The 53,795-nt window shown below is 45.0% G+C and overlaps 1 protein-coding gene and 1 long non-coding RNA gene across 2 annotated transcripts; both read right to left on the bottom strand.

Moving 5' to 3' along the window:
• Positions 1 to 11,515: 11,515 nt before the first annotated feature.
• On the bottom strand, positions 11,516 to 15,356 carry Aplnr (apelin receptor). Its single transcript, XM_028894186.2, has one exon. It carries the CDS (start codon positions 14,886 to 14,888, stop codon positions 13,755 to 13,757), a length of 1,134 nt encoding a protein of 377 aa, XP_028750019.1. The 5' UTR covers positions 14,889 to 15,356; the 3' UTR covers positions 11,516 to 13,754.
• A 13,546-nt stretch (positions 15,357 to 28,902) lies between these two features.
• On the bottom strand, positions 28,903 to 53,447 carry LOC119087861. The gene is made up of 3 exons (XR_005091356.1): positions 53,116 to 53,447; positions 29,547 to 30,580; positions 28,903 to 29,351 (listed from the first exon to the last, which is right to left on the bottom strand). It is a non-coding gene; the product is annotated as an uncharacterized LOC119087861 (long non-coding RNA).
• Between the last annotated feature and the right edge of the window lie 348 nt (positions 53,448 to 53,795).

Genomic DNA, 53,795 nt, shown 5'->3' with positions numbered 1-53,795 from the left:
TTCACTGTCCCACCACCAAAATTTACGGATCTATTTTCTCCCTTTTTTGTATTGATCTTTTTTAGTTCTTTATACACATTAATTATACCTAATAAGTGGGTTTCATTAGAACACTCTGCTATGTGTATGTAATATATTTTCATCACATTCATCTCATAACCTTTCTTTGTTCCCCCAACTCCTAATGACCTCCTCTTCCCAGCAAGCCCCCAGCCCCCTCCACAGCCGTTCTTTTGACCAGCAACCAACTGCATCTACATCCTCACAGAGGCCTTGTAAACCGTGGCTATTGATGGGAATGTGCTTTGGCTTATGTTGTCCTCCAATTATCTCTTTTCCATGAAATTATCACCCTCAATAATCCTGTTAATAGCATCCTGGTTTGTAGTATAAGTCTTTCCCAGGTCACTTCTAGCACAGAGTCTGCCCTTGTATGTCTAGGATTTGTCGTTGTTGTTGTTGTGGTTGTTGTTGTTGTTGTTGTTGTCCGGTTTTTTAAGTTTTCCTTTTTATCACACATACTTTTCTAGCTACTGCTAATTTCTCTATTTATCCTTCCCCCAAATTTTTGAAGTTTCCACAAGCTTTCTCCCATGCTCCTCTCTATCCTCCAGCAGTGTTCTATTTGTCTTCTAACAACATAATCCATGTAACTACCCTGATCCAGATTACCAAGGTCATCTGAGCCACCAGTCCGGAGAACAGCTTTCTGTTGTCCTTTCGGAGAAAGCTTTTTGTCCTTTCAAATGACCCATCAGTAGCTCTTTTCACTGCCCCATCTCCACAATGCTCAGATTTTTATTACCAATCAGACCACCCTTCACGACCCCTCAGAATGTTCTCTCTCTCTCTCTCTCTCTCTCTCTCTCTCTCTCTCTCTCTCTCTCTCTCTCTCTCTCCTCTCTCCCTCTGTCTCTCCCTCTCTCTCCCTCTGTCTCTCCCTCTCTCTCCCTCTCTCTCTCCCTCTCCCCCTCCCTCTCCGTAACCTCTCACACCTCACTCTCCCCTCCCTTTCCCTAACCTCGCACATCTCACTCTCACCCTGCCTCTCCTAGTTTTCCTCCACACCACTTCTCTCAGTACTGGACACTGCCTCCTCCCAAGTTACTCAAGCCTGAAACCTTGAATAACTCTCATGTGTGCCCAAATCCCAACCGTCAGAAGTACTACATGTTCTGCATTAAAAAAAAATGACTCAAATCTGCCTCTCTTCTCGGTCTCTATGGATACCCCATTACATGACCCACCTTCAAGCTCCTCCTGGCCTCTAAAGTAGCATCCATCTGGTGCTTCTGCTTTCCTCCTGCTTCCCTTCTCTTCGATCTCTTTTAAAAGCCTATAAGATAGCTCCTCAGTGTCCTTAAAATAAACTTATCCTCCTGCCATGGCCTTCGTCCATGTGATCCTGTCTCTTACCTGTCTCTCGAACTTTGTTTCATGCCACCCTCCCCAAGGCTTCCTATCCATTAGCTTTCCAGTTGCCCTAACCTTAGAACCTACTAAATATCTTTTCCACTTCAATGTCTGCATTGCTGATCCCTGGGTCTAGAACTCTCTCAGCCAGCACGTCAAATAGCAGACCCACTCTAATCTTTAAGGGTCTCATGAGAGGTCACATTCCAAGATACACTTCCAGACTGCCTTAATGTCATTTTCCACCTTGAATATTATTTCTCTCATGGCATCTTCAAAACAGGAAGTCTAATACCTTCATTTATTAATGTGCTTATTATCCGTTCCTATGAAAATGCTAGATTTCCTATAAGGGCAGGTCTATCTTATTCTCTATTATAATCTCAATAACTAACTGAGTAGCATAAAATCATATCTCAGTATAAATTTGTAGACTAATGAGTGAACCATTGTGACTGTCTACAACCTAATATTCTTACATGTATACCTTGAGCACGAGTTATCATATTTCTTACATTCCCTGTCTCCTTTCCCACTATCTTGCCTTTCTTCAAACTATCTCATCAGTCTGGATGCCTCATATCACCCAGGTCCATATTCAACTTGCCAAAAACCTAGTCATCATTCAAGAGGCACCATCAACTCTAATGCCTGAGAGTCCATTCAGGAGTCTATGTATCACAGAATATCAGTTAAGGGTGGTCATTCAGAATTACATTTGCCATTTCAGTTGCCCAGAGTGCTGCTCTTTGGAGGATGCTCATGTCTAGAGCTATCATCAAGCAAGCTGCTGTAGGTTGGGAACTTGAATGTCTCCCCACTGTTGATGCATTAAAACCTTGATCACGGAGGTGACACAGTTTGGAGGTAGTGTAACACTGAAGAAGGGAGGATTTAAGTCACTGGAGGGGTGTCCTTGAAGGGGACTAGGGTACCTTAATTCCTGGCCATGATTCAAGTGGCTTTTTTCTGTCATATGTTCTTCACCACCATGTCTTGCCTCTCCAGAGGCCTGGAGAAGTTAGGTCAATCAGTCACAGACTGGGACCTCCAAAGCTCTGGCTAAAGGGACCTGCTTTATTCATAAGTTAATAGGAAGTGGTAGCTCTCTGATCTTGTTTGTCCTCATGTGATATGTGGGGAACTGAGGCAGATCCCATGGCTTTCTAGGTGACAATTAGACGCAGTTGCTGTGAAAAGAATTTGTCTCTCTAGACCTTCAGTTTGGAATTACTTCAAGCATTTTTTTTCTACCGTTCCTCCCTGAATCAGTGAAGCTGAGACATAAATCTGAAAGGCTATGGAGACTATGAATTTTTAAAATCTAAAACTATTTATGTAGTATACTATTTTTGATCTTTTCCAACAAACTTCTGACCAGATTAATTTATATGCAAACTTCTGTCAAATGTTTCTAGCTTTATTTTGTTGTTACCAACACAAAAATTTTTGAAAATTAAATGCAAGAAGTATTAATAGTCAACGCCACATTCCGCAAGTTGAGCATTCCTTTCTTCCACACACCCCTTTTTTCAGATGCAGAGGTCTTCCAAGCCCTCTGCAGTGCAGAGGAGTTCATCAAGTCACTTTCCCTTGTAACAAGAGAGGCAAAGGGGGAACAACGGAAGAAAATTAAAACCTATCGATCCACTCTAATGTGATGGAGACTGCTTGCCACTGCAAACATTACCTTGTATAACCTTCACCACAACCCTGTGAGGTAACTACTTTTACTGTTCTATTTGACATATGATAATGAGTGTTGTGCTCTAATTCTTTGATCTTTTGAGCATGACCCAAGAAATAATAGCTTCTACCGTGGATAAAATTCCTTTAGAAACAAGATGTTCAAGGGCTCAGGAGATGGCTCCATAGTTTAAGAGTTTGTCAAGTAAACATGAGATCAGAACTCTGGATCTCCAGAGAGCCAATAAATGCAGAGTGAGTGTGGAAACCTACTCTGGCTATGACCTTGAAGCACTGCCCCCTAGAAGATGTAACAGGTGACTGCTCTACCTGCCTATGACCTTGAAACATATGCCCCTGTGGAGTGGCCTCTTGGGACACTTAAGACCTGAGATGCATGTATCTCTCTCCCTCATGATTTTTGGATATTGAGACGGACCAGGCAGAAGAACAGTATACATGGATCATAGCTCAGCTTTCCAGGACCCTACAATAAATCTCCCATGTTGCAGTGAGTTTTATCCCTAATAAGTGTCTTGCCTTTTAAGCAGATTCTGTGGATTTTTCACTTTGTCTGGTGCCCAATGTGGGACATGAAAATGTAGTTGGAGGTTTATTGTGTCCTGTCCAGTCCGCAGCTGCTAGAACCCAAAAGATGTCTTTCTGTATGCTGTGAATATGTGTTGTTCTGATTGGTTGATAAATAAAGCTGTTTGGCCAATGGTGAGTCAGAATAAGGTTAGGCAGGACATTTGAACTGGAGAGAGAAGGAGAAAGGAGAGTGGAGAAGATGCTGCAAGCCACCACCAGGAGAAGCAAGATGTAAAAGCATCAGTAAGCTATAAAGCCACATAGCAATGCATAGATTAATAGAAATGGACTGAGTTAAGTTATAAGAGCTAGCTAGTGAGAAGCCTGAGTCCTTAGGCCATGCAGTTTGTAAGTAATATAAGCCTCCATGCATTTACTTGGATTTGAGTGGCTGAAGGACTGGACAGGACACAGGAAAATTTCCTACTACAGAAACCCACCTGTAATTCCAGGCTTGGAAGGTGAAACAAAGGGTCCCCAGAGCAAGCTGGCTAGCAAGAATAGTCATATTATCAATCAAGCTCTGGATTTGACTAAGAGATCCTGCCTCAATAAATATGGTTGAAGAGTGATACAGGATGATTCTTAATATCAACATCAGAACTCCAAGTACATGAGTACCCACATATATGCAGATCTATACACCGTATAAAAAATGAAAGGGGGAGGTGTTCTGAATACTCTCCACATCTATTGAGTCCTGTTCTGTATTTTAATAACACCCTCTGGTAATTCTTCTACATACACAAAACTTTAGAAATCAGTGATCTAAATGGCACACCCAGTAAGAGCTCAGCTGAGATTTATGTTAAATCTCTCTTAATATAATAAACAAGAGACACATAAACGTCATGTTTTTAAGAAGAAAACTTAAGTTGTCCCAATACAAACTGTAATCACCAAAACCATGTTGACCACCTACCTTGGAGTATTTCCTCCAAAGCAGTCTACTACACAGAAAAGAGGCAACTTGATGTTATGAAAAGCGCCAGGTAAACTTCAGAATCAAGAAAATCAAATCAGCCAGGCAGTCAGTACTTTGCAATGTTGTTCAAAAAGTTGTTCATTTTGAGACCAGGGCCTCATTGTTTCCTCTAGTGAGATGGAAGACTTGGAGAAATCCCTTCCAGCCCCATAATGCTATGGTCTCAGGCCAGTTAGTCTTTGTCCCACCAGCACTCCTGACACAGTCATAACTAAAACAACTTCCTCTTCTAAACTGTACTAGCCCTTTGGTAATTACTATGTGGCTTTTCTCAAGCATAAAAATAGCTTGTTAATATCACGGCAAAGAACCACCATCTTCCAGGGTCCCTGAAAGCCGGGCAGCACCCTCGTACAGAGCTTACTGCCAGCTGGATCTCAGCAATAATTGAGAGCTTCCAGGTCTCCAGCCAGAAAACAGCTAGCCACCATATTGGTGTATCTATCTTCCTAAGAGCAAATGTTACATCCGTGTTCTTCGATCCTGGACCTTGGGATGTCAGTCTCCAGGCTCTAGGTTACTGAGTCCTGCTGCTAAAGTCCTTAGTCCACCAGAGACCATACTGAAGTCAGCTGTGGAAAGTCATCAATCCCTGTTATCATCGGACATTGTCCACCCCCATCATATAGGAAGACCTTTTGAACTTATAGATATATTTCAGAGTCAGAAGAAAGATTGCCAGATCTTCTTGGATGACCTTCACCCTGATACAGATTTTTCAGGGACCGGAAGGGAAGGTTTTCCTTGAGTGCTTTTGTAGAGGAGGAAGTCCAAGATGTTGTTTTCCATTCAGTCAGTACACCCCCTTCATCAGAACAGTTCTCCCTCCATGAACAGTGGATGGATATACATGGATTCCCAGCAGCTGAATGACTCAGTACCGGCTCCAGCTGGCACTGATACCTTTCCCAGGAAGCCAACCAGCCTTGCATTCACTCATCCAACCCAATAGACCTGAAAAACTAATCTCCAACATTAACAATGAACTGGTCACTGTGAAGCCATGATGTGTAGCGTTCAGAAGTAGGCATATGAAAAGATGTTCAACTTCACTAGCCATCTAAGAAGTGCAAATCAAAGCTATATTGAAATTCCATCTCACCCAGTCAGAATAACAGTCATTAAGAAAAATAATAACAAATGCTCTCGGGGATATAGACAAAAATGAACCCTTATATTCTGCTAGTCCAGCCACTATTGAAGTCAGAATGGAGGTTTCTCTAAAAACTATTTGTCCTGTGTGTAGCAGAGACACTTCAGCATCAAGGTTATTGCAGCACTACACACAATAGCTAAACTATGGAACCAGCAACAGAAGAATGGATAAAGAAAGCAGGACATACACACACAAAGGGAGGAAGCTATGTTGTTTGGGAAATGGCTACTGGGATAATCATACTCCGGGAATTAAACAAGAAAAAAAAATCTATTATCCTAGATTTTATACAGATACATAAAATCATGTATATACACATGACATAAAAATAAAAGTAAAACTGTCTTGGGGACAAAGAAGACTAGTTAGGAGCAATAAAGGGAAGAATGGAGGATGGAGGGGGAATATGCTCAACATATAATACATATATATGCAAGTATGTATGTATGCATATAATGTATGCATGTTTATATGTGTGAAAACCTTAAGAGAAAATGATCAGAAGTGCCCCCACCTCATGACCCAACTTGTCCTTTGTTCTAACTGTATGTTCCCCAGGAGCGACTGTGAGAGACAAAACCATCCTGTTTAATTAGGTCAGTGCTTCCCAATTCCCCTGCTCTCTCCTGGCTTCTGATTTACCTCATTTCCCTTGCTTCCTTGAAAAGAAATTGACTTGTTTGCTGTAAATAAAAAACAATTTTTCTCACCTCTCACTCCAGCATTTTCATCATCCAGTGGTTTACTTGTTTAAGCAAATTGCTTGTGTGCCTACTGCATCCCGGACACTGGAAGTAGGAAAATCTGTAAACACAGCCCTTCTCTAGAGCAGCTGCCCAAGGGGTGAATGGGACAGGCAATAATGAAGAGTTTTAATGAGAGCAGAACTATCCTAGAGACTTCTTCCTAGTACTCCGGGAATGTGGGCTGAGTAGTAACAGGGTGCTGGCTGAGTGGTGCATGTCAACCAGGTTTGAGAAATCCATCCACAATACATCTAAAAGCAGCTTCAAGTAGACACACAATTAAGAGGTGTGCCACACAGTGGAGTGACACTATATAAGACAACGTGGGATGAGGTGCTCGTAAAACACAAATATTCTCTTGTCCCATACATTTCCAGGACTTACGCAAGCAAGAGAGTGGATCTCTAGGTGGCTTGGAGGAGAAAGAGCGGCAGACACTTAAGCCCCAGTGGAACTGAGTCTGGACCCATATTTCAATCAGTATGTTAGCTCTGATTTGTGACTCCTCCATGATAGAAACAGAAGATGTTTACCTCCATAGCATCCTGTGATTTGCCAGCCGTGGCATTGATGACTCTTTATTATTTATTGTTAAACTACAGAAGAGCGTGAATGGCTTGAATATTATTTTCTGGGGTATTTTTCCTCATCACCTAACATATGCCTAGTGAATGGAAACATTTTTAAAAAGATGTTTACTTGACAAAGAGCCATGACACAAAATATCTGACCAGTATTTCTCAAAGGCATCAAATATGAAGTGTGAGAAGCTTCCAGGGCTACAAGAAGCCTATGAGATATGATGACTGAATTGTGGCATCAGGTTCTGGGACAGAAAAAAAGTACATGAGGGGTGGGTTTTGGTTTGGGGGTGGGGGGGGTCTGTTGTTGTTGTTTGTTGTTTGTTTTGTTTCGTTTTGTTTTTAAGTAGAGAAACCTGAGCGAAGAATGGGCGTTAATTAATAGCAATGTACCAACATGGTTCATTAACTGTGACAAGTGTATCGTGTTAATGTAAGACATTAATTATAAAGGAAGTTGGGTGTGGAATGGACAGGGGCTCTCTGTACTGAATCAGCAGTGTGATTCTGAGTCTGAAGCTCTTCTCAAACAAAAGATTTAACAGAACTTCAGGTAACCAGCAAGCATCTCTCCCTTCCCAGTCAGGGCTCGTCTTCGGTCTGATTCCATTTGCTCTATGTATTATCAATTAAAGATCTCCTTCACCAGCCAGAATATGCTCTCGCCTAACAGCGGAAGGCCTGGGTTCTAGTCCCCCCACCCGTGCCACTTTCCCACTGTGTGGCCATTTGTGAATTATTCTCCTTCCCCTCTTCATTGGCCTCAGGCGCACTATCTGGTCAATGAAGAAAATAAGGCTAGAAAGTTTTTCAAATTGTTCCACAAGTCAGAGTGATGTCTGCTTGAACACAGTTATCTCTAGTTTCTAAGATAGTCCTAGGTCAAAAAGTGCACCATGAGTAAAGATTTCTTGAATGGACATGCTATGGTAGAGCTTAAACATGCTTGTTACCAGGCAAAACTCCAACAGAGACTTAATTATTCAATATGGCAACAATAGGAGATGGGATCTTTGGGAAGTCCGTAGGAATATTACCTTCATGAGTGGGTTAGTGCCTTTTTCAAGAGACTAGGCGAGCTCTCTTGAGACTGGTCCTCTGGGAGCAGCTTTGATCTCATAGGATTGGATTAGTTACTGGGAGAGTGGCTTGTTGTAAAGCAAGGGTATCCTTATACTTTGACCATATCTCCTTCCACTTCTCCACCATGAACTGATGAAACAATTCACAAAAAGACAAACAATTGCTAGCATCATGCTCTTGGGCCTCCAGAACCATGATCTACCTATATAAATCTATTCCCTTTACTATTGAGTGCTCTATAATTTTATAATGTTCTGGACAGCTTAACTCAAATTTCACAGGAGACTTTTAACAGCACCCATATTAAAAGAAAAGAAAAACTCAGTTCCTTGTTACAGTCATAAATTCTTTGTTATATTCTTAAATGCTTTGTTATAGTCATAGATTTATCAGCTATGGTCACACAGAATGGCCTGGAACTATATATATATGTATATACTGTCGTAACTTTTGTTCTTTTTAAGACAAGGTCTCACTATACAGCCCTGGGCTGGCCTAGAACTCACTATGTAGACCAGAATGGCCTTGAGTTCACAGAGATCCACCTGCCTCTGCCTCCTGTACACTGGAATAAAAGGCGTGCACCACCACACCTAGCTAGGCTCTAACATTTTAGCACTCCAATTTTAAATGGAAAGCACTAGTCTGCCCAGTATTTCAAATGCCTTTTTGAAGAGCTATGCCCTCTGGATCAAGACATGCAAGCTGACAACTCACTAGAGCTTAGATAGAGCAGCCAGCTAAATGGTGGATGTGCCATCTAGATCTCCATCCTGGATTTCACCCTGGCTTCTGGAGGTGAGGTGAGGATTTTGCCAAGGGATCTGTCTTAGAATCTCTTTCCAACAAGCCCAGAGTGAGGGTCTAGAATTCCAAAGTCCTTAATTAGTGTTCCCTGGTAAATGACTGGAAGAAGACAGCTCATGTCCACAAGAACAGACAAAAAGCCTCAAGTCACTAAAACAAACATTTTTTAAGTGTCCGACCCCATCCTCAATTCATATAAAGACCCAGATTTAGTCATAGCTCCCAATCTTTCTTGCATCCATGCTTTGAAATTCAGACAAGTTTTTCTCTGGGACTGGCCAGCCCACCTCCCAGACTTGGAGTGGGCCTGTAAGAGGCAAGGATGCAGGCTCTTTCCAGCTCCTCAGAGGGTCTGTACTCTGCGTTATCCCTGGGAATTTCTTCTGCCCAAACATTCCACCACTAACAGATCACCAACCACACTCCAAACAACGGGTTCCTGGGATGCTCTGACATCTCCCCTGCTGCCCTGCCGAGACTCATTCTGAAGCCTCCATGATAAGCTCTCGGCACACTGTGTGCCTTCCATCGCTCAAAGTTGACTTCTCTGGCTGTCGTCACTCACTGCACTGTCTCTGTGAGCCCCAGCAGTCTGCTCACTAATCCTACCCAGCGTAGTCCGGGGTGTGTAAACAAAGTAAGGTGGGTGTGGACAGCTCAGCTATTGAGCGCTCTATAATTTTATAATTTTCATTATAATTTTATAATTCTAAAATTTTATAATGTTCTAGACAACCTATATTAAAAGAAAAAACTCAGCTCCTTGTTATAGTCATAAATTCCTGATGGATTTTTCTTTTTAAGAAGAAAAGCGGATGCCTCGTCATCATTGTGCAGCTGTTTTCTCATGTCCCCCTCCCTGTGCTCTCTCTGTCCTTCTACTCTTCCCCCCCTCTTTCTCTCTTTCTCTCTCTCTCTCTCTCTCTCTCTCTCTCTCTCTGTCTCTCTCTGTCTCTCTCTCTCTCATGTGTTCTCTCCTTGCTGTCTCTGTTACCATCTCTTTCACATCTCCTCTCTCATTTGTTTCTCTGTCTCCCCATCTGTCTCTCTCTCTCTCCTGAATCTTCACCACCATCCCCTGGCAGTTCCTATTCTGCCCAGTCTCCATGTATGCCTGGCATCTCACAGATGAGATTACATTTTCCTTCCCAGCCATCTGGTGCTGCTTCATCTGTACTTCAGGGGAAGCAGCAGCATTCCACGGTCAAGAGTGTGAGCTGTGGATTAGATTCATGTCTCTAGGCCTGGCTCTTCCTCATAGTGGTTATGTGACCATGGTCAGGAGGTTTTGATAAGCTCTGTGTCTCAGATTTCTTATCAGCAAAGTGAGGCACAAATGCCTTTCTCAGAGGAAGGTTGCAAGGATTAAATGAGATAATGCCTGGAAAATTCTTAACACACTTGTAAAACTGTATAAATATGAGCTCTTTGATAATATTCTCTCTCTCTTTCTCTCTCTCTCTCTCTCCTCTCTCTCTCTCTCTCCCCCCCCCTCCCTTTCTCTCTGGTGTCACCTGCAAAATCATTGACCCCAATGAGGCCTTCTTTGAAGAACATCTAAAACCTAATATTTTCCCCCCAAAGATCACTCCAGCCTCTTTTTCCTCCAGAGCCCAGTTTTCTTGGTCTCAACTATCTTGTCTGTGTGCCTGCCTTAAATCAGAAATACTTCATCTGGATAAGGTATTCCTAGGCCAGACCTTCCCTCAGAGACCACCTGGGCTGTTTTTAGTACCGTAAACACCTACAGTGGGTGCGAGAGATTCAGACTCCATAGGTCTGGAATGACATCCAGGAACTGGCATTTTAAAAATTATCAGAATGACTCCAATTGATGAATAGAACTTCAAATGTCTGACTTAAACTGGTGGTAGTGAATGAATCCATCAGCAAGTGATAACAAATTAATAGGGATATGAATGAATGAGTCAGTGGGAGACAGTCATAGATGGGGGTTGGGGGTGAGCAGATGGACAGAGAGAGTAGATAGTTGCTGTTATTTTTCACCCCACAGAAATACCTGTGCTCCAGTCTCCAAAATGTGAGGTCATTTGTTCTGTGGCTTTTAGAGCATGAGGCTTAGCTATGCCCTTTCATTTCCCAGCCCCCATCTTTTCCCTTTCCTGGTGCCTGCTTCTCCATCTCCTCTCAGCCCCCATTCAAGTTTCCCACCCCATTCTCCCTCTTTGCCTCTCTCTCTCTCTCTCTCTCTCTCTCTCTCTCTCTCTCTCTCTCTCTCTCTCTCTCTCTCACACACACACACACACACACACACACACACACACACACTGAGCCCTCTCACCTCTACTGAAACATTCACAAACTGCAGACACACACACACACACACACACACACACACACACACACACACACTGTGCCCTCTCACCTCTACTGAAACATTCACAAACTGCAGACTCCTGCACTTCTCTCAAGGCACTTTCAAATGACGAGGCTTGGACACAGAAGCTACACAAAACAGTTTTATTTGATGAACCACAGTGACTAACAAGATCAGAATAGAGCACATTCTGAAGAAGAGGTTGGGGGGTGGGGAGAAGAGGCAGCCTCTGCTGCTATCTGTCCCATGCCATGGTTGAGTTTCCTGCCTCCTGGAAGCCTCCTGCAGCCTGTGCTGGCTGCTTTGAGGGTGGCCCTGGGCAGAGAAAGTAGCTGTGTGAAAGTTTCTGGCCTGAGGCATGCAGAGACTCAGCTGAGAGGAGCTGTTTTCTCCACCGCCACCCCATTCTGCTCCAGGAGCAGGGTTTGTGCCAGAGAAGGTCCAACTGCATCAAGCCAGGCTCTTCCTGTTTCCGTGGCTTATGTCTTGTCCTTGGTTTCCAGAGCCCTCCAAGAACAAAACCCGGAATATGCACACCCATTTCCAGCTCACAAGGGCCCCGCTATTAATTTTGTCCTTGAGACCCCCACAACTGCTCCAGTCACTCTTTCCCCCACCTTACCGCCCCCCTCCAACCCACAAGGTAAGCCAAGAGGCTCCGTCCTGTTAGGGAGGAAAACAAAAGCTCACTCTGTATCTTTCATCCTGTAGCAAGAAAGTGGCCTTCTTAGGAAGAGAACCACAGACCCTGAAGAAAGTAAGAGTGGTGAGAAATAACTCGAAAGCAGGTATGGGACATGGGAGAAGGGCCGTGCTATAATCCATAAGTCTCTTCTTCCCACTGTAGAACTGGGGGAGAGGAGCTGGAACCCAGCTCTGGACTTCTCCAGCCTTAGGACCAGATGCTACTGAGTAAACAGCTCCCTACAGAAAGCCTAGCACAAACATAGACTTCTTTCCTCAATACGGACCAGCCGTCAGAGTTCCCCAAATCCAGTGGGGGTGAACTCATATCTATTCTACATTTCCTTCACATGTCCATTCTTCTCCAAGTGGAGTGCGAGACCTGCAGAGGTGCAGGGAAATAAGTGGAGGGTGGAGGTTCATCTAAGTTCCTTCATCCATGAAGTTCATATGATACTCGTGTGTGTGTGTGTGTGTGTGTGTGTGTGTGTGTGTGTGTGTGTGTGTATGCGCACGCGTGCTCACATTTATATATACCCACATAAACAAAAAGCAAACAGCCTTACCCAACCAAGTGACTCTTGGTGCCAAGTAGCACCAACAGCTATGGAAAACTTCAGGAGATGGTGGGGTGAGGAAGGAGACAGGAGAAAGATCTGCTCTACAGTTCACAGTTCTGTAGGAGTTGGATGGATGAGGACTGGGGGAGGGGAGCTAAGCAGCATACAGACTAAATACAGATTCCCCTCTGACTCCTCTTTCTCTGTTTTCCCTTCACAACTCCCCCTTCATCGGAACAGAACAGTCCACAGCGTCCTCAGTCCTCTTGCCTTGGAATTCTCACAGTCCATTATAAACAAGCAGGAAAGAAAGCTGGCTTGTTGGTAGGATGCATTATCTACTAAGCAACACAGAGATTCTGCCAAAGGGAAATCTCTATTCAAAAACCAGTCTAGCCCTGGTGTCTGGACCAACAGTGAACTGATGCAACTTTTGGAAAGATCCATCCAGAGCTCCTGGCTCTGGGGACTGAAACACTAATTCTTTGCCTACACACACAGCCCACCCTGCCCTGCTGACTCTCGGGGGGGGGGGGACGACTCAAAGGGTTATCCTTCAAGCTTCAGCATTCTTAACAGTTAGGAGCCCAGCAGGAAAAGAGGGGTGGGAGTATGGGTAGGAAGGTAAAGGAGGGATTGAGGAAGGAGAAATCCTCTAGAAGAGAGAGAGTTAGATCTAGAAAGTGAGTGAGCAACAGCAAAAGAATTCTGCAGCAGCAAAAACAAAAAGGGAAGAGAGGGAAAGGCGGGCTAGAGAGCTGAGAAAAGAGAACAAGGAAACAAATTAAGCCAGAACTCATACATCAACGTTTTAGGGTCCATATAACTTTCCCCCGTTTAATACAAACAGAGAAACTGAGGCTTAGAGAGGATAGGAGACTTGTGCAAGGTCAGCCTCAGGAAGATTGAACAGCTGAGGACAAGTCTGTTTGCAAGGCTCCCGTCTCTTCCTGCTAAACCACAAACTTCTGTGAAGAGGGGGGACAAGGCAGAGCTTGGAGGCAGGGAACAGGGAAAGGAGCCAGGGATCAGGGAGAAGGTACAGCCGTGCTACCTGGTTCTCAGAGCATGAGGGTAAAGTCTGGGTCAGACCCGAGGCACCAGGCTTCTCTCTGGCCCCAGCCCTAGTCCACAAGGGTCTCTTGACTATAGGGAATGGATTTCTCATGCATCTGCTCTCCTCCCTTTCCCATGTTGGGACCGGGACCCTGGCTGTGCCCAGAAGAATAACTGGCTGACTTCTCCCCGCTGCTGCTGTGAGAGGTGCCTTTGCACCTGCTCTGATCACAGCAGAGCATGGATGTGCAGGCTTGGCGAAATCGAGGGTCAAAAAAGGCGTAGAGAAAAGGATTGAGGCAGCTGTTGACGTAGCTGATGCACGTGCAATAGGGAAAGACATTCATGAGGAAGCTGTCAAAGTCACAGGGCCAGTGCAGCAAGTTCCCCAGCATGTAGAGCGTCTTCACCAGGTGGTAGGGCATCCAGCACAGGGCGAAAGTCACCACCAGTACCACGATGATGCTGAGCAGCCGGCGCCGCTTCCGCAAGCCCTCAATGCGCTCCTTACGGAAATGGCCAGCGATGGTTTGGGCAATGAAGAAGTAACACGTCAGCATGATGGTGAAGGGCACCACAAAGCCTACGGCAGTAGATGACACCCCAAGGCCCACCTCCCAGGCCCACTCTGAGTTTGAGGTAGCCACCATGGAGTAGTCCATATAGCACTGGACCTTGGTGCTGTTTTCCATGTTAGCGGTGGAACGGAACACCATCACAGGCACAGCCAAAAGGGCAGCCAGCACCCAGAGGACCGCTGTGGCCACAGCCCCGCTGACCCTCAGCCTAAGTCGAGCATTGGCCACTGGCCTGACAATAGCCAGGTATCGGTCGAAGCTGAGGCCGGTGAGGCAAAAGACACTGGCATACATGTTGACGAAGATGAGGTAGCTGCTGAGCTTGCAAGCGAAGCTTCCAAAGGGCCAGTCAAATCCCCGGTAGGTATAGGTGGCCCACAGTGGCAAAGTCACCACAAAGGTCAGGTCAGCCACTGCCAGGCTGGCAATGAAGATGTCAGCGGAGCGTCTCTTTTCCCGGCTGTTCCGAAACACGGTCCAGAGCACCAGGCCATTGCCGGTGGTGCCTAGAAGGAAGACCAGGATGTAGATGGCAGGGATGAGAGCCCCGGAGGACTGCCAGTCTTCGTACTCACATTCAGACTGGTTGTCGGCCCCATAGTAGCTGTAACTCTCATCTTCCATACTGGTGGATGGAGTGAAGGTAGGCAGCGGGTCCCAGGGTCACCAGCTCCAGAGCTGAATCACCAACTCAGCTAGTGCCCTCACGGTAAGAGAAGGTCTGAGGGTGCCCTTGCCGGCATGCAGAACAAGCCCCTCTGGAAACTCAGACCCAGCAGGATGTGCTTCTCCGGCAGCTCCTCTGTACCTTCCCTGTCCCACCCCAGCTCTGCTAAGACACTTCCTTGCGCCCTCCTGAGTCCCTGTCTCCTAAACTCCACACTCCCTCCTCCCACCTCCAGGACAACCCCTCCCTTTCTAGTGAGTCTTAAGATCTTTAAGTTACAGCCCACTTTTTTTTTTTTTTCTTCTTGCCACTGGATAAGTAGACTAAATTGACCCCTACTGTGCTGGGCTGACAATTATCTGTGCTTTGCAAGCCTGCTGCTCCTCCTGGCCCCACCTCCTCTCTCTAGCTGCCACCAACCTCCACCCTTTACTCTGGTTTCCTATTCCCCCCCCCATGCCCACCTTTCAGGGTAGCCAGCATGCACCCCCTGTTCTCACCCTCTCCCAGCCCTTCTAACTGGGACAAATTATGCAGATTGAAATCCAGTTTGACCTGAATCCGGGACAAGCATGGGGCAGAGAGGGTGTGATATTTCACAGGGGGGTCCCAGCATCTGGACGGTCCCTGGTGACCCTGCACTCCCACCCCACCCCCACCCAGATGAGACACTGGGACTCTCTCTCTGCACTTCCTTCATTCCTCTCTACGCCTTGGCTCCAACCCTCTTACTGAGAACTTTGGTATTTTGCAGACAAAAGCATAGTGAAATTTCTCTACAGTTTATAAACTGCTGGCAGACCACAGTTTGTAATTTGCGGATGGAGGTGATAGAACGTTCATGACAGAGTCACAAGTTGAAGGAAATCGGGACAAAATGGCTGCTGGCCAAATCATGAACTCTATGGGGAAATTGAGGCTTAGGGTAAGTGTCTTACCAAAGGTCATGGGATAAATTTTGTTGTGCTTGGTTGTTTATTTCTCCTTCTTCTCTAAGCACACATGGAACACAGTTCTAGCAAGTCATCAGGGGTCTCTGATTATTGGCTGAATAAGTAAATGGACTAATTAGGAAAGGAGTCAGAAAAAGAGAAGAATAAATGTGCTGATTACTATGTGGTAAGAACACCAACTCGGCTCAGTCCTCGGGTTCTTACCAATATCCATGGTTGCGGAGGTTTCATAACACCACACAGGGTCAGGAAGTTGAGTTAGAGGAGGACACAGAAAAAGAAACAGCCCCTGAGCAGATGTTGTAGTCACCAACCATCTGGCTCCTTCACCAGGACCTCTTCAGGAAGAGGAAGGATGCACAAGATAAGATTTTTTTTTTTAAGAGCATCCTTTCTACCTCACCCCCCAAGAGTGAGGGAAGCTACCTGAATTTGGCCAGGAAGATTACAAGCTTAGCTTAAGAGTAGAGTGTGAGACCCTGGATTCCAACTCTCCCCACATTGGGGTTGGGGGTTGGAAGACAGGAAAGGAGAAAGGGGGAGGGAGAGAGCAGATGTGGGAGGGAGGGAAGGAGGGAGGGAGGGAGGGGGAAAGTTGGGCTAGAATGAAATGGGCCAAAACTTGGTAAATGGTAGCTCTCCATGGCAAAGGACTTACAAGGCTGACAGCCAGTTCCTGGATGGAGGGTTTGTCAGTAAAGATCCCACGGGGATCTTCAAGTCGAGACTCCAAATTCAGATACCTGCATGAACAAACGAAGCGTGTGTCTGGGCAAAGTTTGTGATAACAGAGTTAGACTGACAAACTGGAGTCTGTCTGTCAGAGGAAACTGGGCAGACAATGTGCGGGCCTGCTGTAGTTCCATCTACTTTAGAGCTGAGGCGGAGGATCACTTGCATCCAAAAGTTCAGGAATAACACAGTAAGACTTTGTCTCAAATAAAATAAAGTAAGACAGGAGGCCTCCTCAGTTCTGATATCTGGTCTCTGCCGTAATGTGGACCAGTGTTAACCATACCTTGATATTTTTCAAGACAATGTCTAATTCTGAATGTTTATCAGAACTTTGCAGATTGATTATCATGGGAATTAGTTCCATTTTTTAAGAAAGGTAGACTAGGGCCCAGGCATGGTGGTACATGCCTATAATCCCAGCACTTGAGAGGCAGAAACTGAAGATGCATTAGTTCGAACCCATTAACACCCATATCAAGACATAAAACAAGACCAATAAAACAGATCCTAGCATCTCCAGTTGGTAGGTTTTGAGTAGGAGGAGCTTCCTGAGAATGGGAAGTAGAAGAAGCACAAAGAAGATATACAGACAAGGAAGCCAGAAGATAAAATGCAAAGAAAGAAAAAGTGAAAACAACCATGGCCAGAGTCTTAGAATGCAAGGGAGAAACACCGGAAAGATGAACGGGAAAAAGATAAGAAAAGTCCTAGGGTCCTCTCTTGACCTTTAGCTACAAGCAGCAATAATTACAGGCTTATATAGGTCTCATGAGCACTATACATTGTTCACCCACTGAGTGCCAGGCATTCTTCTGTGTTTTATTGTCTCTTTCACTCATCAAAACAATGTGAGGAGTAGGCTGGGGAGACTGCATGGGGCCCAAGTTCATATCCCCAGCAATCACCAGCATCCCCATAAAAGCAGGAAAGACAACAGGAATCTGTAAATCAGTACTAGGTGGAGCAGAGACAGGGAGATCCTGGGGCCTCACTAGCCAGTCAGTCTATCCAAAGGAGTCAGGTCTAAGTTCAATGATAAACCCTAATCAAAAGATAAAGTGGAGAAACTATTGAGAAAACCATTGTAACATCAAACTCTGGCCTCAGTATGCACAGATGAGCACACTGGCACACACATATGTACATACACATGCATCACACACACACACACACACACACACACACACACACAATTATGCACATGCACATATACCACCCACACACAAGCAAACTCACACTCACACAGGCCTCAGGAAATACATGCTCTCATTTAGCCTTAGCTGAAAGATGAGAAAACTGAGACACAAGGGAGGTAAAGCAACCAGCTCACCCACCTACTAAAGAAAGGCCTTCGACCTTTAAAAGTGGAATTGTCACATGTTAAGCATTATAGAGATATGCAGGATGCTAAGATGGCTGTAATTTATGTATCTGCCATTGACAGAGAAAACACCTGGTTGGCTGTGCTAATTGAAAAGATAACCACATGGCAGCTCACAACTGTCTGTAAAAAAAAAAATTAATTAAATTAAAAAAAAAGAAAAAGAAAAGATAACAAGACTGCCTCCAGAACCTTGACGTTTGACAGAATGGTAGTCATCACACTCAGTTTGGCCTGGATCTGGGGCTTCATCAGCCTCACAGGACACAGGCCCACTTGCTTTTTCTGAACAGGTGGCAGAATGGCGTGTGACTGAGTAGAAATAGTTAACCTTCAGCCACTTCAGATCTATTTGCCTATCAGGAGGGACCTAAGGGTTATGGGGGGGGGCGATTTTCTCAAGTCAGATCAGGATAGAGAGTAAAGACCCCTGCTGTAGTCATTCCAGGAGAAAGAATAATTCTGACATCACTAGCAGTCATATACATATTTCCTTCTCGCTTTCAGAAAGAACCAGAAGCAGCCCTAGGCAACTGAGGACACAGAGGGAGGGAAGCATGGAGGCATTCAATATCCTTGAAATCAACTTCTTGTCTACCTCTCCCAGCTGTCCTGCTTGGATTCCAAGCCGGATGCAAGTCCAGCATTCTCCATGAGAGAGAATATGGATGCATTTCTTTAATTCTCTAAAAGGGGAGGGAGTTGGGAGCCAGGAACAGGGCAGGGGCTAATGATCTCTGCCTGGAATGGTGGAGTACTGATAAAACCCAACCCCCAGCCTAGAGCCAGCTGGAGCCAGGTGGCCTAAGTGATCCCAACACTGATGGTCAGGCTCATTCCTCACCCAGCTTGGAGCTGATCCATCCCTGTCTCCCATTTCACTATCCATTATAGAAGATGCAAGATTGGTAATCAGAACTGAACCTTATGTGCTCCAGGACTCAGAGGCTACCCATAAACTACACATACCCCAGCCTGGACAGTTAGCTGTCGTCATCCAACCTCTCTGCTTAGCCGCTAATAAATGTCTGTTGAATTAAAGCATTAGGAATGTGCTTAGGGGTGATAACAACTTGAGTCTTCACCCCAGGGCCATTCTACTATAACAGCAAGGGCAACTTTTTGCAAAACTAACCCAAAATAATCTACTTGCAGCCATCTGGTAAAGCAAAAGCTAAGACAGGATTTGTTGGCCAGAGTTCCCAGGGCTAGCTAACTGGGGAGAGAAATGAGCAGGTTTCCTAGGGGACTTCTCTCTCCTGGGTAATTTCTGCCAGGTATTGTGACGAGTCAAAGAGAAACACCTCTTGGCAGAAAAGTGCCTTGGACCTGTTCCACGCTCTTTGAAAAGAGTGAACACTGCTGAGAGAGTGAGAATTCTAGGGTCAGGGGTTCGGAAGTCCTCCTCAACCTTGCCCACAGACTGACTCCTGACACAGAAAACAGAGAGAGCCTTGGCCCTGCACTGTGACGAACAGTGTCATGTGCACTTAGTGTGAGGCCACTTAAATGTGATGTCTAGGGGTACTTGTGAACAGACTACAGATGTGAATGGCACTGAGTGTATGAGCTCATGTGTTCACAGGGGCGTGCTTACTTGCACATGCAATAGGCATACACATCTACGTGTGTAGGGGAATGTGATTTCTTGTATGTAGTGGGGTAGGAATGCGCACTGGATACACACTTCTGCATACAGAAGAGTTGCTTATGTGTATGTAGTGAGGTTGTATGTGCCCTGGACTCACGCAGTCATGTCGTAGGATCAGGGACCTAGAAAAACATCCTGGCCAAAGGACAGGAAAGTGTGCTTAACTGGCTCTCTCTAAAGCTTTGAGTTGAGGAGGAAAGCTGAAGCCATCTGCTGGGACCCCACCCAGACCTGGCTCCAGCTCCGCGCTGGGACATCAAAGTGGAAGGATAGCCTTCCTTTGTCCCTCACTGACTTCTCACCCCCTCCCTCCCAGCTCGCTGCTCCTGCCTCTGACTTCACAGGTCTGCTTTGAACTCCACAGCTTGGGAACTCACCCAGGGCAACAGGGCTTCTCTCTCTCTCTCTCTCTCTCTCTCTCTCTCTCTCTCTCTCTCTCTCTCTCTCTCTCTCTCTCTCCCCTCCCAAGAGTCAGTCACAGCTGTGTCCCTCACAGCTGGCTTGTTGTCTGAGGGGAGGGGGCGCGGACCCAGCTGAAACTTGAAACTTGGCTACCCACCTGGGTCCTATATTGCTCCGTTACTGTCTTCCGCCACAGAACAGCAGTACCACCCCAGCCCCACGCCTTATCTGACCAAAACCAAATGGTCCACTGCAGCAATTAAAGCCAAATCCCCCCCAACCCACCCCACCCCTGCTGACAACAGCTCCTGCCCCATCTCATTCCACCATTTGGTACTATTTCCAACTTCTTGACCTTATTCCAAACTCTCCAGGCTCCCTGGGCTCCAGGACGGCAAAGACAGAAACAGTGCACCAGCCTGAGACCCAGCATGATGAGCTCCAATCCCCTCTTGCCTATTAATTCAGCAAGTGGCAGACTGCATGCGTGGGAGGCTCTGAGCACAATTCAGACCATGTCTCTGATCCCCTGCACTTGCTAGAGGTGAGGGAGTGAGGGGTGAGTAAAGACCATGCAGTGGGAGTCTGATGAGCACCACAAAGGGAGGTAAGCTGGGCCAGCCTGCAGAGAACACACGGCAACCGGCAGCTCAAGAGAGCGTAGCCTGTGGAGGCCTCATGAGGTCTCTGAGATCCCAGCTTCAGCCTGAATGCTCAGCTTGCTTTGTAGCCTAAACAAGTTTCTCTGTCTCGTCATGAAGACACAGGAGCCAGTCAGGTCTATTTTCCTGTGATTCTGGGGACTGTGGCAACACCTCCAACAGTGGTTGGTAGAGTAGGTTTCTTGCCAGCAAGGTCAAAGGGGGACAGTGAAGGCATCTCTCAGTCACCGAATGACAAGCATGTCACCGAGCCCTGTGTGATGGATTAAAATGGCATCGGCAGGAATCTGGGAGTCTTTCCTAGTCTCTCTGCCCACCCCACTTGTGCTCTTACTCAGCCATCCCTGCCCTGGTGCCCCTCTCCCCCACAGGACCCCATATATGACAACTCTGACAAACCCATATGGGTCAGACTACCACCCTGTGGATAACCTCAGAAGGAAGCAAGGGCCTTCCACAGGATGGCCATGTGTGAGGACTGAGCTCCTGGAACCCGGACCGGGGAAGCCTCCTGAATTCACGGAGGCCTTTGGTTCCCAAGTTGGGGTCACAGGACATAGAAGAGAGTAATGGGGGGAGAGGGTAGTATCGTGAGGCCAGCATCAGCATTTCAGAAAATACTTTGGGAAATGGTACAGCCCCTGCTTCCTTCACAAAACAAACCTCTAAATGTCAAGCACCAGCAGCTCAAGCCTGGGTTTCAGCAAGTCCACGTGGTGGCTCTGGTTCGTCTCCTGCTGCTCAGCAGGCCTTTGTTGAATAAAAACTGAGACGACAGAATCATTATTATTTAATAAACGGTGTGGGTTATACAAACAGAATCCTTCCCCAAAGAGTGCTCACCGGGGGGAGAACAGGAAAGCAAGCAAAGTGGCCTTTGATGGTGAAAGGTTGTGGCAACTAAGCTATTCCACACACCGGGGTCCACTGGGGAGGAAGGCAAGGCCCAGGGAGGGAAAGGGCTTTGCCCAGTGCTCCCTGCCACCCAGTCTGCCCCTCCCACCCCAAGAAGGCCTGAAGAGGAAGCCTTTCTCCCCACAGCCCCCTGGCCTTTGTCTGGCTGTGATGAGGGATTTGGGCAAGAGGCAGAGGACAGGAAACAACAGAAGCAGGAAGGAGGTCAGGAAAAGGCGGATGAGACCCCAGCCAGCTCATACTCAGCCCTATCAACCTTCAGGACAGCAAAGCAATGTTTCCAAAAATATTTACACGCGTCTAAATTAATGAGGCACTCTATCAGCTCTGACAATGGGAGGATGTGGGGCTGGGTCCTCCAGGGGAGAAGATCAACGCAATCAGCACCAGGGGCTGTACAAGGGGACCAAGCCTGGGGGAAGGCTAGCCTTACACAGCTAAAGGAGGAAATCCTAGCCTGCCAGCCCTGGGGACAACAGTGCATGCCCCTTTTCCCCCTAGGAAAGGAGAGCATGCTGCATTCTCAGAGCTGCACAAAGTGTCTTCAGCCTGCCTTCCCACCTCCATCCAGTGTGAACATCTCCTCCACTGGCCCCTGAAGGCCACCCTAGAACCTCCTGTACACCTCAGGTGACCAGATATTCACTCTTGCCCCTGACAGCCCATTCTCATTCCAGTCTGGGCAGCCCTACACCTCCCATCATATGGCTGCCAGCAAAGCAGAGTTCGAAGCAGAGGAGTTGGACCCCAGGGGCTGCTACTTGAAGTCTTGAAAGTCCAACCCTTACAAGACTCAGTTTCCTCATCTATAAGATGGAAATCATTTTAGAGACAGTTCTACCTCCTGGGAGTGGTATTAGAAGTCAGTGAGAATGTGAGAGTAAAGTGTCAGCAAGTTCAGAAAATGCTGAAGGTCTTTGGACCAAGTTACAGGGACAGAGAAAAAAGAGCATAACATGTCACCAGGCTGCAGTCAGTCAAGGCCATGCTGCAGCACTCAAAATTGCCAAGGTATGGGATCAGACAGATACCCATCATCAGAAGAATAGACAAAGAAATACAGTATACGACCACAATGGAGTTTTATTCAACCATAAAGAATTAAATTCTATCTTTTGCAGCTAAATGCATGGAACTTGACATCATCGTGTCGAGAATAATAAGCCAGTCCCATGAAGACCAACATGGTGTTTTCTCCCATAAGTGAGATTTAGGCAAGGAGCAGGGTTTGGAAGTGAGAGGAAAACTATTAGGGATGTAAAAGGGAAGAGGAGGAGGAATACAGAGAAATAGTAGAGGGGTGAATGTAATCACAGTACATTAGTAGACTGTATGCACATATGGAAAGACCAATGTGAAATTCCTTACCTTGTACAACTAATATATGCTAATTAATATGGGTATAAAGTTAGATAAAGTCAAAAATAGTCATTTCACCTCAAATAACATACTTTGGAAGAGTTATCCCTGTACTCTGTGGCACCGTAGCTCTCCCTGCACATAGCCATGAGCCACGGAAATGTGACCTAGCCAACAGGGTGGTCTGTGAGGGAAAAACATACGCTGAGTATCAAGGACACCAAGTAAGAAAAAGAATGTGACTATATCTCATTTGAAATTTTTATACAGGTTACCTGTTGGGAGCTGAGCAGCCTAGTCTTGGATCAGCAGATGACTACCTGTCCAATGGGTTTCCTCAGGGCAAGGCACCTGTGGAAATGGAATCTCACTTGGCAAGGACCAGTAGTCTGTAGGACAGAGTAGGAATTTGCAAAATTCATGCAGCTTGCAGGCATTTTTCTCTCTCAATATATTGGTGATTCATTGGGTGGTTTTTAGTTTTCCTTTGTCAGTCACATATGTAATAGCTGTAATTTTCCCTGGAAATTCTGTTCCTTTTAAAATATTTTCCCCTAAGAATCAGCAGGGGGGTTAATGCTTCTTAAATCTCTTATCTGGAATTACTAACTACAACTCCCAACCCTGAGAACTTTTCTGACTCAATGGAGATAGTTAGGTACATATGAGAAAACAACACTTGGAACATTAACCATATCTCACAGTTCTGCAAAGGAGAGTAGGGCATGCATACACAGAACAGGGAAAAAGCCCTAGAAATACATATAGTGCTGACTGTTGAGAGTAAGTTCCCTGGACACCAAGCATGGACTCATTGGTAGAATCTGGTATGCTCCAGGAGGAAAAGAGACAATGCAAAATGTGGGATGGAGGAATGGATAGCTCCATCTTTACCATACATATATTGGTGGAAAAAGTATGGTAGAGTGAGATGGGAATGAGTGCTTTATCAAGGTGTGCCTTTTACAGAGAGATTAAGACACGGGACTCTCTTGTAGAAAAGGAAAATGTACAAAAATATATCTTGTATACATGAAAGAATTGTCTGGGCTTGAATATTGTCCTAAAGCATTGTGCCCATATCTAGTACTTTTTAACTTTGTAACCGCAAGTGGCTGCCAGCTGATATAAGTGCTACGAGAGCAATATGTGTCTGGCTTGATATTTAGTTAAGCCTGCAAAAATGCTGAACTCTATGTCTAGAATAAGGTTATGCAGGGGGGTGGGAAGATGTATTTGGGGAAGCATAAAAGGGAACAATGGGAGTTTTCATAATGAACACAATGTATTCCTTAAGTTGTGATATATTTCTTAAAGTCAAAAATAAAAGCTAATAATAAAGCTGTTTGTGTAACCCTGGTAAGAAAAACTGTTTAAGTATATTTATACTTAAAGATGGCCTGAGCTATTCGGGGCACTTGAGTGCAATCCACTTGGTAGCCAGAAGTTTTCCTTGGGCCAACATTCCTTCCCTGTCTCAGGACCTGAACCGGAGACTAGACTGGACCCTGGCAGAGTGGCGCCATGAAGAGGGACCTGAAGTTGGTATGTATTGGGACTGAAGGGGATAGGATCCTGTCTAAGGGTGATACAGACCTATAAGGAGAGCTCCTGGTTTAGGGAGGGACAGGTTATCAGAAAACTTGAGGAGTGCTCTGTTCCAACAGAAATTGACAGCATGGTTCAAAAGAACTTGCTCTTTATGCAGATATTATTAAGCATATAGTTAAAGCAGAAGGTTTAAAAGTTTCTTTTAGTCAGGGCATGGAGTTTTTACAATTTATTCAGAAAGTTTGTCCTTAGTTTCCTATAGAGGGAACATTTGACTCCAATGTCTAGGGGTGAGTAGGCAATGACCTTAAAACTTGGTTCTCAGAATGTGGGGAAACTGAAATGCCTATTACTGCATTTACTTTGTGAGATTTGGTTCATGGTTCTGTGACCCCAGTGAAGGGGGAAGTCACTTTGGCACCCGCATATTAAACTGAGGATCAAAAAGAGGAAGTTTTGTGGAGTTCTCTAAAAGGATCTCAGCTCAAACTGTTCCCTTTACAAGACAGTAAGCTCATGGAGGAAGAAGAAGATGATCTGGAGGAAAATGAGCCAGAAGACCTTTCAGATCCTGGGGATACCTTTGACCTTGAGGAGGAAGCTACAAAGTATTGTAATCCAGATTGGCCTTCTTTGGGGGCCTCTTTATTTAAATCTTATCGGGCTCCCAGAAGATTTAGGCTCCCTTCTCCTGCAACTGGATTCTGAGGTGCTCTCCAGGAGGCTCACCAGTTGGGTGAACAGTTGTCCTGATTCCCTGTGATAGTGAATGGGAACAGTTCAACTTGGGAACCTATTCCTTATAAACTCTTGAAAGAAATAAAACAGGCCACAGCAGACTGGTCCCACGTCCCCTTACACAGTCACTTTGGTAGAGGGGCTCACAGGTAGATGGACGGCACCATAGGACTAGCTTTAGGTGGTGAGAGCTTGCTTAACAGGAGGGAACTTCCTCTTCATGGAAAGTAGAATATGAAGAACTGGCTAAAAAGGAGGCTGCTAGTTCGGCTGAAAGATTAGGAAGAAAAAAGGGAGATACCTTAACTTTCGAAATGCTGATGGGTATGGGAACACACATTGCAGTATCAGAATATTTAAAGCTGGACAAGGGGGTGTTAATAGTAATGTCTGCAATAGGTTTGGGAGCATGGAACACCTTCCTTCTTTAGATCCAAAACTCCCTGGGACGGTCAATGTGAGACAAAAGGCAGAGGAACCTTATGAGGATTTTGTTGCACAGCTCACTATTGGTGAAATTATTAAGGCCGCTCCACGTAGTTAAAAGGGAAGTTTATTTTGTGGGGTAACTTACAAGTGAAGGAATTGGTTACAGGGTCCGGGAAAGGTGTAGCGCAGTCCGGTGATGTTCTCTGGAGAACTCTGCTTGGTCTACCTCCAGCGTCCAGGGTCCAGGAACCAAGAGAGCCAGAGCATCCAGATCTCAGGTCTTCAGGGTCCTCGCTCTGCCCTGCCTTGTAGGTGTGACAGTTACCAAAGCCTCAATGGGGGTTGGAACTTCCAGATCAAAGCTGGAATGGCTACCCACTACAGCTCACAACAGTTACCTGTTAAAATAATAATCCGGATATACTAAGATAAAGGAAACATTATTAAAATGGGATTCTCTCCTTTTTTCCTCATGGACTGCTTACAAAACTAAAATCACATTTGTGGCCTGTCTAATATTCCTATTAGACAATGCCTGAGACAAAGAATCAGACATCGGCATCAGAATGTTCGCTCTAGAGACATCCCTGGTGGGGTGTCTCTTAGCTTAGGATGGGGGTGCTCATGAGAAACAGGTGAAGTTTTCCAGCTCAAAACCAGTATGAAGGAGAAAATGAAATCTGAATCTTGGAAGCAGGGGTAATTTGTCATGAAGCAATTTCTTCTCTCTCTAAACCAGAGTGTCAGTACTTCTAATAGCCAAATCTCCCATCTTGGTAGGACAAGTTCATTATCAGTCACTTACTTTTTTATTTTAATTTTTTTCCATTTTACATACCAACCACAGTTCCCCCTCCCTCTCCTCCTCCTGCTTCCCCCATCTCACCCCCAATCCACTCCTCAGAGATGGTAAGGCCTCCCATGGGGAGTCAACAAAGCCTGGCATATCAAGTTGAGGCAGGACCAAGGCCCTCCCCTCTACATCAAGGCTGAGCAAGGGTTCCCACTATAGGGAATGGGCTCCAAAAAGCCAGTCCATGCACCAGGGATAAATCCTGGTCCCACTACCAGGAGCCCCACAAACAGATCAAGCCATACAACTGTCACCCGCATTCAGAGGGCGTAGTTCTATCCCATGAAGGCTCCCCACCTGTCAGTCCAGCGTCTGTGAGCTCCCACTAGCTCAGGCCAGTTGCTCTGTGGATTTCATGATCTTGATGACCCCCTACTTGTTCATACAATCCCTCCTCCCTCTCTTCGACTGGACTCCAGGAGCTCGGCCCAGTGTTTGGCTGTGGATCTCTGCATCTGCTTCCATCAGTTACTGGATGAAGGCTCTATGATGACCGAGTATTCACTAATCTGATTACAGGAAAAGGCCAGTTCAGACACTCTCTCCACTACTGTTAGGAGTCTTAGCTGGGGCCATCCTTGTGGATTCCTGGGAATTTCCCTAGCACCAGGTTTCTTCCTAACCCCATGATGTCTCCCCCTATCAAGATATCTCTTTCATTGCTCTCCCTCTCTGTCCTTCCCCCAACTTGACCATCCCTTTCCCTCATGTTTCCATCCCCATCCCGTTCCCTCTACCTCCCCCCACCCCAGCACCCAGTTTACTCAGGAGATCTAATCAATTTCCCCTTCTAGGGCAATCAATGCATGTCCCTCTTAGGGTCCTCCTTGTTACTTAGCTTCTCTGGGGCTGTGGATTGTAACCTGGTTATCCTTTGCTTTACATCTAATATCCACATATGAGTGAGTACATACCGTGTTTGTCTTTCTAGGTCTGGGGTATCTCACTTGGGATGGTTTTTTTTTTTCTAGTTCCACCTATTTGCCTGCAAATTTCATGATGGCATTGACTTTTTACCACTGAGTAACACCCCATTGTGTAAATGTAGCATATTTTATTTATCCATTCTTCAGTTGAGGGGCATTTAGGTTGTTTCCAGGTTCTAGCTGCCATGAACATAGTTGAGCATGTGTCCTTATGGTATGATTGAGCATCCTTCGGGTGTATGCCCAAGCGTGGTATCACTGGGTCTTGAGGTAGATTGATTCCCAATTTTCTGAGAAACCGCCATAATGAGTCACTTTTTTTTTTCAGTCTAACTTGGTTTTGTGTTATGTGTGAGTGTGTGGGTGTGTATATGTGTGCGTATGTGTGTATGCATGTAGCTGCATATGTGGGTTCAAGTTCATGTATGTGCATGTACGTGAGTACACGGAGGCCAGAGGTCGGCCTTGAGGGTTGTTGCTCAAGATGTCATTCACCTTGTTGTTGCTTTTTTTTTTTCTCTTAACTGTATCTGTCACTGACCTGGACCTCACTTACCCAGCTAAGCTGGCTGACTAAGGAGCCTCAAAGCTCCACCTGTCTCCAGGTCCCCAGTACTAGTACACCACCATGACTGGAACATTCCACATGTACTCTCAGATCAAACGCAGGTCCCCATGCTTACACAGCAAGCACATTACCAACTAAACTAGCTCCCATCCAAATCTGCCTTTTAAATACTGCTAAGTGGAGCTAGAGAGGTGGCTAGGTTGATAAGAGCACCAGCTGATCTTCCAGAGAACTGGGTTCAATTCCCAGAATCCACATGGTAGCTCACAAGTATCTATAACTCCAGTCCCAAGGTACCTGATTCCCTTCTCTGGCTCCATGAGCACTGCATACCCACAGTGCACACATATATATGCAGGCAAAACACATGCATACATAAAATACAATAAAAATAAATAAGTATTAAATACTATAAAGTTACATGTCCTTTACAGGTTGGTAAACTGAGGCACAGAGGGAGGGTTAATTCACTGGTTTAGGATCATGTGGCTTCTGAGTAGTGGAAAGACTTTGACCTCAGGGGATTGGAAAGATGGTTCAGTAGCCAAGAGTACTCACTTCTCTTGCAGAGGAGATCAGTTCAGTTCCCAGCACCCATGTAGGATGGCTCACAACATCCTGTAATTCCAGCTCCATGAGAATTTGAAACCTCCTGCCTCCATGGGCATCTGCTCTCACATGCACATACCCACATGCAGACACATACACATAATTTTTGTTGTTGTTGTTTTTGTTGTTTTGTTTTCAAGACAGGGCTTCTCCATGTTGTTTTGGTTCCTGTCCTGGATCTCGCTCTGTAGACCAAGCTGGCCTCGAACTCACAGAGATCCTCCTGGCTCTGCCTCCTGAGTGCTGGGATTAAAGGCATGCACCATTGCCCGCCTGGCAATATTTTTTTTTAAATAAAGATCTTGGCTTTGGCTTTGGCTGCCTGAGAACCACACTTCCAGCAAGTATTTTTCGCACACAGCACCCTGCTTGTGCACACAGAGGTGAACGGCTAGTGCTTCACTGAAGAAGGAGACAGCAGAAGGGTCTCAGAGACGGAGTCGGCTTCCCTCCACCTGTGGGATAAGGGATGAAAAGACTGGATGAAAACAAACTCACATGAGCTCACAGCAGAATTACAAACGGATAGCTAGCTGGGCTGGAGAGGGCTCAGTGGTCCAAAGCACTTGCCGCTCTTGCATAGGATCCAGTGTTGGTTCCCGGTGCCCACATAGTCATTCAGAAACAACTGTAATTCCAACTCCAGAAGACTCAATGCCTCTTCTGGCCACCATAGACACCTACATCCCTGTAATAATACACATCATATATTAAGGCACACATACATACACATAAAATAAAAATTTAAAACTTTGCAAGGCCAATACAGTTTGTGATTACATAATATAGACATGATGATCAGGCTAGGGATAACCCCATTACAATAATAGATAGTAATGGTTGTAACAATTAATGGTGTGGGGGGGGGTGTTCTATTACACACCTGTGCAGGGGCATGTGGAGGCCAGAAGACGGTATTGTGATGTCTTCCTTGACTGCTTCTCCAACTTACTTCTTGTCATTTTTATTTTTTTAATTAGCACAAGATATATGAGACATCACCATGCATTTTTAAGATAGCCTACAGAATGAGAGAAAATATTTGCCAACTATACTTCAGACAGAGGGCTAATATCTAGAATTTACAAAGAAGTACAAAAGTGAAATACCAAAATAATCAAAACTGCCAATCAACAAATAGGCTGGTGAAATGAACAGGCAGTTCTCCAAAGAAGAAACACAGCCAATAAGTATTTTGAAAAGTGTTCAACAGCCCTAGTCCTCGGGGAAATGCAAATTAAAACTCCTTTAATGTACCACTTCACCGTAGGCATAATAACTATCATCCAGAAATCTAACAGTAAGTGTTGAAGAGGCTGTAGAGAAAGAACACTATTCGCTGGTGGGAATATAAACTAGGGTAGCCATTGTGGGTATTAATGTAGATGTTCCTCAAAACGCCGATATTCCACTCTGGGCACGTACCCTATCCATATCCCACCACAGAGACACTTGTTCATCCACGGTTTTTATTGCCTATTTAATACAGCTGGAAATGGAGTCAGCCTAGATGTCCATCCACAGAAGACTGGATCGGCAAAATGTGGTGCAGACATGCAATGGAATCTTACTCGGCTGTAAAGAAAATGCAATTTGTAGGAAAATGAGTGGATATGAAAAGTGTAATATTAAGTGAGATGATTCAGCTTATTTGTTGAGACAGGGTCTCCTGCTGAACCTGAAGCTTGTTGTTCTGGCTAAACCGTCTGGCTTGCAAGATGGATCTACATACCCCGGCGCCAGCCAGCACGGGAGTTCCAGGCATGCGCCCTCAAGCCTGGCTTCTCCACGGGTGCTGGCGATCGGGACCCAAGTCCTCCTGTTGATGCAGCGAGCACTTCACCTCCTGGGCCACCCCACCAGTCCACTGCTGAGTGTGTGTTCCGTGACAACAGGCTGGGGATGAAAGCAGCAAACCTGGAGACGAAAATATCTGGTTTCACCTTCGGGGTGCGCTGATGTAGCTGAGCCTCCATTTAAATGACTGCAAAATGGAACACACTGGTTGTCAGAATGATGAGATACTAAAAAACGAGAGCGAGCATGAAGTGAGTACGCAGTAAACACGTCCTGTTACGGTGATTTTGCTTAATCCTCTCAGCGACCCTGCGGTTAGGAAGAGTCACGATGGTCACTGAAATGATGATCTTCCCAAGTTATAATTTCAGAGACTGGGAGACTGAGAGTAAGAAACTTGCCTAAGTCCCTCCAAGACTAAGTACTAGAATTGGGATTCAAACTGGGGGGCTGCTGGTCCCAAGGTCTGCAGTCATAACCACCATACTGTACAGTTCATAGTCTTAAGCAACCACCATAATGTTTTTACTTGCTGTTCTCTCCTAGTGATACTTCCATCCTAGTCTCTTGCTGTACAAATTTCACCCTTGGCCAGGCATGGTGACCCATGCCTACAATCCCAGCACTTGGGAGTTGGAGGCAGAAAAATTAAGAGTTCAAACCCAGCCTGGGCTACCTGAGATCCTATCTCAAAAAAAATAAAAAATAAAAATAAAAACAAAAAAGGTTTTATTCTGTTTACCCATGGCTATTCTGTTGTTGTCGCTTTTTTTTTTTTTTGCTTGTTTGTTTGTGTTTGTTTGTTTGTGATAATCTCCTTATATAGCCCAGGCTAGCCTTGACTCTAAAGCAATCCTCTTGTCTCAACCTCCAGAGTGATGGGATTACAAGCATGCACTACCCAGCTCTGCTCTCAGCTTTATTATTAGCAACTATCAGGCTGACCCATCACTTTGTGTAAATGGCCCCTGCATTTCCAAAGGCCCTGCTTGTGAGTTGCTTATCAGTTTCCAGACATGTTGAAGATCACAGGTACCCAATAACAATGTATCTTGCCAAGAAAGACACAAAAATGATGCTACATTGTATCCAGACTAACTGCTCAGGGCTGATGTGGTTGGTCCTATAGAGTAAAGCCCAGGACACAGAGGACTCTGCTAGACCACCTTACAGACCGCCTGGACTCCAAAGGGTTCTTCAGACCTCTGACTGCTTGGTGATGCTGACCTCTGGTGGCCGTGTCCTGATACTCAACCTGTCCTTTCCCCACCTCCATGCTGCTGCACTGGCTACTAAACCTGCCTCAGGGGTTCAGACCTATCAGGATAAGGCCAGAAGCCCCAGCTAAGACTGACTTCTTGAAGGACTGCAGGCCTCTAGAACTGCTAACCCCAGAATCTTGTGGCTTTTGAACCTGGTGAACCCTGAAAGAAGGATATTTGCCCACAAACAAATCCGCTGATGTTTTTGAGGGTGAACAGGTCTCAGAACCCAGCACAGGTCCCCAGTGACCCCCCAAAACCAAGCTCACACCCCTCCACTTTGTTCAGGGTTTTAAGGTACATATTTTTTCTTGAAATGTTGTCACACTGCGCTGGCATGACACAGTATTATGTTATGACTCTGACAGAGAGAAAGGAATGATCTTGTATTACTATTTTCTCCTTGAGTGGTGCAGGCATAAAAACAGGAGGCGTTGAATCATCATCCTCGGCATTATCCGTGACTCTTCCTCAAGCATGTCACTCTGCTAAGGTGACACAAGAAAGGGGAAATAAAACTGTTTGACTAAGGAAAATTATGGGCTAGGACGAGACTGAGACATTGCTTTAATAATGGGGGGCAGTGAAGTCCCTGGCGGGGAGACTGTCATTGCTGAGCACACAGCACCACCTTGTGGTTGCTTCTAGAACTAGCAGTCTGCCTCTGAGCTTAGAAAAAAAATTAAGTAAATTTTAAATGCACTTTTTACAAAACCTCTCCCGTGCACTTTGCCTCGGTTCCTTCCCTAAGTCCTTTACCTGGCCTTGTGTATCTTCATGAACTATGCACTGGAGTCCCTTGTGCTGTGCCTACTAATTTCAGCATTTAAAAAGTGTGTACACGTCAAGTTGGCCCAAGCAATATATGCAGGGTGATCGTGTTTATTCATAATCCTGAGAAGATATTCCAGTCTTTACTTTGGGAAAAATAAACGTTATATAGAAATTTGCAGGGGCGGAAGGATGGGGGGGAGATTGAGAGTGTAGTGTCCTGTGTCTTCGGCTCTGGCCACTCTGAAGACATTGGACTTCAGCACAGAGAGGCAGACAGAGATAATCAGCTATCAAAAAGAGCTAGAGTTCCAGGCCCCTGCCACTCACTTCACACTGTCACCTATTTCTCCTTTCTGAAGGGCTCCAGGTTTAGTCCGGTGTTGTCAAAATGCCACCTCGGCCTCTGCCTTCATGAGACCTCCAGCCTTGTGAGAAAGAGAATGGGTGATATGAGAAAAGCGTGTTTCGAATACTAACACAGTTCTAGCTCCAGTCAGAGTTCTGCAAGTCTGACTTTGAGACTTTTAGTGCTGGAAAGAGTCTCTGCGACCTCTCTAGGATGAAAGAACACAGAAAATGGTAAGTGTGCTGGCCTGTGTAAGACCCTCAGTTCAATCCCCAGTACTTCCAAAAAAGAGTATAAAGAAACCTTTCAAAAGGTCCTATTTCTCCTTTAATGACTTCTTTGAATAAATTTTATAGCTTTAAAAAAAACTCAATGTTGCCAAGGATGGAGAGAACGGGCAACAATTGCATGCTGTTGGCAGGAATATAAATGGTTACAGCCACTATGGAAAACAATATGGAAGGGCTTTGCAAAACAAAGAACAGGACTGTTATCTGACCCGGTGTGTCCATCCTTGGGTGTATCCAAAGGAAAGGAAATCAGTGTTGTGTTGAAGAGGCATCTGTACTCCCATGTTTACTACAGGGCTTTTTGTAATAGTCGAGATCTGGGCACCACCTAAATGTCTGTTGGAAGATGAGGATGCGGCTCAGTGGGGATGCACTTACCACGTAAGCCTGGGGACCTGAGTTTGAAGCCCAGGGGCCTATGTAGAGCCAGACAACTGGAATCTGGTGAGCAAGCAAGCTTGGCTGACACAGCAGCAAGCATGATTTCCAAGTTCAGAGGAAGTGGAGGTCAAGGACTGACAGCCGGGGTTGTCGGACCGCCACAGGCAGTGTGACACACACAATGCATGCATGTGCACGCACACGCACACGCACATGCATACACACATGCATACACACACATGCACACACATACATGCACACACATGCATACACACACACATGCACACACACACACACACACACACACACACACACACACACACACACACATACACACGGGCAAAGGAAAAAGAGTTGATAAAGGAAAAGCGTATGTCATACAAATAGGATATTATGAAACTCTGAGGGCTGGGAATGTAGATCAGATGAGAGAGTGTTTGTCTAGCATTTGCAGAGACATGGGTTCAATCCCCATTACCACTTAAACTGGCCATAGCAGCACATGCTGTAATCTCAGAATGCTGGACTAGAAGATCAGAAACCCAAGGCCACCCTCAGTTACATAGCAAGTCCAAGGCCAGCCCGAGATATAGAAGACCTTGTCTCAAAAAACATTAAAAAATCATAAAATGGAACCCTATCATTTAGGCCATGTGGATGAACCTGGAGGACACTGGCTAAGGAGAAAACATCTGGTAAGAATCACATGTTCTCACCTACATGTGAGAACTAAAAACATGATGCCACAGAAGAAGGGGATGGAGCAGTGGTTACCAGTCTGAAAAAGGAAGAAATGATAACGAAGATGGGAATGCGGGTGCACAGAATGGAGTAACTTCTCCCTCTCAAGTCCCAACCAGGCCCAACTCTGCTTCATTTTTGAGATCAGACAAGATGGAGAGGGATCAGGGTGATATAACACTCACCGTGATGAGCAACAGGCTAACTATAGGGTGTGGTTTGAATAGAAATGGCCCCCATAAACTCCTGTGTTTGAATGCTTGGCCCATAGGGAGTGGCACTATTAGGAGGTGTGGCCTTGCTGGAGTAGGCATGGCTTTGTTGCACAAAGTGTGTCTCTAGGGGGTGGATTTTCAGGTCTCAAAAGCTCAAGTCAGGCCTTGTAGCAATTCACTTCCTGCTGCCTGCTGATCTGGATGTGGAACCCTCAGCTCCTTCTTCAGCACCATGTCTGCCTGCACACTGCCATGCTTCTCACCATGAAGATAATGAACTAAACCTCTGAAACTGTAAGCCACCCAATTAAATGTTTTCTCTTATAAGAGTTGCCATGGTCATGGTGTCTCTTCACAGCAATAGAAGCCCTAACTAAGACATATGGCTAACAATTAATTATATAGTTCAAAACATCTAACAGAAGATTTTGACTATTCCAAATACAAGAGATAATAAATATGTGAGGTGACAGGCAGTCCAGCTATCATGATATGGACATATGTGGTCATTATGCATTCCATTCATGTACTAAAAGATCACACTGTACCCATAAACATGTATAGCCAGCTGTCAACTGAAATACAACAAAATTGTGAGGCCAAGTATGTGGTGTACCCTATTAGTCCCAGCACTGGCACTTAGGAGGCAGAGGCAAGCGGATCTCTGAGTTTGAGGCCAGCTTGGCCTACAGAGCAAATTCCAGGACAGCCAGGAAATCCTGTCTTGCAAAAAATAAAAGAAAGAGAAATGAACTACAATATCATTTTTAATATTAAAATTGTAAAATAAAAGTATACTTAAATAATCAAATAGTTTATTATGGAACATTAGAAGTGACTGTACCCTATCAAAGTGTGAAGCACGTGCTTAGTCTGGGACCCCCAGGGTAGGAGTTTTATGTTGTCGGGAAATTTAGGAAAAGAGTTCTCTTCCCTGGGAAGACGAGGCTGTACCGGTAGTTGGAGGAGACAGGCAAGGAAAAAGGATGATAATTACAGACGCACTGGAAAGTACATACAAAGGTCCTGGGGCAAATTGGAGAAGAGGCTGAAAGAAGCCAAGTAAGGCTACAACAGAGAACGACAGGCGCTGTTTTGAAAGGCAAGGAAGAGCGGGGGTCAGATCAACAGAGCTGCCTTGATAAGTCTGTCTTTTCCCTCCGATGAGTGGTTTGGGTTAGCCCTGTGTGGTGGTGACATGATCCAGATGCTGTGAACAGAGAAGCCACACTAGCTGTGTGTTGGATAAGAGGGGAAACAGGAACTCAATTAGGAGATACCGATCCCACCAGAGATGACAGCAGCCTGGATTAAGAGCACACTGTTCAGAGTGGAGAGACATGAGCAGATTGAGACCTGGAATTAGATGTGGATATACAGAAAAGAGGGATAACAGGATAGCACTAAGATTCCCTGTTCTCTGGGCCCAGATGAAGAGGGTATCACACTTGGAAACAGGGCATGGGACTGGCAAGCAAACACTTGTGCTGTGTCCTCCTCCCTCTGACAACCACACAGACTTCCCACACTTTGCTCCTGTTCTCCGGGACTCTCTTTTCTCCAGTACCAGCTCTGCAAGGGCTCTGATAAGCCTGCAGCAGGCAAGTTTGACAGTCCCTCCTGCCTGGCCCCTGCCATGCATCCTCCTGCTTTCCACCCTATGCTTCTGTAGATACCACCAGACTCAGATTGGTGTCCATCCTTACCTACAAACTGAGAAAAACAGAGTTTGTACTCAAGTCAACAGATGAATTTTCTGTTAGCTCTCCCTCTTTCCTTCATTCTCTTTGATAGCCACTCTTATTAAGAAACCTCAGCTGCTGCCAGGCAGTGGTGGTGCACACGCCTTTAGTCCAAGAACTCAGGAGGCAGAGGCAGGTCGATCTCTGAGTTTGAGGCCAGCCTGGTTTCATCATGCTTCTACCTGATGAAAGGGAAACACCCACGAGTCTACAAGGATGGCCCCAGCTAAGACTCCTAGCAGCAGTGGATGTATAACCTGAACTGGCAGTCATTGGATTAGTGACTATCCCCATTGTCACCAGAGAGTCTTTATCCAGTGACTGATGGAGGCAGGTTCAGAGACCCAGGGCCAAACATTGGGTCAAGCTCAGGGAGTCCTGATGAGGAGAGATTGTAGGAGCCAACGGGGTTAGGAACATGGAGGAAAACCCACAGAAATGGCTAGCCTGGCTCATGGGAACTCACAGAGCCTGAACCAACAGCCAGGGAGCCTGCATGGACCCACCTAAGCCCTCTGCATATATGAGACAGTTGTGTAGCTTGGTCATTTGTGGGACTCCTGGCGATAGGAGCAGGGCTGTCCTGGTGCTGTGCCTGGCTCTTGGGAACCTATCCCTCATGCTGGATTGATTGCCTTGCCCAGCCTGAATACGTGGGGGGGGGGGTGCTTGGTCTTATGGCAGCTTGATATGCCATGCTTTGCTGATGCCCATGGGAGGCCTGCCCTTTCTGAGCAAATACGGAGAAGGGGTAGATTTGAGGGGAGGTAGAATGGGGAAGGGAGTAGGAGGAGAGGAAGGAGGGGTGGCTTAGGTTGGGATGTAAATTAAATTAATAAAAAAGAAAAATAAAAGAAAGACACCCAAGAGAAATGATAGTTGATCAGCTGGATGAGTTTGAAAAGCAAAGAGGGCATCTGAGTGTGTGCGTGTGTGTGTGTGTGTGTGTGTGTGCGCGCGCGCATGCGCGCGCGCGTACGTGTGTGTGAGTGTGTGTGCGCGCGTGTGCATGTGTGCGTGTGTGCGTACGTGTGTGTGCGTGTGCGTGTGTGTGTGCGCATGTGTGTGCGTACGTGTGTGTGTGAGTGTGTGTGCGTGTGTGCATGTGTGCGTGTGTGTGTGCATGTGTGCGTACGTGTGTGTGTGAGTGTGTGTGAGTGTACGTGTGCGTGTGTGAGTGTATGTGTGTGAGTGTACGTGTGCGTGTGTGTGAGTGTATGTGTGTGAGTGTGTGTGAGTGTGCGTGTGCGTGTGCGTGTGCGTGTGCGTGTGTGTGTGTGTGTGTGTCACATGAATCAAGTCCCTCTCACATATGGCTGGTAGTTAAAGCCTGAATGCATATGAGAAAGAGGTCTAGGAAAAGGGAGTCTAGGAAAGGGTAGCATCGAGAGTTGGCACAATGATCCCTGCCTCCTGGTGGGTATGTCTTTGTCCTCTTGAATGTGGCTTGAACCTAATGAGTGGAAAAAATAATGGAAAGTCACTCAGGTGACAAAAAGACTAGCCTACATCTTGGATGTCCATTCTCTCAATCACGTTCTCTGTGGAAAGTCAACCACCACAGTGTGAACTGCCCTGTAGATGAACACATGTGACAAGGATCTGAAGTAAGCCTCCTCCAGCCAACAGCTGGTATGGGACTGAAGACCTTAGTCAAACACCCTGCAAGAAGTAAATCCTGCTGATCAGACTCCACAACCCCAGTGAAGCTTTCAGATGACTGCAGCCCCAGCTAACATGGTTGCAGCTCTAGGCAGTTGTAAGCCAGAAGTACCCAGATGTACCACAGTCAGATTCCTAACCCAGAGGAACCATAAGACCGGTGAACACCTGTTGTTCTCAGTTCATGTCGAGGAGAGATTTGCTTCTCAATAATCAGTAATTAAAACAGAAGCCATGCCAGAACCTTGGGGGCTCCCCTCCTGTAATGACTCGGAGATGAAAATGAGCTTCAGATAATAGCAAACATGAGCCAATCCAGATGGGGAACAAAGAATCCTAAAAAAGATAATGACAGCTAAGAAAGGAATGAAATAGTCAGTTGTTTCCAGATTTCCTGACAGAGCAAATAAATGAGAGAGAAATACCAGCTGGACAGTGAGGCATGGAAGTCCAGAGACTTTGGATATAAAGGGATGTTTCAGGATTGGTGGGCCTAAGAAACCTTTTTGCAATGGTTAGAAGAAAGAAAGGAAGAAACATTGTTTTCATTAGAGCCATGACAGTTAAAACAAGAAGGAAATTAAACACCCCCTACAGCAGTTAGGAAGATGGTTTAAATGGGATTGTTTATAAGGTTGGGGAGGTGTCTTCTGAGATGGCAGCCTGAGGACTTTCCCCAGGAAAAGTCATAACCAATGAAGGTCCTAAACCCAACCAGGTGAGGTTTCTAAAAATTGTCCTGAAGTCATAGAACACCGGCAACATTATTTCAAAGCCCCAAACTGCTGTTCTACCAGCCAAAGGCTGCTGTAGGATGTCATTTTGTATGTTGTGAATATGTGTTGCTCCAATTGGCTAGTAAATAAAGCTGCATTGGCCTATGGCAGGGCAGGGTTGAGCTAGGGTGGAAAATCCAAGAGAGATAATGAGAGAAGAAAGGAGTATAGGAGATGCCAACCAGCCATCCAAGGAGCAACGTGTAGTGGGACACAGGTAAAGCCACAGAATCTATGGCAATACATGGATTAATAGAAATGGGTTGAGTTAAGTTATACGAGCTAGCTAGCAAGAAGCCTGAGCCATAGGCCATACAGTTTGTAATTAATATTAAGCCTCTGTAACAAAGACTATTGGGGTCCAGCCCCTTGATAGCCTTCTCCTAAGGTCCATGGGAGAATCTACAACCAGCTGATAATCTAATCTTAACAACAGCAAATGAATCTACATACACAAAACTCTTTAGTCCATTCACTTTATTCTTTTGAGTCAGTTCTCTCTACACAGCTTCTATTCTGCTCCCTTACTTAGCTCCTTTCTTGCCTGATTTCTCTCTACATTTTTCTGTTGTTCCCTCTAATTGCTATCTTAATTCCTTCATCTAGTTCTGCCCCATCTAGGTTCTCATCCTTCTGTTCTTTCCCATCTTAGCTCCTCTCCCATCTCCTCTCTCATCTTGTTCTCTCTCATCTTGTTCTTCCTCATCTTGTTCTTCCTCATCTTGTTCTTCCTCATCTTGTTCTTCCTCATCTTGATCTTCCCCCACTGGGCTCTTCCTCATCTTCCATCTCATTCTTCTAGTTCTCTCTTCTAGTCCTCCAATCTAGTTCTCCTCAAGTCTCTGAGGTTTACAGTTATATACCCATGCTATAGCAATGCTCTGGCTAAGGCAGGGTCACCGGGCTTGAATTCCCTTAGGGTCAAAAAGAGGGGCAATAAGATCCCCACAAAAGAGCAGTAATTGCCAGCCATCATCTGCAACCCAAAAGCGGGTAACGGGGAATGAATTAACTGAGGGCTAAATTCAGTTAATAGATCTGAGAAAGGGAATTTATGTGCTCAAACTATATTCTTCAAAGTAGTTAGGTCAAGTGTTAGGAGTTTATCAGTGATGAGTGAAAATAAAACTGCCTTATTTTCCTTTGGCTCCTTATGGGTTCAAGCTATCTCAGCTGCCACTGTTTTCTGGCAGGCGGGGAGTGCACTGGGTGGCTGGGCAACCTTCGTCATAGCTAGATAAACCTGGTAATTGTTATAGGAAGATCTGGAACTAGAGATAAGATTTGAAAAAGGAAAAAGTTAAGCTTAATTAGCACATCCGCCTAGCCTGGGCAATTGTCAGTGTAAATCTTTACCTTCTCTGACAGGCAGTCTGTTCTTAAAAAGTCTGGGAAGTTTCTCAGATAAGATACTTGCATCTAGAGATGGTTCTGGCCAGATGTTGCTAATGATGATAATTACAGAGAGGCTTGAAATTGGGGGTCTGGCTATGTTGCTGATTTAGTACAGTTGGGGAAGGTTGTCCAAATATTCTAATAGCATAGAGGAAATTGTGCCCAATGAATGATCAACACATTGTTCTAGAAATGGAGACGCTACAGTAGCACTCAAGAAATTCATTGCAGGAAAACAGCTTAATACTCAAGAGCCAATACCACCAAGACTTCTGGAGCCTTGGCTTTAACTCTGGAAGGCCCTTGGCTTCTTCCAGGTGTTAACTTTTGCCATAGTCAGCTGAATTCCTACTTCATATTTCTACAGTTCCCAGCACCTCTGAGTGAGTATTTTATAAGCAGCTTCAGGACCACGGGTCCGGGTGGGACCAGAGAAACTTCCGCCTGCAAGTGGTGCCCAACCATCAGTCATTGATCTACATGGACCTAAAACGCACAGCAACAGAGCCAAGGGCAGCTTCCCAGTTTGCATCTCTTATGCGGACCATGGGACAGACGCTGCAGCATTTGAGCTTGAGCACAACACGGTGGATTCCCACTGAGGTACACAGAGGCATCTCTGAGCCATGCAGCGCAATGCATGGCAGATTTAGCTTTTGCTAGTACAGACCAAAAAAAAAAAAAAAGTTTCCGGGCTACCCGCTGCTTGCCAGAGGCTTAGACCCACTGCTTCCCAGAGTTGGAGGTAAGCATGGCTCCCAGAGCTGGCAGTAACACACCTCTGCCATGTTAAAAAGCTGAGAGGAGCAGAGCCAGCAGCCAAGGCTGCTGCTGTTGTCCTAGCCACTCAGCTTAGCAGTTTAAAAATCTCTCCTGATCAGAAAATGATTACAGATACACAATAGGACTGATTCAGATATAAAAAGCTCTAAATGATTTACAATATGTGTAAAAATATACATAGGCTTGGGAGAGTGAAGAGAAAGTATCAACAGTCATAAAAAAGAAATATACAGTTTTAAAATAATAAAATAAAGTCCTTAGAAAGGGAGGGAAGTAATATACAAAAAAACGAGCCATGTAATGATGGAAATGTACAAAAAGTCTAGATTATGTATATTATTATGTTGTCTTAATTTTTGACTATTGTGAAACATTTGATTACAAAATCTGCTGGATTAAACCAACCTACATATTTTTAAAATATCTTGACTCCAAAACTTAAGTCAAAAGGTATGCCACTTTGCAGGAGAGGTTATGCTTTTGTTTCCATAGAAAATGAGAGACTATGGATTTATTAAAAATTAAAGATGACCAGATTGGATCAAGAAAGACCCCCTAAAATCCTGACTACAGACATAAAAACATAAACCTGGAAGAACTGCAAGACACCTGATGTATATTTTGCTTGCTCAAATACATAACAAGAAATTATCTTTCACTGATTTGTGTACAATGCACAGTCTGTACTTGTATTAATGCAGATATATGTTCTACCTTTAAAAGTTTATGTATTTTCAGGATGAGAGGACCAGACACCAAAGAAAACAGATGACTCCGATGATCCAATGTTTCAGAGTGCTATGTTGCAGTTTCCTTTGAGTTCTGCATCCAGAACAGCTTCAAGGATGCTGGCTGAGATGAACCAGCCTCACAGAATACTCCAGTCAGGACTTGGCCATAATCCTAAATTTTCTCAGGGTCCCCATAAGACTACCAGTGCCCCCAATCAACAGGAAGTGGCCTAGAACACTACACCCACATTCCCCAAAAATGGATTATGGATGTTTGTCTTTGTTTAGGAGGTTGGTTACAAATTGCTATTGGTCATAGTCAATTTCTTTCTAAAATAAGAAAGGGGGATATGATATAGAAATGTATACTATAGAAATGATAGTACAAAAGGGTAGATTATTGAATCTACTTTAATCCAAAAAACAACTATTAATCTTACATATTTTACATTTCTACGGATTTTGGTTTATTGATACAAATTTAAAGTTAATTTTGTTATACTGTATATATATATATGTATATTTTTTACTCTTATTTAAGGTATTATGTTTATGCAACTCATTTAAAATTGTAATGTATAATTTAAAAAAACCATATTGTTTAGTCATTTATAATAATCAAACTTATAGTCAAGTTAGTTAAGTTTTCTAGATATACATAGATATATTTCAATTAGGTAGGTAATCTTCAAAAACTTCAAAGACTTACAGAATAAGGCATTTAAAATGTTTTAAGAACTTAAACTTTTCTGGACAATGAGACATGTCTGCTCTTGACAGAACCAATTACTTCAAAGAAGATGATGGGCATCGAAGAAATTCATTATGGAGTTTGTTTCCTTTATGGCAAAAGTTAGCTGTTGGGTAAAAAAGTTCTCTTGCCTTGACTGCTTAACAGGATGCTATATAAACTGGACATGCAGGACCCATGGGACGGTGACCACTGAACTTTATAAGGCAAGAGGAGAGGGTCCTTCAGTTTCCTGCTTCACAAAGGAGACTGCCAGACATTCTACAGGACGCAGGGAGAAGCGACTGATGAATTTTGCCAATAGTTGAGACAATCCTTCAAATTTCCTGCTTCACTAAAATGTCTGCCCAAGACTCTAGGCCTGTAGGCTGAAGATGGATGCCCCAATATTACAGGGGAACTTTGGATGACTATCCAGGTAGCCAAAGTCTCTTTCATTTCTAGAATTATGGAAGTTGCTTGCCATGCACTTCTTATTTACTCAGATAATATTATATCCTTCTGGGGTCTTCGATGTAATTAAAGACGAGAAAGTTATAAATTTTCTTGGTTATGATAAAAATTAAGTTAGATATAAAACTTTAGATTCACAAAAATAGAATAGATAGGATATCTTCTTTAATTTTGCCAAATACAAATAGACTAGATATTGTAACTGTAATTCTTGCTTGATAACTGTTTTGTTATATATAATTTTACTATGTTAAAGTTAAAACCTTCCTTTTTGATTAGACAGAAAAGGGGAAATGCTGTGGGATGTCTTTCTGTTTGCTGTGCATGTGTTGCTCCCATTGGCTAATAAATAAAGCTGCATTGACCCATGGCAGGGCAGGATCGAGCCAGGTGAGAAAATCCAAGAGAAACAGTGAGAGAAGAAAGGAGAGTGGGGGGAGATGCCAACCTGCCATCCAAGGAGCAGTATGTAATGGGACACAGGCAAAGCCACGGAACACACAGTGATACATAGATTAATAGTGATGAGTTGAGTTGAGTTATACGCGCTACCTAGCAAGAAGTCTGAGCCACAGGCCATACAGTTTGTGATTAATATTAAGCCTCTGAGTGATTATTTTATAAGTGGCTGTGGGACCACGGGTCCAGGTGGGACCAGAGAAACTTCTGCTACAAAAGTCTGCGGAGCTTAGATCAGGACATGATCACTCTTTCCTCCTTCCTCACCTCCGATCTGGGCAGATGTGGCCAAGAAAATGGGGATCCCCATTCCCAGACAAAAGATATAGTAATTCATTATGAAGGACACGCCTTCCTCATTTATTTCCCCAAACTCTCAACTTGCAAACATCAAACTCCTAGAATGTGTCAAAACAGGAGGAAGGGCTCACTTCCTCCACCTGGTCCCTTACGGATCAGAGTGTGCCAAGCACAGCAGACGGCATGTGTGGGATCTTAGACTGTCCTCACCTGGATCATTTCTAAGACGTAGACTCATGCTGGGACAGGCAAATCAGGATGAGTGGAGGCAACCACTCCTGCCAGATGAATCAGGAGTGTCACTTCAAGAAAACTGGGCCACTGCCTCTGCCCAGCTCTGAGGGACAATTTGAGATGTTGGTGAGAGGGTTCCAGAGCTCACAGCAAAGAAACTGGTTTTATTTGAAACAGAGAGCAGGCAAAATCAAGATCAAGGTCACTCTCAATAGCAGCAGAGATTTTGGAGCCCATCAGGAAGAAAAAAATCAGAAGGTCCATCAGAGCCAAGGAAATGAGCCTTCTAGAATACCAGTCAGAACCAAGGTGAGAGACAGCTAAGAACACTGCCAGGTTAGAACAAACCAGCCTTGCCCTTACCATATACCTTAATTAGACTGCAGAGCAATGCTGTGGGATGGTCTGTATGTCAAATTGCTCTGATTGGTCAATAAATAAAACACTGATTGGCCAGTGGCCAGGCAGGAAGTATAGGCGGGACTAACAGAGAGGAGAACAGAGAAAACAGGAAAGCAGAGGGAGTCACTGCCAGCCGCCGCCATGATAAGCAGCATGTGAAGACGCTGGTAAGCCATGAGCCACGTGGCAAGGTATAGATTTATGGAAATGGATAAATTTAAGCTATAAGAGCAGTTATCAAGAAGCCTGCCATGGCCATACAGTTTGTAAATAATATAAGCATCTCTGTGTTTATATTATCAGTGGGCTATCGGACTGCCGGGGCTTGGTGGGAGCTGGAGAGAAATTCTCCAGCCACAGAGCAACTGCTCTCCCAGGATATCCACAGCAACAATGTGGAACTCAGGTGAGTTAGCAGAACTAAAATCTAAAGTGATACTAGCAGGGGTAGACTCTTTAACAAACAGAACGCCACTGAAGTTGGTGCCCAAGGCTTGAAAGACATCACAAAATGCTTCAAGTCACTAAGAAAATAAAAACACAACAAAAACAAATCACAAAGAGAAACTGTTGCAGAACTCCTGTGATATATTACCTAGAATGTCTAAATCTTAACAAATTAGTCAGAAGACTATGGAGGGGATAAAGAATCCAGAGGGGAAAAACAGACAAGGGAAATTTTGTGTGAGATGGCCTAGGTGTCAGACTTGACAAAGATGTCAAAGCAGCCGATATCAAAGCTGGAGAGATTGCTCAGTGGTTAAAAATGTTCACTGCTCTTCTGGAAGACCCAGGTTCAGTTCCCAGCACCCACAGCAGGTGGCTTACAACTGCCAGTGTAACTCCAAGTCCAGGTCATCCGATGCCTTCTGGCCTCTGGAGTACCTGCATGCATGTGGTACATATAAAACCTCATGCAGGCACAAATGCACACATATAAATAAAATAAATAGCTCTTTAGAAAAATAACCAATACCACCATTCACAGGATACTAGGAATCATTCTTTCTAAAATAAGATGAAAACATCTCATCAAAATAAGAGTACCGAGGGACAGAGAAATCGATTAGTTAATAAAATGCTGACTACACTACCTGGGGTCTTTATCCCTACTGACTAGCGTTCATGGTACTGGAAGGTACTCAGCACACCATCAGAGAAGAAAGGTAAACACCAACCCACTTGCAAACCTTTCAATCTACAGTAGTGACCTGCCTGCATAACACGATAGTGCTCTAGTGGCACAAACATTGTGGGAGGAACCAAGCATCCTCTGATTGGATTTAAGCCCCACTCCATCAGCTGGAGCCCATGCCTGACACTGCTTGGGTGGCCAGGAACCTGAGAATAGATAGGACAGGGACCTAGGGTAAAACCAAATACTATGTTCTGCTAAAAGAACATAGCAATAAAATTATTCCTAATGCAATACCCATAGATCAGTGTCTTGCTCATCCATCATCAGAGAAGCTTTCTCCTGTGGTAGATAGGAACTAACTCAGAGACCCGTAACTGGACAATATGCAGAGAATGACAAACCTTGGACCATTCGGTCCTGAATAGAACATCTTCATCAAACCCCTGAAAGGCTCAGGGAACTCTGTGAAAGAGGAGGTGGGGAAATTGTCAGAGCCAATGGGGATGGATGATACCAAGGAAATAGTGTCTTCACGACACTGCACATGGATTCACAGAGACTGTGACAGCATGCATAGAGCCTGCAGAGATCCAAACCAGATGAGGTGTCCACATTGAGAGGGGAAGTGGACACAAGGTTACCTCCCCAACCACTCACGAAGGAAAAATTAGTTTTCCCCAGTGGAATCTCACTGGCTAAATATACCACATTTAAGGGCAGGCCCTATGCCCAGTCATAGACAACCAACACAAAATAAACTCAGTGGTATTTTTGGAGATGTTTTGTCTTTTTGTCTCTTATTATCATATTGCTTTGTTTGGGCTTTTTTTTTTTATATACCTTATTGGTCTTTTGCTTGTACATTATGGCTTCCTATTTTGTTTTGTTATTATTATTTTGTTTTGTTCTGTTTTTCAAAAAAGGATTTCTCTGTGTAACCCTGGCTGTCCTGAAACTCGCTCTGTAAACCAGGCTGGCCTCGAACTCAGAGATCTGCCAGCCTCTGCATCTAAAGTACTGGAATTAAAGGAGTGAACCACCACCACCTGGCTTGGCGTTTTTTTTTTTTTTTTTTTTTTTTTTTTGGCCCACTTTATTTTTAGTGTGTGTGTGTGTGTGTGTGTGTGTGTGTGTGTGTGTGTACACGCCTTTCTGTCTAAGTGTGTATGTTTCTCATGCTCTTTCTTTGTTTCATCTTTCCCCTTTTTTCTTTCTTTTCTTTTCATTTGTTAGTTCGCTCATTTTGTTTTATCCATGTTTGTCTTCTCTAGTTGACTTTGTTTTCTTAAGAGAAAGAGAAAGAAGTTTGAAATTGGAAGGGTGGGGAGGTGGCAGGTATCTAGGAGGAGATGAGAGAGAGGAAACTGATCAGAACACATTGTATGAAAATAACTTTATTTTCAATTTTTTAAAAAAGGAAGAGTTGGTGGCTTGCTGGGCATAGTAACATGTGTCATTAATCCCAGCACTCGGGAGGCAGAGGCAAGCAGATCTCTGTGAGTTCGAGGCCAGTCTTAGTAAATTCCAATCCAAGCCAGCCAAGGCTACATAGTGAAACCCTGTCTTTAAAAAAGAAAGAGAGAAAGAAAGAAAGAAAGAAAGAAAGAAAGAAAGAAAGAAAGAAAGGAAGGAAGGAAGGAAGGAAGGAAGGAAGGAAGGAAGGAAGGAAGGAAGGAAGGAAGGAAGAAATGAAGGAAGGAAGGAAGGAAGGAAGGAAGGAAGGAAGGAAGGAAGGAAGGAAGGAAGGAGAAAAGTTTAGAGACTTTGGGAGGTAACTTAGTCCTGAAGCCCCTTCTAGCCCGGCATGGCAGCACACGTCTTTAATCCAGAACTCAGGAGGCTGAGGCAGCAGATCTCAGGTCCTCTGCTTCCACAGCAAGAGCTCTTACCCATTGAGGCATGGCTCCCGTCCCCATTCATTCGGTTTTTTTTGTTTGTTTGTTTGTTTGTTTGTTTGTTTTTTCATCCAGTAGCTGCTAATTCCTGCTGTCACAGAAATTGTGTTGTGTAGATGGAGACCCGGTCTTCCGGCCCTGTTCATTTTCAGAGTCCCTGTACCTAGGTGGTGCTGTTTCTCTCTGCCAAGAGCCCTGTTCTGCCTATTCCAGCTGCTAAATTTCCTCCAGACAGCAGTCAAAACCGCCCACCTCCCATAGCTCACCCATCACTTGCCGTCAGTAGAGCATCCTCTCTTTCCCTCATTCCACTCCTACAATCATTTCTCTATAAAGCACTTGTCAGTGAGTGACAGCCTGCTTGGTAGCCTCTCTGCTTGTATTAAAATATTTTTTCTTTTGTTATTCAATGAGCCCATAAGAGCAGCATATCACTGAATGGAGATTAAATTAGTGAATAAAGTGAAACTCAATGACTGTACTTATAATTATGTCTTGCTTATATTTCGCCAATTTTGATGGGAGAAAATAGAAGTTTCTTGTCATTCTGTCTCACAGGTACACTGTCCTGTGCAAATTAGTCAGTAGCTTTGGAGGGCTCTTCCTTGTGCTGTGGGATGTTCTGTATGTCCTGTGGGAGCCCGTTCTCAGGTTCCTCGTGGCTTTACCCAGCATAGGTCCACATAGAGGATGATTAGGACCACGGGCCTGAGTGCAGGTGTCTGAGATGGTCTGCACTTGGCTGTGCTGAGGGATGATCTGTATGTCAAGTTGCTCTGACTGGTCAATAAATAAAACACTGATTGGCCCATGGCTAGGCAGGAAGTATAGGCAGGACTAACAGAGAGGAGAAATAAAAGAACAGGAAGGCAGAAGGAGTCACTGCCAGCTGCCATCATGACAAGCAGCATGTGAAGATGCCGGTAAGCCACGAGCTACGAGGCAAGGTATAGATTTATGGAAATGGATTAATTTAAGCTATAAGAACAGTTAGCAAGAAGCCTGCCACGGCCATACAGTTTGTAAGCAATATAAGTCTCTGTGTTTACTTGGTTGGGTCTGAGCAGCTGTGGGACTGGCGGGTGACAAAGATTTGTCCTGACTGTGGGCCAGGCAGGAAAACTCTAGCTACATCCTTGCTTGGATTTCTCGAGGAGAATATGCATGGTCTGCCCTTGAGAGGCCCTGATCTCTGCCTTTCCCTTCATTCTCCAGGAATCTTCTAAATTCTGCATCTCTCAGAGGAAGTCTTGGTGACTCTGGGGAACACAGCGATTTTTGGGGTATCAGCTCCTTCAAAGGAGCACTGGCAAGGTTTCCAAAAACCTGGGGGGGGGAGTAAAATGAAAACAAAAAAAAAGGAGGAAGAGATATTTGAGCACTGGCTATGCCCGAGGCCCATGGTCCAAGTGTCGCTTGTACAAATAAATATTCTTTAAATTCTCTAGGACAGGGACAGAGGGTGGGAGTCAGTGGTGGCATGACCAAGCGCTGGACTCAGTCCCCAGCACCAATTAATAATTAAATACCACATCAACTGCAGTTACCTGCTCTGGGCCTACTCAAGACCATCACTATCAACAATCAGTCAAGGAAAGGAGAGGAGCTGATGGGGCACTACCCTTCAATTCTAACTATTGGGTATCAATAGATTCTGGGAGGGAGGGAGTCACTTTCTTTAGTTGAGTACCCTCCGCTGAAATCAACAAGCTTAAGTGGATAGCTCCAAACCTATGGTCATGCAGATGACCCTAATTAATCTTGGTGAGTCACAAAACAAAATGAATAGATATGAATGTGAGAGAGATTTGTGGAGAGTGTGGACTGGGGTGGCAGGGAGGTGAGGGTGAGCATGGTCAGTAATTTGTGACTTTGTGAAATTGCAAATGGCAATAATAATAATTTAAATTATATTAATAAAGTACACTCCAAGACACCTTAAAAAATGAGTCGTCTCCATTTTTCATGGAGGCTAGAGAGATGGCTCAGCAGTTAAGAACACTGGCAGTCCTTGCAGAGAACTGAATTGAATTCCCCGGGCCTACATGACAGCTAGCAACTTTCTCCAGTTTAGGGTCTTCAATGCCCTCCCTGGGCTCCTCAAGCACCAGGCATTACAACAAAACACCCATAAACAGAAAAATAGAGGTGTTTTTTTTTTTTTTAATTAAAGTGAGTGTCCTCCATTTTCCATACAAAGAAACAGGCTTCCACATTTTAAAAAAAATGCTGTACTATGGTCATTCATCAGCTAGGGCCAGTGTCTCCTTGTCTGTGATCTCCATGGAGATCCTCTGATCACCACTCTCTAGTAGTATTTGATAGTGTTACAAAACCTCTGGCAGACACCCCCACCCCCACCCCCAAGCACTTTGCTTTTGAGGGGTGTGATCTGTGTCCTTGAAGAAGTGCAGAAGCCGGGCGGTGGTGGCGCACGCCTTTAATCCCAGCACTCGGGAGGCAGAGCCAGGCGGATCTCTGTGAGTTCGAGGCCAGCCTGGGCTACCAAGTGAGTCCCAAGAAAGACACAAAGCTACACAGAGAAACCCTGTCTCGAAAAAAAAAAAAAAAAAAAAAAAAAGGAAAAGAAGAAGTGCAGAGCTGAGCCCCGAACACTGCCTTGCCTCTTCCATCACATGGAGAGAGAACGGCAGCAGAGGAGCTTCCGTAAGGCACACGGGAGCCATGCACACAGGCTGGCAGCCTCGTTGGCACGGCTGAGCTGGCATTGGGATGCTCATGCAGGGCAGCTGAATAATAAGCGCTGAGGTCTGGGCTTTAACCACTATCATTTTAAAGATGATTATGTGCAGTTATTTCAGCTAATTAAACCTTGAGCATCAGCCAGCCTGGCTTCCAGCTCAGAGACGATGCAAGCAGGTGGTACAGCTTCTGCCTCAGCCTCTCTCTGCCTATCTGGGGACGCAGAACTGGGGGCTAATTGGGGTGCTCTTCATGCTAAGAAGGTGGGGAGCAGAGAGTACAGCAGGGATGCTCAACCTCTCGTCAGGAAAGTAAGAGGTCCACCTCCTACCACAGGAAAACCCTGCTCTTCGTCACCTCTCAGGAAAGGGCAGCTATGGCCTATTCAGTTTATCAGGGAAGAGCCAGGACGGGGGCAAAACCTGGGACTGTCACCCAAGCATTGAGTTGTGGGTACCAGCTTTGTAAAGGCTGGAAACTGTGATGAAGATTGCCTTGTCTCCTCATCTTTGATGCTGTCTAAAACTCAACTTCAGTTGAGGCAGCAATACAACTCAGTCCTATTTCTATCCAACATGGTCGACACAAACACATAGAGACATTTTGATTTTAATTAATTCAAGGTTGAGAATGTCGCACAGTGGTACATCACATGCTTTCGTATGCTCCAGGTCTTGAGATTAAACTCCCAACTCCAAAAACAAAGTTAAATTTTAATCAATTCAAGTTAAATCAGGGTTGCTGGGAAGAAGTCTCTGTAAATTCCTTGCCACATAAGCATGAAGCTCTGGATCACCAACACTCCCATGAAAAGCCAAGTGTGGTGGTGTACACTTGTAACCTCAGGGCTGGGGAGGCAGAGAGCAATGTCTCTAGCCAGCTGGTGAGCTCCAGTTTCAATGCGTGACCTTGACTCAAAAAATAAGGTGGAGGTATGAAGAGAGATGCCTCATAACATTAACCTCTGACCTCTGCTTGCATGTGCACACACATAGAAACCTTTATAGACTCATATACCACACACACACACACACACACACACACACACACACACACACACACTACAAATAATACTGGGTTCAATATCCATCACCCACATGGCAGCTAACGACTATTTTTAACTTCAGTTCCAAGAGATCTAGTGCCCTCTTCTGGCCTTCGTGGACACCAAGCATACATGTGATACATAGATATGCATGCATGCAAAACACCTATACATAAAAAATAAAAATAGATAAATCTCCAAAAATAATTTAAAAATAAAACTGGGTGTTTCAGGCATACTAGTGACATTTCAAGCACAGTGGGGCTGTGCTATGGTTTGTATGTGAATGTTCTCCCAAAGGCTCCCATGTTTGAACACTTGGTACTGGTACCTCACTGGCTGCCCTGTTTAGGAAAGTTATGGAACCTCTGGGTCATGGAGCCTATCTGGCAGACATAGACCACTGGGGGCCGACTGTAAGTGATGTGATCACAACCTTTTTCTCATGCTAGTCTTGCCTCCTGATTAAAGATGTGAAAGTAACAACCACACATTCCTACCGCCATGAACAGCATCATGTCTTCCCTATTATGACACAAACAGTGATCAAAATAGACATTCCCCTCCCTTAAGTAGTTTTTGTCAGGTATTTTGTTGTACAAAGATTTACGGATAAAGTTCTGGGGCAGGAAGGTAGATCAGTGTGTAAAGCGCTTGCTGTGCAAGCGTGGAGATCTGAGTCTGGAGCCCAGGACGCACATAAAATCTGCCCAGTTTGTGCACATCTGTAATCCCAGAGCTCCTTCAGCAAGATAAGTGGCAGAGACAGGAGACTCTCTGGAGGCTCCTGGGCCAGTTAGTGTGCCATATGCAGCAGCAAATAGCAAAGAGACCCTGCTTCAAAGAAGGTAGAAGGTGTAGACTGATACCCAAGGTTGTTCTCTGATCTCGACACCTTGTGGCAGGTATGAACACACAGACACAGAGAGAGAGAGAGAGAGAGAGAGAGAGAGAGAGAGAGAGAGAGAGAGAGAGAGAGAGAGAGATGCTCTAAAAGGGAAACAATCCCAGTACTACAGAAATTGCTCCACGATAAGCATTTGTCATCTCATGACACCCAATGAAACAGGTGCACTTACTAGTTCACTTGGGCTTCTTTGTTTGTTTTGATGTAATGAGTGTCTTTTCATACATATATGTATAAATGCATACATATATATGCATGGCACACATGTGGTATGTGTGCCTTGGAGGTCAGAAGGGGGCATCAGACCCCTTGGAACTGGAGCTGCAGATGGCTGTGAGCCTCCACATAGGTGCTGGGAACCAAGCTCAGGTCCTTTGCTACAGCAGCCCTTAACACGAAGCCCTCTCTCCAGCTCCACTATTCCCGTTTTTGTGATGACAAAGGTGAAGCACCCTCTTCACTCACCTGAATATCAGTACATGTGATGAAATCAGAGGACCAAAGTCCCTCTGTCCCTAGGCTCCCTCCCTCCCTCCATCACCTGTGCTCCCAGGCCCTTCTCCTTCCCTCCCTCCATCACCTGTTCCATCACTCATGTTCCCAGCCCCCACCTCTCTCTGTCTCTCTCTGTGTCTCTCTCTGTCTCTGTCTCTGTCTCTCTCTGTGTGTCTCTCTGTCTCTGTGTGTCTATCTGATCTGTCTCTCTCTGTGTGTCTCTCTGTCTCTCTCTGTGTGTCTCTCTGTCTCTCTCTGTGTGTCTCTCTGTCTCTCTGTGTGTGTCTCTCTCTCATTCACCTGTGTTCCCAGGACCTTTTTCTCCCTCTATTATCTGTGTCCAAGGAGAGATAAAAGTTATTAATCATTATGGTTTATAGTTTACTGACTGTCCTGTCTCCATAAGCCTGCCAGGAGACTGTCATAATCCTGTTTTATGGATGAGGAAAATGACACTCAGAGCGATTTTAAAAGCATCTGAAGTGAGTAAGCCATGACATTAAGGACAGTGAGCACTGCTCAGTTAAACAACAGGATGATGCAGTCTATGTGTTTGATAGTGATATAAAATTAATAACAAATCTTTTTCCCACACAGAAAAACCTCTCTCTCTCTCTCTCTCTCTCTCTCTCTCTCTCTCTCTCTCTCTCTCTCTCTCTCTCTCTCTCACACACACACACACACACACACACACACACACACACACACACACACAATTTCATTCACTCTGAGCCTATGAAAAGTAAAGTGAAACCATTCATCAGATGTCACGTACCTACCAGTGTGGTGTAAATCTTGGTCTTGGATCCACCCTCTTTGAGGAAGCCTAAGGCAGTTAGAGAATCAAGGTGCCAAAGGCATCACTCAGTCTTCTTGGACCTTCCACAGAATTCCCACAGAATTTTGAGGGAGGACAAACCGTCGTGCCTTTAAACCATTCTGTTGGAAACCAGCTAGTTTTTCATCAACAGTTAAGCAGAAACGCTGCTTTGAGGAAGAGGAGCTATGAGGGGGATGATGGTTTAAGATAGACTGCGTATGTGCCTGTGTGCATGTGTGCACGTGTGTGCATCTGTGTGTGTGTCTGCCGGTATGTGTCTCTGTGTGTTTACGTGTGTGGGTGGCACCCACTGAGGCCAGAAGGGAGTGTTGGCCCTCTTGGAGCTGGAGTTACAGACATCTGTGAGCTAGCTTCCCAAAGTGGGTACTTGCATCTGAATTCTGTTCCTAGGATGGAACAGAAAGCATTCTTGACTACTGAGCCATCGGTCTCTCTCTAGCCACAGGTTTTAAGAACACAGGCTATGTTTTCACTGGGCTAGGGGTGCGACAGGAACCAGCAAGAGAATGTCTCAACTCTTGGCTAGAACAACCAGAACTATGCGCGGGCTGTGGCTAGCCTCTCCAGTCAAACTCCAGCCCATCACATGCTCCTTCTCACTCCTCCCTCCACAG

The sequence above is a fragment of the Peromyscus leucopus genome, chromosome 4 (assembly GCF_004664715.2).
Source record: "Peromyscus leucopus breed LL Stock chromosome 4, UCI_PerLeu_2.1, whole genome shotgun sequence".
In the NCBI taxonomy this organism is placed as follows: Eukaryota; Metazoa; Chordata; class Mammalia; order Rodentia; family Cricetidae; genus Peromyscus; species Peromyscus leucopus.
This window is presented reverse-complemented; position numbering and strand designations above follow the sequence as displayed.

Coding starts and splice junctions, on each gene's coding strand:
- Aplnr (XM_028894186.2), bottom strand. CDS start 14,888: ATGGAAGATGAGAGTTACAGCTACTATGGGGCCGACAACCAGTCTGAA.